We start from the raw sequence: 72,089 nt of genomic DNA on the forward strand, positions 1-72,089 counted from the left end.
GTAGCCAAGGTGAAGCCAATGGTGACTATCTCAGGCTAGGTCCTCCTTCAAGGCAGATGCCTAAGGCGGGTCCCTGGAAACAGGGAAAGGCCTCTTTGGGCTATGGCCATATGTCAATGGACAGAGATAGAATCTTATCTTATGGGGCAGAGACCAAGGAGCCATAGCCCACCTCCCATGTTGAGGGAGCAAATAGGGGAACCCCATCCTACGTGACATCCATAGTATTCCTGTTTCTGATAATGGAATTCATACCACAAAGCATGTTGTTTGAATGGAGCCTTTTTGCATACAATGAATCACAATGAATAAGAAATAAATAAGGTACCAGTGTGAATGAATTCTATTTCATGAGAAGATGAATTGTCTTCACCCTCCATATCCTTCTTCCATCCTTACTAAGCAAGCCATCTGTTTTTCCCAGCCAAATTCAACAACAGAGTCTTTGTCCCGATCCATTTGACAAGTTATAAAGCCAAGTTCTGCATTCCCAGAAGTCACTGACAGTTGGACCCAGACCACCAGAAAGTGAGCCAAATCAAAACCAGGAATGGACAGAGCAGAACCAGGAACAAGGAGAAAGTGGTGGTACCTTCTTCTCAGAAACTGTGTCACCATGGCAGCAAAGGAACCATACAGGGAGGTCAATGGGAGATAAGATTGCCAAAAGTTAAGAACCAAATAGTATAACCAGAAGAAAGAAGCAAGCTAACGGAAGGCAAAAGTGTTTGGACTATGATAATCTTCATCATCATCATCATCATCACATTCTCCTCTCTGGACCCCGTAGCCCTAGATGTGGTTTGGAATTCAGAATTTTTGGACTTTAGATCCATTGATTATATTAATGTAAATGCATCCATATTTCTGCAGCAAATCACACTAAGTGGGATTAAACAGAGCCAGTAAATAGCCTCATGTCAGTTCAGGTCAGGCTTTGCCATCAAATGAGTTTTGACTCCAATTTACAAACAAACAAAACAACTTTTGTTTTTTAGAATCCAGGGGGTTCAGAATTACAAATGAGACCATGGACTAAGACAACACTTACGAAGTGTGAAGTCCTGAAGGGTATGAGGACTTCCACATACCTGGTGGATTGAATCTTGGATGATGGGCATGATCTCCACTGTGAAATGAGGAAGCTGAGGCCCCAGGAGGTTAACGACATACTCGTAGTCATCTGAAAACTTGCTTACAATTTGAAAACACAGCTATAGATAGGTATCCAATTTCGAGATAGAAATCCCGTTTTTCTGACTATATACGTAGTCACAGTCAAAGCCATTCATGTGCAGTGAACCCAGATTTCTAAGAAAATTTTGATTTGATGTAGATCTATTTAACTATATTCTGGGGTCTGTATTCATCTTATACTGCCACTTTATTGGCACTACAATTGCTTTCAAATGTCTCTCGCTATTTTGGAATTCTTCCTTGATGACTTTGGGTTGTATTGGAGTAAAGAGGGTCACTTATTCTGATGCTGATCATTCACATCGGTGACTCCATTTTCTGCTAAAGACAATTTTTAGGGAATATATCTAAGGTTATTTAAAAACTCATTCAATTCCACAATATCACCAGCAATTATCTGATAGCATGAGGTCTGCAAGAGAGAATTTTGTTCAAAAAACTAATTTTTTAAATGGTACAAAAAGAAAAGGGTATCACGTTGTCCTCCCTACAGTCTGCAGATCATATTTGTGCATAACTATTATGGAAGTGCAACAGACAATTACGTGTCTACCCGAGCATGCGGGGACAGCTTCGCTGATAAAACATCTCTGTCCCTGCACATTGGCACCTTGCTCCTTCATCTGCTACTCACTCCCTCCTGCAGCCTCTCCTTTAGGTAGAGAGCAGCTTCAAATTAGATGCTCTGTTAGGTCAGTGGCCTTGGCTCCCACTCCCAGCACCACTCTAAAGATGCCTCTCCTTTAGTCACACTTGCATCATGATCAGCTCAACTGAAACCACATTGGGAGGGACAGTAGAGCATACCAAGGGGGAGGGGGCAGAAACCACCCACCTTCCCTACCTTCTCCCCTCTGCCTACTTTCTTGAGCTCCTGGGTCTTCTCAACAACGACCTTACTCTGTAACCAGGCAACATTCAGAGCAATTTAAAAAGCCATGATCCCCGAGGGATTTATCATCCAGAAGCTTCTCCAAGTTTCATGGTACCCAAACTCTCTCCCTCAAGTGGACAGATCCTTTTGGAAAATAAATACCTATTATTTGAGACTTGTTTTCTCCAAGTATTGACTTCCCAGAATATAAACTTAGTCACTTGCCACATCTATTTCCCTTCAGACTTAAACATTCTGAGAAGTAAGTTGATTTCTTACACTTGAACCTACAAAAATGCAGTTTGGAGAGAGTAGAGTGTAGCGAGGCTAGGAGAAGGAGAAGCAGTCCTGCTAATATGTGTGAAGAGCTTCATTTGACTACTGTTAACATTAATGAGGGTGATCTGCCAAAATCCCTGCGCGCTGAAATGAAAATACGTGCTTTGGTATAGAGATTTCCTGTTACACTGTTTATAATTCACTGTATGAGGTGATCAACGTATACTATAATAATGGCACTTATACATCACACTTGGAAAATGCTTTTTATTGACTGAATGTGAATATTATTGCCATCGTTTATTACAGACATGTTATCTTGTAGTAATTGAAATACAATATGGTGTCATTAATCATCCTGAATACAAAATGTTAACTTTAAACTGGTCACACTGTATTAAGTGCTCCTTTACCCATAAAGCCATTTGATTTGCAAGTCTGTAAAAAGCTGGATGTTTAGGATTTAGTGGGACTAGCACATGGAACACATTTCTCTGTTAGACTTCTCAACAGTCTGCGTTAACTGAAGTAAGTTTTATTGTTTTGTTCGGGTAGGTTTTCCCTTTGATGAGTACTTTATTGGATAAAATGATTGTTTGAAGTCATTTTCACACAACATAAGAACAGGACTGTTTTCCCATCTCTTTGAATTGACCCTGAGAACTAGTTACTTACCTTCTCCATATTTGCAAGATTGAACAGACTGGGACCTTAAATAAAGTAAGTGATACTGTCAGATGAAAATAATTCATGGAGATTAGAGAGATGATTGCAGATCTCTGCCCACACATCATTCTGGTGTGCACTGTTGCAAAAGCCTCATTTCTTATCAAATAGTGACTGAGATTCTATAGGTTAAATGATTTGGGGGTCTCATGTTTCTTTTCACACGACTGAGTATATCTAATTACAAAAATCACTTACATCCTGCAAACCACAGGTACAGGTTTAAAGAAGTCTTTTTTTCTTTTGGCTGAGTAATACACAAAGGGAGAATTATTTGGTTTTGGATATAACATTTACTTTATAATGAAGAAACATTTCAGTCTACCTTTAACTCATCTTTTACACCAGAAAATATTTCTTAGGCATATGACAATTTATCTACATTATTAAATAGTTCAATGTTTAAGAAGCTGCTTTCTTTATCTCAGTCATTTACAAAAATAACTCACCGGGTGGTATTTTTATATTTTAAAAATTTGTACTGTAATTCCATTTTGGTTGAAAGTCTTTTTGTGGATTACAGAAGTAATGCATGCTCATTATAGATAATCTACAAAATACAAAGAAAAAATTAACTCACCCGTAGTGCCTCAATGCAACATTTTCAAAGACCCATGTAACCATCTGAATGGTGCAAAGATGTTTAAAATACTCTCTGAAGACTGTTGCCTTTCCTTTTTATTGGAATACGGCCACAAGCAGTTTAGGACCCTCTGTGTCATAGGTTACGGAGTGATTCTATGTCATTTTAAATTCAACTTTTGTCAGTAGTACTTCTCCTCATAGAGACATTTATTTCTGACCACTTTGCAAAGAGATTAAAATGAAAATGTATGAAGAGTCGCAGAAGATAGCCTGCTTTGAAAAGCTGTTTACTTGCCTTGGGCATGATTTGGGAGGGTAAAGGTCAAGGATGAGTCACAGGAAAGCCCCATTCAGAGGTGCTCAATACTCTTTCATCTCTCTCTGTTTTTGTTGACACCAGCTGTGTCTACCTTAGTCCTCCTGTGAGTTTACATCTTTTTTCTTAATAATCTATAAGCAAACCATAGAAAAGGGGCATGTGCTATAGAAAGTGATGGTGGTGGAGCAGGTGATGGGAAGAAAAGGCAAAGGAAAAAGAAGCGTAATGGGCCATAAATTCCTTTCTATAAAATGTCAGAGAAAACAACAGCATATTTGACAAGACTTGATTTGACCCAGAGCATCAGTAGAAGCTGTGATTCTTAAAATTACCCAATACCTGAAACAAAGGAATGTTAACATGCTAATTTCTTAAAGAATCTCAAAGTGCTTCCTACAGATTTTCTTTTTTGTATCATAGGTGACAAATATGTTTCATGATTTGAAGGCTTTGGTAATCATCAACTCTAAATACAATTAGCCTAGAAGATTATATGCAATGCTGGTATTTTGCATGTATGTTTCCAATAAACAGGACTATCTAAGTAAGATGCTTTACCTTAATCCCCCTTTTCCTAAAACAGAAAAGTAAGGGTGATATGGCATTTAATGGATTTCTAAACCCTTCAGTGTGGGAAGTGTGGGAAGTAGGTGGTAGAAGGAAAATTGGTTCCTCTTAGTCAAAAGAAATATGTGAATGCATGGAAAAGATAAGAGAGGAGAGTTTAAAAGAGGAAGAAAGGAAAACAAGAACAGAGACAACAAAAGTCCTGAAACTACACTGTCATAGCCAACTATGTGACGAATCCAATTAAGAAGACATTAATTGCTTGGCTCTAAATTGATACATTTATTGATGGATAATGACCAGTTGTGGCCCCACCTGTGGAAGGCAGCTGTTAGAACCCTGAGTTGAGGTTTATAGAAAAAGCGGTGTTGATGCTGTGATCTACAAGGAGAAACAGAGGGCAACAAAAGCATCAAAGACAGAGATACCCTAGGTGACATCTAGGGAATTTTCAGCATATTATTATTTCATTTTTCTTTCAAAGAAAAAAAAGTCTTTAATATGAACCACCAAGGTGGGGTGTGACAGGGAAAGGAAAGAAGAGTCGTCTCTCTGGAGAGATGGGGCTTAGCCTGGAAGTGATGGGTAAGGCTGAGATGCTGAGTGTCCTGCAGTAACCCATGGCAACAGCCATTCCCAGAACAGCTGTCAAGCAGTGACTTAAATGGATGACCCAAGTGCTGGGTTTGTTTTTAGTTGGTTGCTTGTTTTTTAACCCTGATATGTGGCTTTAAACACTGAGAGACTCTCTTTTTTGGAAGAAATAAACTGGTAAATATTTTAGGTTGAGAATGTACGTTTTCTTAAATACCCAAGGGAAACAATTTTACTTCCAGGAGCACCAAGGAGCTGGTTAATATATTACCCTTAAAAGGCCAAATCCCAAAAATGCCTTGTGCAAATACTATCATTCTAATTAATGCTTTCTGTGGTTTTAAGAAAATAGTGCTGCAAGGGCCGTCTCTCCCCTCCTATCCTAGCCTAGGAGAGGCACGCTACCTGGACCTGAGCTCTAACTCCTCCACCAGTTATTAGTTCTCTAATTCAAGGCAGCATGGACTCTTCCCACACCTCAGTTTGTACATCTACAAAATCAGGGTAATCACAGCAATGCTACGAGAATTAAGTGAGTTAAGGCAGGTACAGCACTCACACAGTGCATGGCTCATGATTAATGTCCAGTAAAAGTGAGCTAGCTATTGTTACCATATTTTATCAAGTGCAAAATGCCATCATTGTATGACACACCATTAGTTTATGTGCCACTATGAAAAACAATTGATGCCAATAAATTGCAACACAATGCTTTCTTAGCTTTTTATTTTATCCTTTTGCAAAAGTTCTCTTAAAATTATTAGATATGTATTTTATCACATATCACTCTTGTGCATACATTAAAAGGAAAATGTACATTAAATAAATACCTTTGTATTCCTGAAGTTTTTTAGCACTGAAGCTGATTCTATTGAATTTCTTTTTGAATTATCAAAGCTCTGTACCAAGACCACCAGGGAAAATTGCTAATCACACAAAACTGGGTTTATTAAACTGCTGAACAAGAGAAAGCACCACCTTCACTGAGTCTCAGCAGCATTTTCAAAAGAGGAGTCAGGGTAGCTGTAGGATTTAGGGAAGTCTGCGAGTAGTCATGGGGTGGTTTGGAGCAGAAGACTGTAAGCGAGGGCTGGGCGGAGATAGGTCAGAATTTGTAATGAGATGAGCTGCCGGAAGTCAGTGGTCTTATCTTGGAATGAATGGGTCTGAACAAGCTGATGTTAAAACACTTTAGTTTGCTGTGCATATCATGGTTTGTATAGTTTATCTGCTTTGCTAATCATACTACAGTCATGCAAGCTGTGGTTTCTGTTTTATTTTTGACCCTTTGTCATCAATGTAGACATTTTTCCACCCAACATCATGCTCTGTACCCTTAAGACTGTCGATGATGCAGTGCTTCTTATTGCCTCCAGGATTTCCTTTGCAGTAGCTGGCACCTGCTGTGAAAGTTTCGATGCCCGGTGTATAGTATTGACAGCCACGTCGTCGAAATGGCTGCCCTGCTGACGGTGACGTTGATATGCCTCCTGATTTCAGAATTGACAAAATATGAAAAAATGTGTGTCTTAGAATCAATGAAATACAGTAATAATTTGATAACAATAAAATCTAATTCTCATCTTGGAGAGGAGAACCAACTATATATTTATGTTCCCATTAGAGAACTAGCCACTTATGAGAGATAAGTGAAAAGATCTATCATAAAATTACAGGACAAGAATGCTTATCCCTGTAGATAAGCCCTTATACCCCCTCAATGAGCCTAAAAGGGAGTTTTTATTGTTTGTTTTGTTCTGATCCTTATCATTTTGGCATTAATTTTGTTTCCTCAATTTAACAGTTCACTACTTTTTCAAATCTTTTTCTAGTGAGAAAGTATCTGATCACAGAAGAAATCATCTAAATCATGTAGAGAGGAAAGTCCAACGTGTCTTGCCTATAGAATCATTGTGCCATAGAATGAAACTAGAAGAGATATAGATACCCAAAGGTATGTTTTTGTTTGTTTGATTGTTTGTTTTTGGCCATGGGATCTTAGTTCCTGGACCAGGGATCAAACCCAGGCCCCCTGCAGTGGAAGCACGGAGTCCTAACCACTGGACCACCAGGGAATTCCCTCAAAGGTATGTTTTTAATTGGATTTTTAAAAACTGGGTGGATTTGAACTTCGTTCCACTGTAACTTTCCCAATGGCAAAAACTAAAAATGAGCACAATGACAGCTCCCAAGAAGATAAGTCCAGGAGCAAACAATCCATCAGGACCCTGACCTTTGGCCTCACTGTGACTTCCAAGAAACAGTGAGTATGTGTCTGTGTGTTCCTGTTCATATGCTGGATGGGGGTGCAGAGGGAGAGAACTGAAAATCCATTTCTAACGTCAATATTATGTTTTCCTCTGAAAGATTACCCAAAGTGTCCGGCTTACAGATATGACTGGAAGGGGTCAAGAAAGAAATCTTATATATTACCAAGGGGCCCATGAAGCTCTTTGGAGATCCCATATAGTGAATGGGGCTCCATGCCCTTCCAGATCTGATAGGAACTCAAATTAAAATAATACTGAGTCAGAAAATAAGTGTAAAGAAACTCAAAAATATTCTGATTTCTCCATGACTGTCTTGATACATTTTTTGAGATAGGAAAAGTCTGGGGTTTTTTTTCCTTTCTCAACAAAAGAAATATGAGCTGGGCTTCCCTGGTGGCGCAGTGGTTGAGAATCTGCCTGCCAATGCAGGGGACACGGGTTCGAGCCCTGGTCTGGGAAGATCCCACATGCCGCGGAGCAACAAGGCCCGTGAGCCACAACTACTGAGCCTGCGCGTCTGGAGCCTGTGCTCCGCAACTAGAGAGGCCGCGATAGTGAGAGGCCCGCGCACCGCGATGAAGAGTGGCCCCCGCTTGCCGCAACTGGAGAAAGCCCTCGCACAGAAACGAAGACCCAACACAGCCAAAAATAAATAAAATAAAATAAATTAATTTAAAAAAAAAAAAAAAAAAAAAGAAATATGAGCTACCCCTGCGTTGCTAATGTCCTGTGCGTATGCTTTGTCTGCCTGCTGGGTAATCCACACTGGGTGGAATTGCTTCTTGGTTTGCTTCTGGATCAGGAAGTGCTCTCAGCTTCAGGCTGTGCAGAATGGAGACATTCAAATAAAAGTGTGAACATTTTTTTGTGTTCATTTGTAAGCAAAATTCCTCCCCTACCCCTTTTCCTAACCCAGTGTCAAATGGGTTGTTTCTCCAAGTACGATTCAGATTTTCTTCACTGCAGATTATTCACCCTGTAGGGTTTCTTTATCTGAAATTATCCTGGGGAATCTTTGTGTTTGAAGTACAAAATGATATGAAAAGTCAAGTTAAGAAAAAAAAAGGCAAACCTAAAAGCCGAAGGCAGATGTTGGAAGCAGGAAAATCATTCCTTGAACTCCCCAGGAGTTGATCAAAGAGACAGCCATAAATTGCAACAAAGGCAGAGATCTACTCTGCTCTGAAAGCCAGCCAGAAACACTGGAAATGTTTCATTATTTATTTCATTAATTCTGTGATAGCAATCTCTACTGACAAGATTTGCAAATCTAATCATTTATTAATGAACCATGTCTGGTGGATTGTGCCCAAGATATTCCTTAGGTCCCAGCCTCTGAGTGGCTGAAGCCCTTTGCTAGCTGCCAGCTTGCTCTCTTGCCACAATATGACATTGGGATTTCCAAGGTCCTCACCAGGGACTTCCTCTCTGAGCTCACAGGCATACTCAAAGGTGGCTGCCTGCACAGCCCTGCTCTGAGGACCAGCACGATGGCCATTATCCAGTATGAGTATAGGAAACCTGGTTTCATCTATTCATAGAAAACCTTCTCCAAGAGTCACAACACAGTGTGTGTGGTTTTAAGTCATCGTGCAGACAGGAATGAATCTTCCAAGCTGTATTTGCATTGTTGCTACTCACTCTGATGCAGAGAAGGCTTAACCTGACTCTTGACTAAGACATTGATTTTTCCTGGAAATTTTACCGTGGTTTCAGATATTTCCAAAATCTCAGCCTGTTTCCTTGGCAACTGTCTAAGCTTTATTCCCTGTGAACCAATGCGGCATGATTCATCAGTAAACAGTGAAGCAGCATCCACCCAACTTACAGGCTTCCTAAAGATTCCCTGGAAAGTGATCCTTGCCCTGAACTATTTCACAGGCACTGTTGTTGATATTTCACAGAGCGCAGCTAAAAAAATAACAAAAGTCCCATAACCTTATGCATGGGGAACAACAGCATTGATGGAGATAATGAAATGCAGAAATGAAAACCCCTCAGCAAAGCCCCTTTAGATGTGCCTAAGCTATGTTCATTAATCTGTGATAATTAGACTTATTTGCAGAGGTTAACAGCAGTGGCACATGGTAATTAAGCACTCTCTCTACCAGAGGGATCGAAAATGCTTCTTGTGTGACGCGTGTCCAGTCATCAAGATATTTTATGTTTGCTTTAGGACTCAGGTTTCCTACAGGAGAAAGAAATTGTATTCTAAACAGCCATGACCAGATATTACTTCCTATAATGTGCAGCAACATCGAATTCTAGTTGTAAGCTCTGGAGTATGAGTGACCTAGGGTTAGAACCATTGCCTCTGTTACTGACTGGTTGTGTCAGCTTGGACAAGTTGGTAAATCCTTTTGCCTCAGTATCCCCATCCTAAAATGGGGATGAAAATACCTTCTTCGGAGTGTTTTTCTGATAATTTAGTAATGACAATGATTATAACTGTGAACATTCACTGAACGTTTACAATAGCATGCACTGTTTTAAACCCCTTACATAGATCCATTAAATCCCATTTTACAGATGAGGAAATTAGAGCACAAGAGATTTAGTAGCTTGCCTAAGACCAAGCTTTGGGAGCAAATAATTTAATTCACTTTGAGGCATCTAAGTCCCTTGTGAGCAAACTTCCCCAAAATGAGCATGGACTCACCATTTTGAAAAACACATTTTCCCTCTTTCCTTTAGAATAAGAATAATATTTATGTACCAAAACAGCTTTATCTTTGGCAACAGTCATCATGTGGGCTTAGGCTAGGTGTAGTGTCATAATCCTATCTATGAAGGAATCCATTAATAAAGAATTACTGGAATGCAGAAAGGAGATGTTCCAATTCTCCCCAATTTTAGTAATTGCACTAAATAAGGGAATATATGCAAAGCTCTTAGTGTGGTGCTTTGTGCATACTAAGTACTCAGTAAACAGTAGCTACTATTATGATAGAAGTGAATGTGCAGAAGAGCTGCACAAAGGGTGAACCATATTTTTCACTTCACATATGCACATGAATGTGGACTTACTCAAGATTGCCGTTATCCCTAAGTTCATACATGGTGGGATTTTGATCCATTTCAGTCAAACAGTAGCTAGATCGCTTGTAGCATTTAAAAGGATGAAGGAATAAAACTGGACCCCTATCTTACACCATATATGAAAATCAACTCAAAATGGATTAAAGATTTGAATTTAAGACCTGAAACGTAAAACCCTAGAAGAAAACAAGTGACAAGCTCCCTGATATTGGTCTTGGCAATGATCTTTTTGGGTTTGAAGCCAAATGCAAAGGCAACAAAAGCAAACAAAACAAGTGGGACTACATCAACTAAACAGCTTCTGCACAGCAAAGGAAACCATCAGTAAAATGGAAAAGCAACCTATCAATGGGAGAAGATATTTGCAAACCACATATCAAATAGATAAAATGTGAGTATCCAAAATATACGAGGAACTCATGCAACACAATAGCAAAAAACCCACAAACAACCCAATTAAAAAATAAGCAAAGGACCTAAACAGAAATTTCTCCAAAGAAGATGTATAAATGGCCAACAGGCACATGGAAAGATGTTCAACATCACTAATCATCAGTGAAATGCAAATCAAAACCAAAATGAGATATCACCTCACCCCTGTCAGGAAGTACATCATCAAAAAGACAAGAGATAACAAATGCTGGTGAGGATATGGAGAAACGGGAACTCTTGTATACTGTTGGTGGAATGTAAATTTTTAGAAGCACTATGGAAAACAGTATGGAGGCTCCTCGAGAAGTTAAAAGTAGAACTACTAGGACTTCCATGGTGGTCCAGTGGTTAAGACTCTGCGCTACCACTGCAGGGGGCACGGGTTTGATCCCTGATTAGTGAAGTTCTGCATGCCCCATGGTGCAGCCAAAAAAAAATAGAACTACTGTAAGAGCCACCAATGCCACTTCTGGGTATATATCCAAACAAAACAAAATCACTGTCTCAAAGAGATATCTGTATTCCCATGTTAATTGCAGCATTATTCACAATAGCCACGGTGTGGAAACAACGCAAGTGTCAGTCAATGTACGAATGGATAAAGAAAATGTGAGATATACACACACATATATCACACACACACACAATGGAATATTATTCAGCCTTAAAAAAGAAAATCCTGTCATTTGTGACAACATGGGTTAAACTGGAGGGCATTATGCTAAGTGAAATAAGCCAGATGGAGAAAAACAAATACTGCATATCACTTATACGTGGAATCTAAAAAGCAAAGTTGAACTCACAGAAACAGAGAGAGTAGAATGTTGGTTGCCAGGGAGGATTAGGGAGAGGCTGATAAAAGTGTATAAACTTTCAGTTACAAGATGAATAAGGTCTGAAGATTTTAAGTATAACATGGTGACTGTAGTTGATAATACTGTATTGTATATTTGAAATTTGCTAAGAGAGTGGAATTTAAAGATTCTCGCCTAAAAGAAAAAAAAAGGTAAATATGTGAGATAATGGATGTGTTAATTAACTTGATGGTGAGAATCCTTTCACAATGTATACAAATATCAAATCATCATGATGTTATGTACTTTAAATATATTACAATTTTATTTATCACTTATTCATCAATTAATCTGGAGAAAAATAAGGGAGGGGAGAGGTAGGGGAAGAGAGAGAGAGAGAGAGAGAGCTAAAAAAAGTAACCAAACTTTCCAGTCCTCAAATCCTGGAAAGCAGAGTTTAAAAGCTCTCTGGTCCTGAGAAGGAGAGAGGGGTTTTGCCTGTATTTTAAGATGTTATCAGACCAAGTCTGAAAGTAATAATGGGATTATAGCTGCTTTGCCTCAAGACAGGGCTCGTCTTTAATAGTTCACCTTTGTCACCATTGCTCTTTATTCATGTGGTGGTTGAAGCCGTGCTCGTTTCTCACACAGTCTAGAATAAGGATCTCAGCAGAGAAATGAAAGCCCAAAGACTGAGCTTGGCTGATTTTCCACACACAGCTGGTACATTCATGAGCAGTTCCTGATTCCTCTTTCTGCACAAGGGTGCAAATGGGCAGCATGGCACTTGTTTTTGCAAACCCTCTTTTTTCCTTTTTTTTTTTTTGGCTTTTGAAAGACAAGCGTTGACACTTCCCACAAAGAAAGAAAATCCCTTGCAGCACTAAGGAAAGAATTCAAGGAGCTCTAAGGAATGATCTGGGAAGCCCTACCAGTCCTCATTCACATGGGAAACCAGCCCAGACACCTTCCTGCAGCTGATAAGAACAGAAGGCCGCCTCCAATTTACTCCTGGTTTGCCCATGCCTCACCTTTGTCATCTGACCTGAATTTCCCCTGCAAAATCAACCTTATTCAGCTTGTGGCATGCTGACACTGTTAATAGAAAACAGGCCACACCGACACCAACACAGCCCTGATTGCTTCAGCTCTTTTTTTTTTGAGGGAGGGGCAATTTTCTGAACTGGCAACAAACAGCATCTTTTGGTGGGGCTTTCCATCTGTATACTGAAAGGAGACACAAGATTTAACTAAGTCATTGTTCAAGAGTAGGCCTTCCTACGCCACTGTTCTGTGACATTGACTCAATGTGGTGGAGCTTTCTAAAAAACATTTGTAAAGCTCTTCAGCTTGCCAAATTTCCAGCACAGGCAGGATTCTTTCTTTTCATTAATTGGACCAGACAGAATGTGAATTCTGGCCTTTACCTGCTCTCCAAACTGTCTTCTCATCTGATGGCCGCTTTATTTAAAATTCCTTTTCCTCCCCAGTTTATGACAGTGGATTTCATGATGCAAAATAAGAGATACCCTGAGTCTCCCTGATAAGGTTCTACCTGCGATTATTCAACTAGTTGTGTGTCTTGGGTTTGAATTAAGAGAATCTAAACTGAAAGGACAAAGATTGAAAGAGATAGAAAAAGATTCCTCTTGTTAAAGTAAATTAATTAGTTGGATTTATATGAGGAGACAGAAGGGAAGAAGCCAAGCTGTGTCCCATATTAATAACTCACTTGGGAGAAGCCAGATTGGATTGAAAGCAAAAGATGGGGGGAGGGGGAACACCGAGCCTCCTTATACAAGCAGCAGCCTCGGTTTTCCTCTCTTTGCACTCTACAGCCTTTACACACACAAACACACAATCTCATTCTTGACCTGAAAATGATGTCATCTTTCTTTGTGACTCACCAACCAGACTACATTAATCCCCTGCAGCGTGAGGGCCAGCAGGAGGCTGCTTAAGGGACTTCAGGCCTGTGAATAAATGATGACCCAGTGGTTAGGGGCGGCAGCCTAGATACATTCAGGATGCATTAAAGCAATTAGCTGGAAGAGGAGTGAGCACAATTTCCAATCCCCAAGAAGGACCAGGCCGTGTTTGGACCAGGGTGAGGAGCTTTACAGCCCAGGGCTGGTAAGAGGCACTTAGCAAAATGGCTACGCATGAAAGGAGTGTGGGGTTTTCTCCCTTGGCCTTGTTTGATACTAGAGCCATTTAGGGGGGATTTCAGGATCATGGGAGCTATGAAACTAATTACTTTTGCAAATTGGTAGAGACAATTGTAGTGACAAATTGGTAGAACCAGCCTTGTCACAGATGATTCCAAATCATGGTTTGCAAACTGGCGTGCCAGTGGTTGAATCTGTTGCATGGATGCTTTTTGCTTGGCCAGACCATTCATTTTAGGCCAGTATTAAAAAGTCAAGAGATTTCACAAAAAAAACCAGCAAGTCTAGAACTGATGCGCCAGTGTTCCTGTGTGACACTGATTTGCTGAAGCTGAGTACCAGCTTTCCTCTTATACCAGCCATGTGCTCTCCAGTTCACCACAGTCCTCACCACTCCCTATGACCTTACTCTCAATCCACTTCACTCATTTACTTGATTCATTTACATCTACCTGGGCCCTGTAGGGAGTTGAGCTGTCACCTCTACCTGAAATGGCTTCTGAGTTAGATTCAACCAGAAATAAAAGGTTAAATTCTAGAACTCCTAAGCACAGTTTGCACATGGACACTCCTCAGTCCCTGCTCCTGGAAGGGTTACCTCTAGCCTTGCATGGGAGCCTAAACCGTTCATAAGGCTGCCATGCTCCCAGATGCAGAGCTGCAGCTTTGGAATACACACACTCAGCTATGTCAGCCTGGTCAGGAATGGTGGCCGTGAAGTGGCAATTAGAACAAAAGGGCATCTGAATATGATTTTAAATTCAGTGACAATCACAGGTTTGGGCAGTTTCCATGCCCACCAAAATCTGAACAGTCAAAAATGTCACAAGCTAAATAAAATGCCAGCCAAGAACAGCCTCAGAGATCCAGAAACTGCTTGGCATGTTTTGTGACACTCACATCACAGTGCAGCGAGATGTAAGAAATAGCTCCTAACAGGTAAGAACTCCCTAGCCGAGGTCCACAGCGCTGATTTCTCTGAACAGGCACTAGCCTCTTTCCATGATGTTCCCTGCTTACTTAAGTCAGTAAAGCTTTGTCTACATTTTTCCTTGTTCAGATGAACTTCCATTTGGAAATGTCATTTAAAGACAAAAGAAAGAGCTCCAATGACTTAAGGAAACCAAATCACGCATCTTCTCTGAAATTTCTGCCTCCTTCCCACTCCCCTCCAAACCTTCAGATGCTTTTCTCACGTCTTGCTTTTAATCTCTTTTCCTCTCCCTCACAGTCACTTAGCCCCAGGGGAATGAAGTGCTAAGTGGCTCCTCCCTCCCTCCTCTCAGCTGGGCCACGTTTTGGTGCTTCTAAAAGGCATCTTGCAGACTGCTGTTGACACAAGAGTCTATGTCAGCAATCCCTTTGCTTAAAACTAGAGGACAAGCATGTTTTAAAAAGATGGCTGAAAAATGCATGTGACTATAATGCCCCAGAAGAGACTGTAACAGACTGCAGTAAAAAGTACCTGGTACAGGGTCAGAAAATGAATAATTCAAACTTTCCTCACATGCTGAATTAACCTTATTTCATGCCTCCCCGCCCCCATCCCCTGACTTTTGCTTCCTTCCAGGCTGGAGTTGGCTGGAGTCATTCAGGTGTGCAATTTAATCCCTCTAGGAAACTTCTTCTGCTCTATTTGGATCACAGGAAGTGAGAGCAGTTGGATATGCTTCTCGCCCTGCGAGAAGGGGTGTCATGTGGAAGCTTGCAGGGAGAGACGGGGCCCTTGGGGTGTCCGCCACACCCGTGGAAAATGACCACCAAATGTCCTTCCACTAATACTGATAACCAGAGGCTAAAGCAACTTGGGGTTTAGAAAATGTCCCTCTTTCTGATTTCACAACACTCATTTTTCTTTAAAGATTGTTTTCTCCCCCAACTTCCTCACTCACATTACCAACAAGAGGAGCAACGACCTCCCTCACTCCACCCAAAACAATTAAAATCCTCTTTTCTCACTCAGCTCTGGAAAGCAGGCAGAAGCAGGCACTCCTACCTGCTTTAATGTCACCTCTCCCATCCCCCAGTCCATTACAGAGTGTGGCGTTATCTTCCCATCGTTTTCCAGCCACAAAGACATACAGGGCAGCAAGGTCTATGAAAGCTCAATTTTCACCTAAATTGTACTTGCAGGCCTTTTTCCCTGATAAGCTTGGCAGGAAGAGTGGAAGCTGGTTAAGAGACACATGTTCACATATGCAGGACCAAGAGGAAGATGTGAGCACGCCTGTGCATATAGTGTGCTTTCTTGGTTACGGTTTGAAATAAATACTGTGTGTCTTAAACGTAATGCTATTGAGAGAAGTTGGCATACTCCAAGGCAAAAGGAGATCTGGGTTTTACCTTAAGAAACTTGTTCTTGTCATTATGGTAAATTCCATAAGAATTCTTTCAATATTGTCCAGTAGAACTTTCTGCGATGATGGAAATATTCTTTATCTGTGTTGTCCAGTATGACAGGCACCAGCCACGCGGGGCCATTGAATACTTGAATTGTGACTGAGGAACTGCATTTTTTTTTTTTTTTATGTGTGAATATGGTATTTTTTTTCCAAATATCATCCCAATATTCTTTTTTTTTTTGAGTGGATAGTATTTCATTTTTTTAATAAGCTTTAAAAAAATTAAGGTATAACATGCATACAGAAAAGTGTGCAGATCCTAAGTGTACAGCTCCATGAGTTTTCAAAGTAAACACACCCATACAACTAGTAACCAGGTCAAGCAACAGAATATTAACACCATGAGGAAATGCATTTTTAAATTTTATTTTAATTAAATAGCCACTTGTGGCTAGTGGCTACTGTATTGGACAGTGCAGGACTAGATGTCAAGACATAGCCTATTCTCTGTTCCATTTTTTGTCGTTGTTGTTGAACCAGCCTTAAGTATACCTAACTCCAAACACTTCCTTCAGAAATTCTTTCAGTATTGTGAGAAATGAGGAAGGCAGGAAGCAAACTCTGGATCAGGCTTTCTCCAGGGCCAGACCTGGGAAAGGTGCTTTCATACATGAACCTCATTTATGTTTGGTTGAAACTTTACAACTCTGTTCTGAAAGATAACTATCTCCATTTCACGGCTGAGGAATCTAAAGGTGATGAATTTCGGTAAATGGCCTACAATCACAAGACGAATAGCTTGCAGGACTGGAATTTGAGTCTTTGGATCCAGTCCAGTACTGGTTCCATTATAAATAAGTGGTGTTATTCTCAGTGCTATTCCCATTTCACAGAGAGGGGGGAAAAAGTCATTAATTACAGGAGAAAGTCCAAGTAATTACTCTATGACTGGTAGGCATGGAGGTTTGTGGTCTTTAGCTACAAGTTTCATTCAGATCCAAGTACACATTGAAAGTATTCAATGAAGGAGCGTACAGTGAACTTGCACTTCTTGGTGCCAATGGTGTGGTCTGAAATGACCAGTTTAAAGTCACTCTTATTGCTACTGAAAGATCTTTGAGACCTGCAAGGAAGAGGAGGTGTGTATTAGGCAAAACCAGATCAAGAAATTTGGAATATGTCCAAAATAAAAGGCCCTAAGAGTCAGGGAGAAAGCACCCTTCATCCGAAAGAAATCAGTGCCTTGACTGGGGGAAAAAGTAGGAGAATTACCAAGGTTTGGGCAAGTCCTGTTGAAAGAGGTGTTTTTTCTCTTCCCGGGCTACAGCTGGAATCCCTGGCTACAGTACTAACCAGGAGGGTGGTGAGCAAAAAGCTCTTCTCTGCTGCTAGCCATTCACCCAAGAAGTTTCCTAGAAGGTGATGTTGGTTGTGATTAGAGCCTCGTCTCTGAGAGGGGGAGTTGTCTCAATTCCCAGTCCTGCAAATGCAGCTGGTGGCTGGGAAGCTGCCGCCTGGCATTCTCTCCAGAGAGAGTCTCAGCTGCTCTTGCCGTCTAGAATCATCACTTGGTTTAGTTTCCCAGGGTAGGGGTTGAGTATGTCAGGGGAAGGGGATGGCGGCGATTCGCCTTGGAAGAAGCCAGTGCCCCCCCCGCCCCGTGCAAGCGACTTCTCACAGTGCGTGCCTGCCCCCAGCGGGGCAGTGGGCTTCAGTTACTCCCCCGGTCCCTTGCTGGCTGTTTACTTTCTACACCAATAGGCTCTGAGGTGACAAGTTCAATTCCCAGTTCTGTCAAACCTGCATTTTCTTCCCTGACCTACTTTTCCCACTCTGCAGTGTTGGAACAATGCCTTGCTCTGTTCCCTGTTTAGACCCATCTTTTGCCTGAGCTGGTGCAGAAGCCCGGGCCTTTGCCAGGCTTTTTGCCTTGAATCCCTGACAAGTGTTGATGGGAAAAAAAAAAAAAAAAAGAGAGAGGGAAAAAAAATCCTCACTACAAAACAGAGTTCAGCTCTCCCACAGATACCCCAATTCCAGCGGGAGTAAATGCTCCTGTTGCTAAGGAAAGAAAGCAAAAGGTCAGGCTTCTCCATTCACCCCTCTCCCCTTCACCTCAAGCTCCCAGGCGCAGTGAGAAGCAACTGAGGCAATGCCAAGAATACTCCTGACCCCGTGAGTATCAAAGAAGCGGCTGCTGCATTTGCTGGCTCTGACTGAGGCTCCATCCAAGACGGCTGTCAGCAGCACTTGCACAGCACGCCCTCTGTGAGCCGTTCCCGCAAGGAGCCCAGGGCAGCCTCTCACAAAGCCCTCCAGTACCGTCTATGGGGCGAGCAGCATGCAAAGTTTTCTCAGGCTTCTGGCCACGAGGGGCTATAAAGAGAGCAGTGTGACCCAGCAGCCAGGGAGGCAGCACAAGTGAAGATTCTCTGTGATATGTAAAGCAAATGTGACGATCTGCAAATAAACGCAGGATGATCTGACACAGGAAGAGGTGAGAGGTAGAGAGTAACAATAAAATCACAGCCATCCTTAGGGACTGAATGCTGTATGCAGGATTGTTACTAAGTGTCTGTTTGTCCCAAGATCCTATAAGACGGGTACTATGATCACCCCCACTTTACAGATGGTGAGGTAGAGGGTGGTACATGGCTAGTCAGCGGTCAGGCTAGGATATGCACCCACAGGGTCTGCTCCTGTTCCATCCAGCCTGGACTCTGCACCTCTGCCCAGCCAACACCATCCTCCCATCTAGCTCCTACCCGCCCCCCTCATCTTACACTCAGGACAGCTTGGTCTGCGGTGTCCTCTCTAGCACCCCAGCAGCCCTCCAGGCCCTCCTCACCCTCCGAGTCTAGGCTGCACACCTAGTCAGTCCTGTTCAGGGAAGTGTGCGTGGAAATCTACTGGTGGATTCTGGAGGAAGGATTTCCTCTCAGAGAAAAAGAGAGCGCTCCACAAGGAATATGCTTTTGGTTGCATCCCCTTTCCTGCTGGGTCTGGCTACGTGAGGACACAGAGCTTAGAGCTGTGGCATCTTTCTTGCAGCCATGAGGGAGTTCACCTCTAATATACTGAGGATAAAAACGAGGGAAGGGGCTTCCCAGGTGGCGCAGTGGTTGAGAGTCTGCCTGCCAATGCAGGGGACACGGGTTCGAGCCCTGGTCTGGGAAGATCCCACATGCCGCGGAGCAACTAGGCCCGTGAGCCACAACTACTGAGCCTGCGCGTCTGGAGCCTGTGCTCCGCAACGGGAGAGGCCGCGACAGTGAGAGGCCCGCGCACCGCGATGAAGAGTGGCCCCCGCTCGCCGCAACTGGAGAAAGCCCTCGCACAGAAACGAAGACCCAACACAGCCAAAAATAAAAAAAAAAAAAAAAAAAAAAAAAAAAAAAAAAATCAATTACCTTTAAAAAAAAAAAAACGAGGGAAGAAAAGTGCCAGGAACTTGATAATACCATTGAACTACTGTACCAACCCTGGAACTGACAGCTTTCTGATATATTGTTTGATTTTAAAAAAACTTTATAGTTTATATTATTAATCTACCACTAGTTAGGTATTCAGTTACTTGCAGCCCAAAGCACCTAACTAATAGAGGTACCTAGAAGCAGCCCTCTAGAAAGGGTGTGAATGACTTCCTGTTCTCAGTGTTGGTCACTGTGTGCCCCACCCGGACTCACACATCTGTTCCCCTCCCCAGGACACTCCAGGAAAGATGACCTGGCCATCATCCTGCCTCATTTCCTGGCTTTTGTCCTCACTACTCCTTCTGCAGGGAAAACCTCTCCCCAGATCTTCACAGGGCTGCGTTTTTCTCTTCACCCAACTCTCCATCCTATACACTGTGTGTTTCCTTCATGAAACATCTCATGCTATGTAATTGTTTGTTTAAAATCTCTCTGCACTTGACAGCTTGCCTGTCTTCCCTAGAACATCTCCTGGCTCATAGCAAGTGTTCAGACATTGGTGTGCAATCCCCAGCTAATTCCGCTGTGCTTGCTAAGGTGTCTCAGTGGGTCCTTCTCCTCTTTGTCCTCCTCCTCCTGCCCCTCCTTCCTCCTCTTCTTCTCCTCCTCCTCTTCTTTCTTTTCCTGTTTCATTTTTTATCTCCCTCTCTTCCTTCTCCTCAGTCAAATCTGACTGATGCCCTTTATGCCTCCTTTGATGGGACAGATGAACTCTCTTCCAAATTAATCTTCTCAAATTTTTAGAATCACTGCCCATGTTCAACAGCTGAAATCTCAATTTGATCATTTCCAGTGAGGCTCAGTTTTTAGGCTATCACTGCAAGTTGGGATGCTTTGATGGAATGACAATGTGAGGATGTTTTTAAGCTTCTGTGTTCATTTCACTATATCATTATGGTGGTTTTCAGTCTTTTAGACATTTTAATCTATGCTTAATTATGCTCATTCCCAGAGGCTCCTTAAAAGCAAGTGACACAATTTTTTTAATCAAATAAATAATACACATGAGGCCTGCTAAGACTCGATAGAAGCCTGTATGATCAGCTGAAGAGAATGATTGTGATCAGAGGGCCTGAGAAACAGGGGTTGTTAGAGAGTCATCACCTTCCTCTCTGGCATTTCTAGCCACTCAAGAAAAGTCTTCGGAGCCTGGCAAGACAGAGTTTTTGCCAACCCTGTACCCTAGCCTGTCCTCAGCTGGGATGGAATCTGCTAAATATGATTCTTCTTGGTGATCAGTTTTCTCTGCAAAAGGATAAGTGTGGTTCATTCCTTCCCTCCAAGGTGGCAACATGGAGTCCATACGGCTGCTTTGAGAAAAGGAGAAAGAACCTCTGTCACAGTGAGTCCCAGGGGCTATAACAAAATACCAAAACCTGGGTGGCTTAAACAACAAACATTTATTTCTCACAGTTTTGGGAGAGTACAAAGACTCTTCCAAGGAGGCTGGGGAGTCCAAGATAAAGGTGCTGGCAGATTTGGTGTCTGTTGTGAGCCCTCTTCCTGGTTTTCAGATGGCCGTCTTCTCATTATGTCCTCACATGGCCTTTCTTTGATGTGTACACATGGGGAGAAAGAGAGATCTCATTTTCAGATCCTCATTTTATAAGGGCATTAATCCCATCATGAGGGCCCTACTCTTATGACATAATCTAACCCTAATTACTTCCCAGAGGCCTCACCTCCAAAAACCATCACATTGGGGATTAGGGCTTCTACGTATGAATTTGGGAGCAGCATAAACATGCAGTCCATAGCAGGCTCTCCTGCCACTTTGTAACAATGACAAGAATCAGTATAAGGTTAGGACACTGGACATCCCTTTCTAGAGCAATCTGGAACCTTTCAGCTTGTGATGGGCATCTGCTGGTTTAGCCTGTCCAGAGCTTAGTCGCCCTTCTTCTGCTACACTTTGCATTCTTCCCTTGTCATGAACAGTTTCGAAGGACTATCAGTTAAGTCTCCTCACCCTTATCTAGCCACGAGGTTGACACGAGGTCCAAGCTGGGTCAAGCAGATTCTCTTGGGAATTTTAATCTTGAACAGAACAAGGACATAAATTGAAGACAACTCAGAACACTGGTACTTCCCTAGAGAGACTGTCCATTACTTCGTGCTACCTAAATTCTCTGGTTCTAGTATTTTCTTACTTGGTCTTCAGCTTTGGCTTTTACTAAATGACTACTACATATCCTTCAATTAATTGCTTTTTTCCCTTGTGAGTTGCCAGGTTAATATGTGTAGCTTACAATAAAGGGACCCTAAATTATAGACTTTTTAAACAATGAAGCCCAGAGCTCTACACCTGCTGCCACCGCTGAGGCCTCCGAATGTGTTTTTGTTATACATCCTCTTCTAACTCTGGTAATCGGTGTGAATAAGGCCCAAATAATTTGAAAACAAAAACCCTGGATCACTATCTCTCTGGTCTGCCATGTCATTGTCAAGTAGAGAACAAAAGCAGCAATCCCAGAGGCTAAGGAAAAAAGAGTCTTAAAAAAAACTTATCTGTCTTAAAAGCCATGATTGAAATAAAGGAAACTGTGTTCATCGCACCTGACTCACATGATTACCATGGGTCAGCCATCAATATGTAGATAGAAAGAAAATAATTGGCATAAGCTCCTTGAAATTTCTGCCTACAGCCTCCCCAAGGAGGCCTTGGGGAGATTCAGATAGCATTTGAACAGCCGGGGCTTCATAACGAGAACTGACATTCTAGTGTGTAGTACAAAAGACACCTCCCTCCTGGAACACTGAAAAGTACTTTAATCAGCCAAAAAGTTGCTACTGTAAAAAAAAGTGAGGAGGGGATAAAATAAACCCCTCATTTATTGCTTCCATTGCTATGCCTGCCTCCTTCTTACTGTCCAAGCCCCCGTGGCATCATCTTTGCCTACCTCATTAATGCCACTTGCTCATTGCTATGCCAGAAAGCCCAGCTGATTACCAGGAAACCCAGAGTTGAAGGTTGCCTGGGTTTCAAGTTGCTTATGCACACAATTCACTGTGTTAGGAGTTCCCTCCTTTCCTCAAGTCACTCAGTGAGTCTGGAAAGTGGGAAATCAGCTTTGCACTGTCTCTGGCTCCTCACTGACTGGTCAAGCCCCAGGGTGCCTGTGGAATATTTGATTAGTTGTAAACTCAAAAGAACCATCACAAAGAAAGATAAAAGGTTAAAACCACAAGCAAGGCACCCCAGAGTGAAGAGCCTGAAAGATTGGAAAAGGTAAGCTGAAAAAATACTCAGACTCCCCCAGCAGAAGCTAAAGATAAAATGAGGTATGTTTCATGCCCAAGGCAGAAAATTAAAAATTGAGCAGGTTCTATTCTGAGAGGTGTATTGTGAGGTGAGGTCTCCTTCCTACCCCACCCCCAGCCCCTGTCATCCTCTCTGGAGTCCAGTCTTACCAGCTGGCATGCTGTGTTTTCTTTATTCCCTCACTTCTAACTGAGAAAAATGCCCTATTACTAGTAAGTGGGGTCACCAATGTCATCAACAGACAATATTTTCTTTTTTTATTTTTAACATCTTTCTTGGAGTATAATTGCTTTACAATGGTGTGTTAGTTTCTGCTTTATAACAAAGTAAATCAGTTATACATATACATATGTTCCCATATATCCCCACTCTTGCGTCTCCCTCTCACCCTCCCTATCCCACCCCTCTAGGTGGTCACAAAGCACCAAGCTGGCCTCCCTGTGCTATGCAGCTGCTTCCCACTAGTCATCTATTTTACATTTCATAGTGTATATATGTCCATGCCACTCTCTCACTTCGTCCCAGCTTACCCTTCCCCCTCACCCTGTCCTCAAGTCCATTCTCTAGGTCTGCATCTTTATTCCTGTCCTGCCCCTGGGGTTCTTCAGAACTTTTTTTTTTTTTTTTTTTAGATTCCATATATATGTGTTAGCATACTGTGTTTTTCTCTTTCTGACTTACTTCACTCTGGATGACAGACTCTAGGTCCATCCACCTCACTACAAATAACTCAATTTCATTTCTTTTTGTGGCTAAGTAATATTCCATTGTATATATGTGCCTCATCTTCTTTATCCATTCATCTGTTGATGGACACTTAGGTTGCTTCCATGTCCTGGCTATTGTAAATAGAGCTGCAATGAGCATTGTGGTACATGACTCTTTTTGAATTATGGTTTTCTCAGGGTATATGCCCAGTAGTGGGATTGCTGGGTCGTACGGTAGTTCTGTTTTTAGTTTCTTAAGGAACCTCCATACTGTTCTCCATAGTGGCTGTATCAGTTTACATTCCCACCAACAGTGCAAGAGAGTTCCCTTTTCTCCACACCATCTCCAGAATTTATTGTTTGTAGATTTTTTGATGATGGCCATTCTGACTGGTGTGAGATGATACCTCATTGTAGTTTTGATTTGCATTTCTCTAATGATTAGTGATGTTGAGCATCCTTTCATGTGTTTGTTGGCAATCTGTATATCTTCTTTGGAGAAATGTCTATTTAGGTCTTCTGCCCTTTTTTGATTGGCTTGTTTGTTTGTTTGATATTGAGCTGCATGAGCTGCTTGTAAATTTTGAAGATTAATCCTTTGTCAGTTGCTTCATTTGAAAATATTTTCTCCCATTCTGAGGGTTGTCTTTGTGTATTGTTTACTGTTTCCTTTGCTATGCAAAAGCTTTTAAGTTTCATTAGGTCCCATTTGCTTATTTTTGTTTTTATTTCCATTTCTGTAGGAGGTGGGTCAAAAAGGACCTTGCTGTGATGTATGTCATTGAGTGTTCTGCCTATGTTTTCCTCTAAGAGTTTTTAGTGTCTGGCCTTACATTTAGGTCTTTAATCCAATTTGAGTTTATTTTTGTGTATGGTGTTAAGTAGTGTTCTAATTTCATTCTTTTACATGTAGCTGTCCAGTTTTCCCAGAACCACTTATTGAAGAGGCTGTCTTTTCTCCATTGTATATTCTTGCCTCCTTTATCAAAAATAAGGTGACCATATGTGTGTGGGTTTATCTCTGGGCTTTCTATCCTGTTCCATTGATCTAGAGTTCTGTTTTTGTGCAGTACCATACTGTCTTGATTACTGTAGCTTTGTAGTATAGGCTGAAGTCCGGGAGCCCGATTCCTCCAGCTCCGTTTTTCTTTCTCAAGATTGCTTTGGCTATTTGGGGTCTTTTGTATTTCCATACAAATTGTGAAATTTTTTGTTCTAGTTCTGTGAAAAATGCCATTGGTAGTTTGATAGGGATTGCATTGAATCTGTAGATTGCTTTGGGTAGTATAGTCATTTTCACAGTGTTGATTCTTCCATCCAAGAACATGGTATATCTCTCCATCTGTTTGTATCATCTTTAATTTCTTTCATCAGTGTCTTATAATTTTCTGCATACAGGTCTTTTGTCTCTTTAGGTAGGTTTATTCCTAGGTACTTTTTTGCTGTTGTTGCAATGGTAAATGAGAGTGTTTCCTTAATTTCTCTTTCAGATTTTTCATCATTAGTGTCTAAGAATGCCAGAGATTTCTGTACATTAATTTTGTATCCTGCTACTTTACCAAATTCATTGATTAGCTCTAGTAGTTTTGTGGTAGCATCTTTAGGATTCTCTATATATAGTATCATGTCATCTGCAAACAGTGACAGCTTTATTTCTTTTCCGATTTGGATTCCTTTAATTTCTTTTTCTTCTCTGATTGCTGTGGCTAAAACTTCCAAAACTATGTTGAATAATAGTGGTGAGAGTGGACAACCTTGTCTTGTTCCTGATCTTAGAGGAAATGGTTTCAGTTTTTCGCCATTCAGAACTATGTTGGCTGTGGGTTTGTCATATATGGCCTTTATTATGTTGAGGTAAGTTCCCTCTATGCTTACTGGAGGGTTTTTATCATAAATGGGTGTTGAATTTTGTCAAAAGCTTTTTCTGCATCTATTGAGATGATCATATGGTTTTTCTCCTTCAATGTGTTAATATAGTTTATCACATTGATTGGTTTGTGTATATTGAAGAATCCTTGCATTCCTGGGATAAATCCCACTTGATCATGGTGTATGATTCTCTTAATGTGCTGTTGGATGCTGTTTACTACTATTTTGTTGAGGATTTTTGCATCTATGTTCATCAGTGATATTGGCCTGTACTTTTCTTTGTGACATCTTTGTCTGGTTTTGGTATCAGGGTGATGGTAGCCTCGTAGAATGAGTTTTGGAGTGTTCCTCCCTCTGCTATATTTTGGAAGAGTTTGAGAAGGATAGGTGTTTGTTACCTCTTCTCTAAATGTTTGATAGACTTCACCTGTCAAGCCATCTGGTCCTGGGCTTTTGTTTGTTGGTAGATTTTTAATCACAGTCTCAATTTCAGTGCTTATGATTGGTCTGTTTATATTTTCTATTTCTTCTTGGTTCAGTCTCAGAAGGTTGTGCTTTTCTGAGAATTTGTCCATTTCTTCCCGGTTGTCCATTTTATTAGCATATAGTTGCTTGTAGTAATCTCTCATGATCCTTTATTTCTGCAGTGTAAATTGTTACTTCTCCTTTTTCACTACTAATTCTGTTGAATTGAGTCTTCTCCCTTTTTTTCTTGATGAGTCTGGCTAATGGTTTATTAATTTTGTTTATCTTCTCAAAGAACCAGCTTTTAGTTTTTTTGATCTTTGCTATTGTTTCCTTCATTTCTTTTTTATTTATTTCTGATCTGATCTTTATGATTTCTTTCCTTCTGCTAATTTTAGGGGGTTTTTATTCTTCTTTCTCTAATTGCTTTAGGTGTAAGGTTAGGCTGTTTATTTGAGATGTTTCTTGTTCCTTGAGGTAGGATTGTATTGCTATAAACTTCCCTCTTAGAACTGCTTTTGCTGCATCCCAAAGGTTTTGAGTTTTCATGTTTCCATTGTCATTTGTTTCTAGGTAATTTTTTATTTCCTCTTTGATTTCTTCAGTGATCTCTTGTTTATTTAGTAGTGAATTTTTTAGCCTCCATGTGTTTGTACTTTTTACAGATTTTTTCCTGTATTTGATATCTAGTCTCAGGGCATTGTGGTCAGAAAAGATACTTGATACGATTTGAATTTTCTTAAATTTACCAAGGCTTGATTTGTGACCCAAGATATGCTCTATCCTGGAGAATGTTCCATGAGCACTTGAGAAGGAAGTGTATTCTGTTGTTTTTGCATGGAATGTCCTATAAATGTCAATTAAGTCCATCTTGTTTAATGTATCATTTAAAGCTTGTGTTTCCTTATTTATTTCCATTATGGATGATCTGTCCATTGGTGAAAGTGGGGTGTTAAAGTCCCCTACTATTATTGTGTTACTTTCGACTTCCCCTTTTATGGCTGTTAGCATTTGCCTTATGTATTGAGGTGCTCCTATGTTCAGTGCATAAATATTTACAATTGTTATATCTTTTTCTTGGATTGATAGCTTGATCATTATGTAGTGCCCTTCTTTTGTCTCTTGCAATAGTCTTTATTTTAAAGTCTATTTTGTCTGATATGAGAATTGTTACTCCAGCTTTCTTTTGATTTCCATTTGCATGGAATATCTTTTTCCGTCCCCTCACTTTCAGTCTGTACGTGTCCCTAGGTCTGAAGTGGGTCTCTTGTAGACAGCATATGTACGGGTCTTGTTTTTGTATCCATTCAGCCAGTCTATATCTTTTGGTTGGAGCATTTAATCCATTTACATTTAAGGTAATTATCGATATGTATGTTCCTATTACCATTTTCTTAATTGTTTGGGGTTTGTTATTGTAGGTCTTTTCCTTCTCTTTTGTTTCCTGCCTAGAGAAGTTCCTTTAGCATTTGTTGTAAAGCTGGTTTGGTGGTTCTGAGTTCTCTTAGCTTTTGCTGTCTGTAAACGTTTTAATTTCTCTGTCTAATCTGAATGAGATCTTTGCTGGGTAGAGTAATCTTGGTTGTAGGTTTTTCCCTTTCATCACTTTAAATATGTCCTGCCACTCCCTTCTGGCTTGCAGAGTTTCTCTGAAAGATCAGCTGTTAACTTTATAGGTATTCCCTTGTATGTTATTTGTTGTTTTTCCCTTGCTGCTTTTAATATTTTTTCTTTGTATTTAATTTTTGATAGTTTGATTAATATGTGTCTTGGTGTGTTTCTCCTTGGATTTATCCTATATAGGACTCTCTGCACTTCCTGGAGTTGATTGACTATTTCCTTTCCCACATTAGGGAAGTTTTCAATTATAATCTCTTCAAATATTTTCTCAGTCCCTTTCTCTTTTCTCTTCTTCTTCTGGGACCCCTATAATTCAAAAGTTGGTGCGTTTAATATTGTCCCAGAGGTCTCTGAGACTGTCCTCAATTCTTTTCATTCTTTTTTCTTTATTCTGCTCTGTGGTAGTTATTTCCACTATTTTATCTTCCAGGTCACTTATCCGTTCTTCTGTCTCATTTATTCTGCTATTGATTCCTTCTAGAGAATTTTTAATTTCATTTATTGTGCTGTTCATCATTGTTTGTTTGTTCTTTAGTTCTTCTAGGTCCTTGTTAAACGTTTCTTTTATTTTCTCCATTCTATTTCCAAGATTTTGGATCATCTTTACTATCATTACTGTGAATTCTTTTTCAGGTAGACTGCTTATTTCATCTTCATTTGTTTGGTCTGGTGGGTTTTTACCTTGCTCCTTCATCTCTCTGTGTTTCTCTGTCTTTTCATTTTGCTTAACTTACTGTGTTTGGGGTCTCCTTTTCGCAGGCTGCAGGTTCATAGTTCCCATTGTTTTTGGTGTCTGCCCCCAGTGGCTAAGGTTGGTTCAGTGGGTTGTGTAGGCTTCCTGGTGGAGGAGACTGGTGCCTGTGTTCTGGTGGTTGAAGCTGGATCTTGTCTTTCTGGTGGGGACGACCATGTCCGGTGGTGTGTTTTGGGGTGTCTGTGACCTTATTATGATTTTAGGCAGCCTCTCTGCTAATGGGTGGGTTTGTGTTCCTGCCTTGCTAGTTGTTTGGCATAGGGTGTCCAGCACTGTAGCTTGCTGGTCATTGAGTGGAACTGGGTCTTAGCATTGAGATGGAGATCTGTGGGAGAGCTTTCGCTTTTTGATATTATGTGGAACCGAGAGGTCTCTGGTGGACCAGTGTCCTGAACTCGGCTCTCCCACCTGAGAGGCAGAGGCCTGACACCGAGACGGAGCACCAAGATCCTGTTAGACACACAGCTCAGAAGAAAAGGGAGAAAAAAAGGAAATAAATAAATTAATTAATTAAATAAAATTATTAAAATAAAAAATTTAAAACATTATTAAAAATTAAAAAAAGTAAAAAGTAAAAAAAAACCGGACAGACAGAACTCTAGGACAAATGGTAAAAGCAAAGCTATACAGACAAAATCACGCAAAGAAGCATACATATACACATTCACAAAAAGAGAAAAAGGAAAAATATATACATACCTATATATTAAAAAAAAAAAAGGGAAGAGAGCAACCAAATCAATAAACAAATCTACCAATGATAATAAACTCTAAATACTAAACTAAGATAAACATAAAACAGAAACAAATTATTTGCAGAAAGCAAACCCCAAGTCTACAGTTGCTCCCAAAGTCTACTGCCTCAATTTTGGGATGATTTGTTGTCTCTTCAGGTATTCCACAGATGCAGGTACATCAGGTTGATTGTGGAGATTTAATCCGCTGCTCCTGAGGCTGCTGGGAGAAATTTCCCCTTTTCTTCTTTGTTCACACAGCTCTCGGGGTTCAGCTTTGGATTTGGACCCGCCTCTGCGTGTAGGTCGCCTGAGGGCGTCTGTTCTTTGCTCAGACAGGAGGGGGTTAAAGGAGCAGCTGATTCGGGGGCTCTGGCTCACTCAGGCCGGGGGGAGGGGGGGTACGGATGCGGGGCGAGCCTGCGGCGGCAGAGGCCAGTGTGACGTTGCACCAGACTGAGGCGCGCCGTGTGTTCTCCCGGGGAAGTTGTCCCTGGATCACAGGACGCTGGCAGTGGCGGGCTGCACAGGCTCCCGGGAGGGGAGGTGTGGAGAGTGACCTGTGCTTGCAGGCAGGCTTCTTGGTGGTGGCAGCAGCAGCCTTAGCGTCCCATGCCCGTCTCTGGGGTCCGTGCTGATAACCGCGGCTCACGCCCGTCTCTGGAGCTCCTTTAAGCGGCGCTCTGAATCCCCTCTCCTCGCACACCAGGAAACAGAGAGGCAAGAAAAAGTCTCTTGCCTCTTCGGCAGCTGCAGACTTTTTCCCAGACTCCATCCCGGCTAGCTGTGGCGCACTAGCCCCTTCAGGCTGTGTTCACGCTGCCAACCCCAGTCCTCTCCCTGCGATCCGACCGAAGCCCGAGCCTCAGCTCCCAGCCCCCGCCCGCCCCGGCGGCTGAGCAGACAAGCCTCTCGGGCTGGTGAGTGCTGCTCGGCACTGCTCCTCTGTGTGGGAATCTCTCCGCTTTGCCCTCTGCACCCCTGTGGCTGCGCTCTCCTCCGTGGCTCTGAAGCTTCCCCCCTCTGCCACCCGCAGTCTCCACCCACGAAGGAGCTTCCTAGTGTGTGGAGACCTTTCCTCCTTCACAGCTCCCTCCCACTGGTGCAGGTCCCGTCCCTATTCTTTGTCTCTGTTGTTTCTTTTTTCTTTTTCCCTACCCAGGTACTTGGGAGTTTCTTGCCTTTTGGGAGGGCTGAGGTCTTCTGCCAGCGTTCAGTAGGTGTTCTGTAGGAGCTGTTCCACATGTAGATGTATTTTTGATGTATTTGTGGGGAGGAAGGTGATCTCCACATCTTACTCCTCCGCCATCTTGAAGGTCTCTCCCAGATTTCCAGACAATATTTTCAAGGCAATAATCATAGAAAATCTTAGTGAGGTATCAGATCCTGAGGGCTTTGTGCGTGCACCTGTAGGTATATATGCAGACCTCTCTGCATAAGTGGCCAAATGCATCCTTTAACACATCTTCTGAATCTAAAGGCTGGAATATGACCAAGGTCATGTCACATTCCTGAGGTCACTCTACATCACTTTACTGGTCCATGTGGAGTACAAAGACCTGGCCCCCTGGCTTTGATTTGACACGTCTCTGGAAAATCTATTCCAGCTCCAGAGTGCCCTATAAAAAACGGTAGAAAAATACTGTAATTGCATTGCAGTTCAACATTTCCCTCTGCTCAATCCTGTTTTATTCACTCCCTCAACAATGTTATCCTGAGAGTACTCCCCCAATCAACTTATTGCATTAAAATATTTTTAGAAAGGTAATAGACTGAAGGGGCCTTGAAATCCAAACTCCTACCCAGTCACTTTAGAAATCCCCCCAGTGATATCCTTAAGAGAGAATCAAGTGGCCTTTTGTTGAAACTTCTCAACGTTTGGGGTTCCACATAAGCTCACACAGGAGTTAAGAGGAGGTGGTGCCACATCAGGGAGGCCAATCTCTGACACCAGGGTAGCCATGGAACTCGGTAAGGTGATGAACCGTGGGTCAGAAAAAGAGTACAGCTTCTTGGAAGGGACAAAAGGATGGTATGGAAACGTATTAAAATGTGATAGTCCAGTAAATATTAGTGTCCAAGAGCTAGCAGAAAAAAACCACCGAATGGTATGGCATCATTTTCCTTGCAGAGTCAAGCTAATAAAGGAATATAGTGGGCCATCCTGCCAAGAGTGGTATAGAAACAACACAGAGAATTTATGATAAAAGGCCAAGAAAATGGGCAAGTGAAAAGCAGCTAAGAATACAAGGACACTACAGAGAGAACCGTTAAACAAGCATCATGTTCCTGGTTTATCTCCTTCGCACACCGAGCTCCCAGAGGCTTCCAACAGAGCTCAGTATGGAGAAGATTGACACAGAGAAAGCTTGGACTGTCACATATCTAGCATGGCAGGGAAAAGTAGAAGGAGAGCCTCTGAAACATGCAGTCAGCCGATTTCTAGTAGTCAATCAGGATGGTAATTTTTGCAGTTATTGTTGGCAGGCATGGTCATCAAACTTCATGATGATGGTCTAAATTACTCTGGGCAAAGCCAAGATGAAGGGTAAGGGAGCTGGTGATGAGTTGGTGTAGGTCTTCTTCTGGTGGGAGAGCCTCCATACAGGAATTTCAGGTGACATCAGAGAATGTAGGGATTGTTCAAGTAAACTCCAAAAAGGGGACAGGCAATTTGTATAAGTGTCCGGGACAAGACAATAGGGAGTGATGGGAACCATGGACCTCTCTAGGCTTTACCTAGCAGGAGCATTTTCAAACACTTTGCTGTCTAAAATATTGTGTTTATGGCTGAATTTGACTCCCAGGCTGCGAATTTGCAGCCCCCGTTGTGAAAGATGAAGACCTTCCCAGATTATCTCAAGCAATCACCTGCTGCTGCCATTGCTCCCACTCACAGCTGAACTGGTGGTCTCACAGTCAGGTTTACGTTGTATTCCATGTCAGAGAACAACCTCCCACATACCCCTTTCTGTGTCATTGCTGCCACCATTCCTAGCTAATTAAAATAAGTCAATGCAACTGCCAAGATGGAGGGGAAGAAATTGACCAAGTGGAGAAAGAATAATGTTGAATAACATTAAGCAGAAAAAGTGAAGGGCACAGTGGAGACCTCCAAGACTGTTCAGAGAGATGTAATATCCCAGCTCTTTATATAGAATCAGACCTCAGCATCTAAAATCACTCTCTCCTTCTTGAAGAAAAGGAAGGCATGAACATCTATTGAATACCTGGACTGTGCCAAGCAAATTCCAGCTACCTTTCCTAGAAGGAACCAGAAGAAAGTAGGGTGGGGATGGGACCATAATTTTTCCTGTGGGCCATGCAGACTCTGATTCTCAGGCCACGTAATCTTAGCTGCCCAGCTGATTTTTGTTATCTTACAAGTCATCATGCTCTTGAAAGCAGGAATGCAGGAACCGAAGGAAGAATCCATACATTAAATGTTTGTAACTAATAATAATACAGAATAAAATGAAGAAAACATAAGGTGAAACTGAAAACCTGGATGAGAAATTTACTTCTATTCAAAGATCCTAAGCAAGGCCTTGTTTGACTGATGCCGTACACTGCTCAGTTCTCTGAGGCTGTGATCAAAGGGCCATCTGGGCACCAAGTGGAGATGGAAGTGGGAGGAGAGGCAACAAATTCAAAATCAAAGTCAATGGAGCCATTTCCAATGGGACCACCCAGACCTCACACTGGAAAAGAATGGAGGATTATTTTTAAAGCAGAAAGATCTTCCAGATTGTTTCCCATTCACTTTACAGACAAAGTCACTGAGGCCTGCAGTGGTTACATGATGAGACCGAGTTTACATGCCGATTATCTGCTGAGGACACTGAGCTATATCACAGCTTCTATTTCAAACTTCATCTCCAATTCATTACATAATTTTGCCTCATTTCTGAGATTATTTATGCCTCAGCTTCTCCCTCGTTTTAAAAGACCCCTTCAACTCCTAAAACTCTACATTGATTTATTTCACAAAGATGTACTGAGCACCTAATGTGCGCCCAGCCCTATTCTAGGTGCTGGAGATAAAGTGGAGAAGGGTCAGTGGAGAACAAGGCAGATAAACCAGGAATTTATGTTCCAAAAGGAAGATGTTTGGTAACATTAGTTGGCCAAGAATATCAAATTTATTAATATCCTTTCATTGAAGTTAATTTTTCCATGGAACTTAAATTATCTTATTTCTTTACATAGGAGTTCTTATATAAAAATAATTGAGGCTTTCTTAGAAACCAAATCCAGACTTATGAGTTCTAATATGTATCAGTATTATTGTTATCACAGTATTAAAAATAATAATGCTAAAACAGGTCACTGTCACTGCTTGCACCCACCCCATGACCCCTGGACACCAGCCTACATTAGAATCTAGCAATGCCTGGAACCCATCACTGAGGGGAAGGAGATTAGAGACAGACTGGTTAAAAGGGGAAAAGAAAGTAAAAGAAGAGAAAAAATAGAGTGAAACAGCCAGGAGGGAGTAAAAAAATACTAATAAAAAGAGAAAGAGAGAGAAGATGGAGCCAGAGAATGAAATAGAGAGAACACAGGTGTGTCTGGGTAATGGGACTAGGTTGAGGTCACAGAGGCACCTAGAGCACTAAGTTGAAGGAGGTCACTCTCAGAGTCTTGCAAGTGCCTAGACCTCTTGCTTTCCCTCCCCAATCCCAGCACTGGCTCCCAGAGCCCTTTAGTAACCATATCAGTGCCACTGGTACCTAACACTGGCCTGTACACGTGCAATACCATCTTTAGTTTACCCCTCCTGGATGTAGGGGCAGAAGAACCGCTGGGACTCGAGTTCTTTCTACCTCTTGTCCCACCTCCTTCCTGAAGCTGCTCTCTTGTTCCAGGACTCGGCCTAACTCTCTCTCTTCTCTGTTCAGGTTTGTTGAGCACTTGCTAATTGTGTCGTGTAACTTCTGCATCTCCAACTGGCGTGTGAGCAATTTGAGGACAGGCACCGTGTTTAATAGTCCACAAGGCCAAGGAAAGTGATGGACACACGGTAGGTTCCAATTAAGTGACTAAATGAATAATCGATTGGTTGGTTAGTTATGATTTTGCTGCTCAGTTGTAGAGCTAGAAAGAGAGATAATGACCTTCAGCTCATAATTCATAGGCTGCCCAAATCACACCTCATCCCCTAAAGTACAAAGAGTTGCCACTATCACGTTTCCCCTAAGCAACCACATTGTCACACACAACAGGTGTTGTGAGAAGAGAGCTGAGGGTGATATTAAGGAGGTGTCAGAGGCCCCAGTGGGCGATAACAGAAAAAGACAAGTGGAATATAAAGCAACTCTCTTTGTGGAAAGGAGAATGAAACTTGAGAAAACTAAAAAACTATTATCTTTACTTCAATAAAAGAACGCCCAGATTGCCATGTATCTCCACTTATTGAGGGGAGTGGGAATCTACTGTGCATGTAGCTGAAATTCAAAAGAAGTCAATTTCCATAGAAAATTCCCAATTTCTAATCCAGTTAGAATATTGTTGAGATGTTAATCCCAACACTACAAAGGCATTCTAGTCGTTGGGTATCTTTATGTTTATAAGTAATCCTCTAAGCACAAGGAAGGGGTTTAACCACTGCATAACAGCTATCTGGGGTGTGAGATGCCTGCCCTGGTCCTGTAAGCCAGCCCAGCCCACTGGCAGAACAAACACAATCTGGTCTGTGCAGGTGAATTATAAACAATTACAGGTGTTTAGGACAATCGCCCTCAAACACCATTTGCTTGATCTCAGCATGCTTGGATCTTCATCCTACCTAGGCACCACTTCCAGAACACTGGATCTACACCCCTTTTTAGGGCAACCTCTTTAGACTCCTGTTTCAACAAGGTCTCACTGATCCCGGATCCTCAGCTTGTCCCCGCTCTGGCTTTCCAGGTGTTGCATTGTCTCCCCTGGGCAACACAGCCCTTGTCCCGTGGGACATGCCATGGGGCTGGTATCCTGAATGAGCCAACCCTAGTGGCCCTGTGAGTTCAGGGACTCAGACACTGGGAGCCATGTACAAGCCACCTAGCAGAAATGGCATCGCTTATCAAAGTCGCATTTGGGCCGTAATGAGGTCTGAATTAGGCTGGCTGATAAAGCTAGGCAAAACTCCTCCCTCTGCTGTTATCTACTTCAACTCATTTACTTGGGGCTTGTGGGGACCCCGAGAGAATGCACAGTTCCTGGGCACCATTGGGGTTCAAACATATGAACACATCTAATGGAAAGGGAAGGGAGAAGGGGAGGCAACCTGAGTCAGTTTGCATGGAGGGAAGGCAGGCCACCTGAGAAAGTCCTCACCATGAGGGAAAGAGCCTGGAGTGTGAACCGGACCCAGCATCAGGCCCTGAAATCCAAGGGAAGTCATGGTTCTGGCTGAAGCTGGTGGCAGATATCTGAATGCTCCCCATCTCAGCTCTGGAATGTATTTCATTGAAAGGGGGAGGGGATGGAGGAAAACTTTGCAAACTTTTATGGAGTGGGTGGTGAGGTGAGTACCAAAGGGAATGGGACTTTATTCTTACTCACCAGCTAGTAAAGCGTGGGAATCTGTCGGTTACAACAGCACCAAATATCCTAGTTTCTTTCTAAGGCTGTCAGGAGATATCTGATCTGCCAGAACCAGTCCTGCTACCCTTTCTCTGACCTAGCGATCAGAGGCCAGTAATGTGGTGCCATCAAGCATTGGAGCCTCCATGGTTACAGAGAAGTGGGCTCTCCCTGTGCAGAGGAATAGGAAGCAGTTCATAACCACGATGTCCACTCAGGCCCTTCACCCCATCATGAAAGCCACGTCTGCTATCCAAAGCCTTCCCTTGCTCTAGCAAAGACGACAGGAAGCCTTTACTCTATTTGTATATCCAGTGTGAGCCTTGGCATCTGCATTCAAATGCTGTCTTTATTGTACTCTGCCCTCCTCCAGCCAGAGAGGATGACAAGCACAGCCTACCATGGGGATCTTTTCATGTTTCTAATGATCCCAGACATGCCTCTCGTTTTCCTCCCTGGCCCTCCAAGCTTACGATCTGTTTCCTTCTGTGGTGAAGTTGGGCAAATCCTGTGGCCTGGCGTGGAGAGCCATGAGTCATGAGTCTCTGCTGCTTCCCCAGCAAGTCCCAAACAGCCCAGTGGGATACAACTCTGACCCCCCAGTGTTCTTCATCCATGACTGGTGCCTTCAGGAATGTGTCTGTGGGAAGCAAGAGAAGTTTCAAATACAGTGGAACAGAGTCATTGATGTTTTTTTCTTTCTGTGCCGGACTGCAAGAGAGTCCCAAAGGCTGGTTGACTCCCCAGTTAAGTAGGCACAGAGAGAGACCTGAGTCCAACTGCTGAGCCATTTTAATCTGTTTTAGATCTGGTTTGCTCAGGATATGGAAAGGAACAAGGCTCCCAGTGGAGATATCATGTAGCCAAGGTCTAGAAGTATTTATTTATTTATTTATTTATTTATTTATGGCTGTGTTGGGTCTTCGTTTCTGTGCGAGGGCTTTCCCTAGTTGTGGCAAGTCGGGGTCACTCTTCATCACGGTGCGTGGGCCTCTCACTATCGCGGCCTTCTCTTGTTGCGGAGCACAGGCTCCAGACGCGCAGGCTCAGTAGTTGTGGCTCACGGGCCTAGTTGCTCCGTGGCATGTGGGATCGTCCCAGACCAGGGCTCGAACCCGTGCCCCCTGCATTGGCAGGCAGACTCCCAACCACTGCGCCACCAGGGAAGCCCTAGAAGTATTTTTTTAATACATGAAATTTAGAAAGAATTTGAGTATTTTATGCTGGAGAGATAGATGGTTGAGTGAAATGGTTGGGGAAAAGAAACATTCAGTTCAAGTGATAGCAAAGGACATTTAACTGATCTAAATATTTGTCAAGCTGACTCACTACATCCACTCTCACCTGCTTGAAATCAATATGTTCAAGTCAAACACAGTCGTCTGCATCTGACTGTGGAGAAAGAACTTAAACCTGAACTGGCAGCTGGGAAGGGAGAGAAGAATCGGACAGAGGCAGGACAGGGAAGCTTGTTCCACTCAGTGAGACACCTAAAACAAGCTGTTCATCCCCCGAGAGTTAGCTTTTAAATTCTGTGATCCAATGGCAAGCTTCGGTTCATCTAGACATCATGAAAAATGGTTAAATACTGATGACAGTGTATGCATTTTTGGGAAAAATGTAAGAACGTGTCTGTTAGAACAAATGCTTTCTCTTTTTGCTTCACCTTGAATTTCTCAGGATGCAGACGTACTACTCTGCACGGAAGGCATGGACAAGGCCGAGCATGCTGCTTTCCTCACTTTTTAAGGCGTTCCCTTAAGATACCTGTGTCAAGCCCTTTTCATTCTGAGTCATTTGAGCTCTGTTCCAAAAACAAAAAAGAGCCCTTTCATTTTACATTGTTTTTCACCAGATGCCTGCAAGTTGGGAGATGTCTGGCACTAAAAGTACCCCTGATGCTTGCCACCTTCTGAGGTGGGTTCACAGAGGCGTTACCACCTCATTAGGCCCCGCCCTGAGCGCAGCATGGAAGTAGGTGCCGTCCCAGTGAGAGTGAAGGGTTGTAGACCCACTGGCCACAGATGAGTCTGCACAGCTGTGCGGACAGCAGTGTACCCAGGGGCCGATTCCTGCCACCCCCCAGTCACTGCCACTGTGCGGCCGAGGACACGTTGGATCCTGTGACCAACTCTATGCTTGCAGACAGATGGAAAGGGCTCATACAGGCTCCTTATGCTCTCCTCTGGAAAGGGGCGTAGAGTCATGAGCAGTGACCACTTCTGTTGTCATCCTTAATGCGGCAGAGGGATTACAAACATTCCCCCAGTCCTTTCCCTCTCCCTGTGGCCCCACCTCTGCAATGTGGATTTGCATTTCCTCCTGTTGATAACTGAAGTTAATTTCCCCACCCTTTAAATCTGGGCTGGCTCTATGACTCACTTTGACCAACAGAATGTGGGGTAACTGATGATGTGCCACTTCTAAGCCTCAGCGTGGAGAGGCATTGAGCACTTGCGCTCTCTCCTGAACTCTGTGATTACATGAACAAGCTGGGACTGCTGAATGGAAGAGATGCACAGCCCAGTCCCATGGTCACCCTTGCTGACAGACAAACAACTGTCAGACTTGTGAGAAGGTGAGGCCTTCCTAGACCAAGCAGCCCTCAGCCAACCTGCTGGCTGACTGCAGATACATGAGTGAGCCAAACCAAGATCAACCAAACTTGGCCCTAGTCAGCAGAACTGCCCAGCTGACCTGTAGACTTGTGAGCAATAATAAATGCTTGTTGCTTTAAGTCACTAAGTTTTTGGGGTGACTTGTTATACAGCAATAGTCAACTGATGTACTTATTCATCTAAGGGAGAGGACATGTGCATGACAGGGTGGTTCAACTCTACCCTTCATGAATTCACATACTCATTCATTCTACAGATATTGGTTAAACTCCTACAGAAATCAGGTACCATTCTAAGTTCTGGAGACACAATATCCCTGCTCTCTTAGAGTCTGCATTCCAATGGGTGAAGACCAACTACAAATAAATAAATAAATGAGCAAATAAATAAAAGTACCAGCTAGTAGTAAGCAATATACAGACTATTTGAAAGGGTATATGATAAAGAGTAACTATGTGGTTACCTTAGGTTTATGGCCAGGGAAGTCTCATTGCAGAAACATTCAGATTGAGATCTGAACGTCAGTACAGAGTGAGCCATGTGAAGATGGGGGAAACAGCACTCTAAGCAGAGGGAAGAGCAAGTGCAAAAGCCCTGAGGCTGGAATACGGGGTGTCTCGGGAACAGCGAGAAGACTGTGTATCTAGAGCACAATGGGAAAGGGAAGGGGGGTGGGTGGGGGCAGAGAACAGAGCATGTAGGGCTTTTAAGCCAGGAAAAAGAATTTGGATTTTATGCTAAATGCACGAAGCAAGCCATCATCGTTTTTTAAATCAAGAGAGAGCAACACAATTTGATTAATGTTTAAATGAATCCCTCTGGCTGATGGGCATAGAGTGGTTATTAAGGAGCAGAAGTGGAAGAAGGGAATCAGTTAAGAAGTTCCTGCAATAATTTAGCCTGAGCCAGGGTTATAGTAATGGAGATTAAGAGAAGTATGTTTTAGGGGAAGAAGTGACAGGACTTGGGATGAATTGGATGTGGGAGATAAAGGAGAGAGAGGAATCAAGGGTAACGTCTAGATCTTTGTTCGGTAATTAAATGAGCTGAAATGCAAGAGGCTAGGGGAGGGCAGGCTTGAGGGTCAGGCAACTCGAGTCTGAGACGTCTACTAGGACAGGAGAGAGACCAAGCATGTGAGGGCCACGTGGGCCTGGAGTCCTGGGGAGGGGTCAGCACTGAAGAAGTAGGTTGAGGGTCACTAGCATGACGATGATATAAGCCTTGGGTTGCATGAGTTCACCTGAGGACAGTGATTAGAAGAGACAGGAGCCCAGGACAGAGACCTGGGACAGGCTGACATTTATGGGTTGAGCAACTGAGAAGAAGCCAACAAAGGAAGATGAGAAGGAACAACCGGTAAAGGCAGGGGCAAATGAGGAGGTACATACAGTATCACCAAAACCAAGAGGGTAGTATGGGCAAGAAGAGATTGTGGTCAATAATGTTGAATGCTCCTGACTGATACAGAGAGCAGAAACCTTCCTGCAATCCTGAATGTGGCAAACATTCAAATACCTTTTTCCCCTTTCAGGACAATAACACATCCCAGAACATAAAAGGGATTGTAAAATTATTTTCTGGGCTCTCTGTCTCTGTAGGCTTCTGCTATTGGATAACTGAGATTACTTAAAACCAATTACCCCCACTTTTCCTAATCCCTGTTCTCCTACATTCAGTTATTCCCCAAACTCCACCACTCTCCATAGGCCTGGAAATATAATGGTCCAGCAGGTTAGTTGATATAGATTCTCTGGAAACTGTAAGCTTCATGCAAACAAAGATGGCATCTGTCTTGTTCACACTGTATCCCAGCCCCTAGTACTGTACCCATCCACAAATAAATTCAAACGTTGAGTACATGAAGGAATGTCAAATCCCATTTGGTCTCCTACCATCACTGCTGCTGCACTTGGCTTCTTCTGGTAACCGTGCTGTCCCTACCATATCCCCCTGTGGACAGATATAAGGCTTTTTTTCAACATTCCCCAAAGAGGTTTCTAAAGTCTGAGATCCTACCTTGCTTTTCAGTCATTATAGGGTAGGATGTTGCAGCTGAGGCCAGGTCCCCAGTACCATTGCTGACTTCTCTGATGTGGACTTCTCATTGGCTGGTGGGACTTTCCTGGTGGCCTGCCCATCCCCATAGCTGGGACAAGTCATACCCTTAACTATCAATATGTTTAAGGGTCTCATCTCCCCAGGACCTTGCCTTTAAGATTTTATAAGTGTTTTTTTGCTGTGTAATTTTTCAGCTGCTTTGTAGTCAGTTCACACACATGCAAGGTCTGTATGGCTGGATGCTAAGATGAGTCTGTGTCAGCTTGACCCAAAATGTTGTCTAAAAGTCAAGGTTAAAATACCTGGCACTGATATCTGGGAACATCCACATGACTTCTTGACCCCTGGAAGTGTATTACTTTTTGCCTCCAACTCTGACCTGGATGCTTATGTGTGAATTAGTATCAAAGTTTACACTTTCAGTAGTTCGTTTGGAGCCTCTCCCAAAGGAGGGCATTCAGTAAACATTCCAACCGAACCTAGAAAAACTTACCTGCTAATTCCAGTGCAATTCTGGTTTCTGGGACAGTCAGGTGTTAGGAGGCAGAGCACTGAAAAGTTAACCTCATGTGACCTGAGCAAAAGGTCATCCTTTTCACCTTTAAAATAATTTCACCTTTAATCATGAGGGGGTTTTTCAGCATTTAAAGGCTTTAGTAATTATTTTGGGCTTAACCCTATAATTATTCTACTACCACCTTCTACTGTAAGGAGCTCATATTTGTTTCCCGTGAAAGGAAATTACCAGAGAAGCAAAATCAGATTTTAGCTAAATTCAAGACACGTATTAAATCTGATGCTTCACAGCTGAATACAAGCCCCTCCACCTCCAACAGGCTTCTCCTGTTGGGCAGACACTTAATAAATGCTTTTGATGAAGGTCCTTCTGTCTTAAAAGGAAATTAGATTGTTCTGACACTATCTCCCCATCACTAAACTGTCGGTTATTATCCAGCAGCCTGTGATCCTCTGGGTGTTTGCAAATTGATTGTTTAATGGTTTGCATTCCTCTATGTCCACATTTCCAGGGTCAGCAGCCACATCCACGACTCCCAGTGTAGGTGATGTGTTTGTCCTTTGCTGGTCTTTGGGCATTTCACTGAATACACACACACACACACACACACACACACACACACAAAGTTTTGTTTCAGAACAATTTCCCAAGCTCTTCATTTATTCCCTTCTTTGTAGTTATTGAGTACTGAACATGTATGGACTAGCATTGGGCTAATTAATGGCTAGGGATACACTGGGATGCAAGACGGTATAAGTTCATGTCCTCATGGAGCTTAAAATCGAGTGATTGTAATTTCATATCATAGTTAAGACTGTGGATAAAATAAACAGGTACTACGATAGAGAATAAATGGGAAGGCTACTGAATAAGAAACATTTAAGCTGAGATTTAAATAAAAGGGGAAGGGGTAGCCTTAAAAAGTAGGTGGAAGGAAGTGACGAACGCAAAGGTCCCAGGGTGAGAGTTTCATTTGGTCCAGGACCTAATGGAGGGCAAAGGGGAGTGAACTTGGGGAAGAGGGTGACAGGAGGGAGAGGGGCCGTGACAGTATCAGGAGCCTTACAGGTAGGGCGAACATACATCCCAGTTTGCCAAGAACAGTCCTGGTTTAGACCTTTGCCCCTGTGTAATTATTGATAAGGCCTCCTTTGCCTCTCCAAAGTGTCCTGGCTTGCACAATAAATTCTATGGTCACCCTACCTAAAGGCATGTCAAAGAGTTGGGATTTTATAATATGTAAGATATGAAATCATTGAAGGGTATTAAGCAGAAGTATAATACGACTGGATTTATGTTTCCAGATTGTTCCACCTTTAGTCTGAAGGGGGCCAGGTGTGGAAGTGAACTGTACTAAGGCTATTATAGGGGCCCAGGAAAAGCAGATGGTCAACAGAGCATCACATTTAGAAAATATTTTATGTTAAGCAACATTCTACCATTTTCTCTCTTTTCAAGCCCCTGCTGTTGCTTCCAGTAGATGAGACGCTGTGGTGCCCTTTGGAGGCTCCCCACCCCTTTAGAACGGAGCCACTCACTCCCCCAGCTGCCAAAAGTGGTAGCTGTAGGTGGTTCACAGCTGAATGCCTCCCCAGGGATTGCTGAAGGGAGCTGCCTTGCTCAAAGATGCACCCCTTCCCTGGGGCAGAACACATCTCTCTAACTGGTCAATATAGGGGTACAAAGGCCCCACCCCCTTGCCTCAATTTAGGATATCTCTGAAAGGCCATCCCAGCTCTAGGCCTCTGTTGCAGCTGCATCACAACTCAATTTCTTCTCCACTCCATCCTGCTTCCTTCACACCTCCACTGGGATTGTTCCCCAGACCACTCCCCCCGAAATCACCTGTATACAAATATGCACTACAGAGTCTATTGCCTGGGTAACCTGACATACAATTCCAATGTTAGCACAACTTTCCATTAAAATGCGTCTTTGGCATTATCTATCCTGGCATCTCCACATCTAATCAAGAGATAGAGCTTCCCCTCTGCTTTTCTGTTGGGTATAAAAAGGATCTTTTCCTATTGTCTTTTATGTCCTTTGTAAATTGAATCACCTCGTTTGTTTTGACCTGGATAATTTTATCCATAAATGGTTGTATTGGTTCATGACACTGGTTCTCTGTAAGCTGGCACCCTTCCTGCTTTTCATTGCATTCCAAGTGGTTATTTCAGATCTTGTAAAATAATAGCTCGTCTTTAAACACCTTGATTTTTGATTACCTACATTTAGTTTCTTATTTTGGTACATGAATTATTTCCTTAGAGAATGTAAAGATGTCATAAATTCCTCCTTTATTTCTTTTATTCATGAGATTATTCCTAGCACTTCTATATAGTAATTTGAAATTTATTGAAATAAGTTACAATGGGACCCCATTCTTTATAGCTTGTTATCACCAAGAATGCAATATATCATGGATTAAATCATGCTCTCCCAACACATAACTACAATAGCAAAAGATGGATGCTGGGTCATTAAGATATAACAGGAGAGAGAGTTGGTAATCTTTGCAAAGTAACACATCAAGTCTTCACTCCCTTACAGGCGTAAGAGGGATAAATGTGCGTGGAGGTGACAGGATGGGGACCCAGAAGCAGGAGGAGAACGTTCACACACTTGTGGCCCTGGGGCTGACCTATGCATCCTGGGGAAGTCTGCTGACTGATTTCCAGCCACCTAGCCACATCAAGTCTCCCTGTCCTCACCTCTGCGCATAGTAAAGGGCACATGGGAGAGGGAAAGAGTGTCTACATAGACTTGCATACTTTAATTCTCTCATTCAGTCATTCAACAAATATTTTTGAACACTTACTATGGTGCTATGCCTGGGTAGGACTGTACTAGGCAAAGAGCATCTTGGAAAACCATTTGTGTCGCCTCCACCCACCCACTCCTTCACCACCACCAATCATGGCTTACGTTATTCCTCTTGGTATTGAATCTCAAAACGGGATAATAAAAATATTCCACTGCTTTTTTCCCTTTTAAAAACTTTCCTTTCATTAAAATTTAAAACTTCTATTTTAAGTCATCTGCCCTGAGCATACCTTCTATTGTGGAAATCTTTACTCCTTCAATTAATTTTTCTGGCTATAGAAAGATTAGGTCAAAAAGAGTATCTTCCTTAGTTGACCCAGAACTAAACATTGTTCTTAATACTTTTCAATAGCTTGCTTGCACCCTTATTTCTAAAATATTGGCTATATTACGTACATATCATCTCCAGTTTGTGTCATAGTAGAAAGTATGTGGAAACCAGTTAGAACTTCAGCTCTGTAATTTATGAGCTGTTGGATTGGTCTCCTTGTTTAGTCTCTCAGAGCCTCAGTCTCCCCACCTGTCAAATGGGGACAATACCTAACTTAAAGGATTTTATGAGGATCAAAATGAATCCTGGTGGTAAAGGCTTGAACCTCGCCCGCCTGACACATTCTAACTGCGGGTTCCTCTCACTTTTCATGCTCAGAAACTCTTTGTTCGTTCACTTGACAAATACACACTGATGCTTAAATTGTGCAAGGCACTGCTTCAGACCCTAAGGATACAAACTGAATAAGCAGGACAATGTACCTGGTGGTATGCAGCTTCTGTTCTAGGTAGGTATGCAGCTTCTATTCTACGTAGACAGACAGTGAATAGATAAAAAGAGAGCAGGCAGTGATAAGTGCTAGGATTAAAATCAATCAGAAAGATATAATAGGATATAACTGGATATGGATAGGATTGATAGAAAATAATTATAATACATAATAATACATAAACAATAATAATTTACTTTGAGTAGTCAGAGGGCATCTCTGGGGAAGTAAAATCTGAGCTGAGACCTAAATGACAAGAAGGAGTTAAGCCAACTGAACATCTGAAAGAAGAGCTTTCTAGAAAGAGGGAATAGCTAGGAGAGCCCTAAAGCAGGAATGGAGTTAGAGGGCTTTATACAAGGAGCGGGAGAGTGGTGGGCAGATGCCCATACATTGTAGGCCATTTGGTCAGAGTAAAGAGCTTTTTTTTTTTTTTCAGTGCCACGTGGAGCTGTGGAGAATTTAAAGCAAAGCGGGGAGCAAGATCTGACTTAGCTGACTCTGAACACCATCAGGAAGGATAGTTGTGGGGGAAAAAGAGTAGAGGGAGAGAGATCATTTAGAAGGCTATTATAGTAATCCAGGTGAGAGATGCTGATGGCCTGGACCACCATGGGGGCCACAGGGTTGGTGAGAAGTAAACAGATGCTGGAGAGATCTTAGAGGAAGAGTCAACTTGGCAAGATAGGTGAAGGAGGTACAAACTACTAGGTATAAAATAAATAAGTGAGGGCTTCCCTGGTGGCGCAGTGGTTGAGAATCTGCCTACTAATGCGGGGGACGCGGGTTCGAGCCCTGGTCTGGGAAGATCCCACATGCCACAGAGCAACTAGGCCCGTGAGCCACAACTACTGAGCCTGCGCGTCTGGAGCCTGTGCTCCGCAACAAAAGAAGCCACGATAGTGAGAGGCCCGCGCACTGCGATGAAGAGGGGCCCCCACTTGCCGCAACTAGAGAAAGCCCTCACACAGAAACGAAGACCCAACACAGCCATAAATAAATAAATAAATAAATAAAATTAAAAAAAATAATAATAAATAAATAAGTGACAAGGATATAATGTACAACACAGGGAATACAGCCAATATTTTATAACAACTTTATATGAAGTATAATCTATATAACTCACTATAAAAAAAAATCACTTGGTTGTACACCTGAAACTAATATTGTAAGTCAACTATACTTCAATAAAAAAAAAAAAGAGTCAACAGCACTTGCAGCTGTATTGAAAAAAGGTGGGAAGTGAGGAAAAGCAAGTGATTCCAGGGAGGACTACAAGGATTTGACTTGAACCACAGAGGTGTCATTTCCTGAGAAAAACAAAGGAAGGAGCACACTTGTGGGAGAAAATCAGGATTTCAGTTCTAAAGAGTAAAAGTTTGAGATGCCCATTAAACATCCAAGTGAATATGACAAGAAGACAACATATAATTAAATATATGAGCATGGATTTCAGGGGAGGGATCAGGGCTGAAGATATAGAGAGATAAATTTGAGAGACATCAGCCTAATAATGGTATTTAAAACCACAGAACGGGATGAGATTCCCAGAAGAGAGGGTGTAGATGGGGAAGAAAAGGGGTGAAAGTGCAAACAAGCAGAGGATTTTAAGGAGGAAAGGCCAGTATAGAAAAAACAAGAGAGTATAAAATTACAAAAGCCAAGAGAGTATTAAGCAATGAGGGTATGATTCACAATTTTTATAGCCACTGGGCTTGCTTTACAAATACTCCATTAACAGCAAACTGACATTAAGCCCAATCACCAACCTGTCAACCCCAAGAGCCATTTCAGTGTTCACTTATCAAATATCTCAGTGTTATGGGTTGAACTGTGTCAACACAATAAGTTATGTTGCAGCCTTAACCCCCAGCATCTCAGAATGTGACCTAATTTGGATATAGGATCTTTACTGAGATAATAGAGTGAAAATGAGGCTGTTAAGGTGGATCCTAATATGACCAGTGTCCTTACAAAAAGAGAGTACAGAGACACACACACACACACACACACACACACAGGGAGAATGCCATGTGAAAATGAAGACAGAGATTGGGGTGATGGAGCAGAATCCAAGGAACACCAAAGATGGCCAGCAAAGCACCAGAAGCTAGGAGAGAGGCATGGACAGATTCTCCTTCACAGCCTTCAGAAGGAACCAACATCTTGACTTCAGACTTTTAGTCTCCAAAACTCTGGGACAATAAATTTCTGTTAAGCCACCCAGTTTGTGGTACTTTTGTTAGATGGCCCTAGCAAACTAATACCGTCATTATGCCAGAAGGGCAACCATAGGTCTGCAATACTCTCGGAGCTGAGGTCTCCTTTCCCCATATGCAAAGAACAAAATAGACTTTGGGACAGTGTTAGCCACTGTGGGACACATCCATGGCCTTTGTTCTCAGTGTTTGAAACTGAAACTTTGCTGCCAGCACTTGTAAAAACCCTTGGAACAAAATCACCTATGGTGAGCGCTGTCAGATAGTGGGTTGATGGTACAGGAATCCCACTTTTGCCAAGAAGTAAAGGCGAGAAGGCTGCAATATTCGGGGAATAAATGAAATAATATGATGGAATGAAACAAAAAACGAGCATGTTTATTCAATATAAAGTAGTAAGGAGAGCTTTCCATAAAGGAAAGCATGGCCCATGTGGCATTCAGACCCCGAAGCAGCCCTAAGGAAGGGAAGGTGCAGGCTGCTCTCCTCCCCATTTGCCCAAATTAGAGATGGCTTGTTTTGACAATGTACACTCTTTGAAAAGCTCCTCTTTCACTCTGCCTATTTCTGTTCCCACAAGGCACACACTTGGTTTCTATTTTTATTCTAAATTTATAAAGTTCAAAAGAAAACGTGACTCTTTTTTACATTCAAAATTTGGAAAGTACCCTTAAGGTGTTACAGTGAAGCTGTTTTTGATCATAAGGAGCAGATATTCACAAATGCGTTCAACTCAGATGGAGTCTGGGGGGATGGTGACGGCTGTCAGGACCCACGTGAGGCGGTACGAGAGACCTTCAGCAGAAACCAAGAACTTTGATAGTAAAAATAGATCACACTTACATAGTGTTCCAGACACCCTGATAAGTACTTTACATGTGTTAACTCATTTGTTTCTCCCAATATCCCTATCAGGTAGATACTGCACTTATACCCACTTTACAGATGAAGAAACTAAGGTACAAAGAGATTAAGTACCTTGCCCAAAGTTACAAAGCTAGTAAATGATGAGCCAGGATTTGGACCAAGATGAGCTGGCTCCTTTGAGGACTAGTCTATGCTACCCCATGGGAACCTGAGTGGAACTGAAGTAGATTAGGGGTTCTCCCTCTCGTCATCCTTCTCTCCACCTTTTCTTGTATTCTCTTTCTCCCGGTCCTGCTCTTCCTCACCCTTCTCTTTCCGCTCTTCTCCCTCCACCTCTCTCTGTTTCAGCATTTCTGTTCCCCCTCTGTGTATCTACTCCATTGTCTTTTGGCCCCTGACTGTCGTACTTTTTCTGTATGCTCTGTGTCTCCTTTCTCTACCCAATAGATTCTACTTACTCCTAGTTTCTGCTTCCTTACACCTTCAGCCTGGACATGGCCCATTGTGGCTATATCAACCTCCCATTGCTCACTCTATCACTGAGATCTCTGAGTTCAGAATCTCAGTGGACAAAATCCAATTGGGTCACTCCGTTAGGCGCCCCCCAATCTCATCGGCTGTGACTATGTGTTGAGTCATAAGGAACTAAACATGGTGGCCATGTAGGGCCAGGCCCAGGGCAGCCACTGAGAATGATGCCTGGTAAGAAGACTGTCACCTTTGTTTTTGTCAGAAAAACCGTCTGCTGATGAATTCTGTCACAGATAAGCCTGCCAGTCCAACCTCTACCCCGCCCTGGCCCGTGCCTGAGCATTGATGCCCCTGGTGTAATAATGCTCATGCACGCTGTGTGTCTCTGTGTGATGGCGATAGCTGATTGCCAGGGAATAAATGAGAATCTTGTCTGGCTCCTCCAAGAGAAGACAAATGGGCTGGAGTTGCAAGGCATATGTGATCAAAGGGGAACCCAGGCATCTGGAGGCAAGAGACAGTGAACCATATCATTTCATGTGGAAACTCAGCAGAGACCAGCCTCTTCAATAAACCAGAGTTCTCCGTCTGTGTTGGGGGTAAAAGCTGGAAACTAGAAAAGAGAAGCTGCCTGGGTAAAGAGACAAAAGGAACTCAGCCTAAGCCAGAGGTAAGCCCCTATTTGAACTAGGAAGAGAATCCTGATTTCTCTGGGAGAAAAGAGAAGAGATGCTGAGCTACAAGGAGGCTGGGCTCACGGAACCAGACTAAGACATCTTATAGTCATTAGAGCACGTGGAATCTCTCTATCAGGCTTGTGCAGTCACTGAACAATGAACTAGGCGCTGCAATATTTATCTGCACTTGCTCACCTGAATATATAAAGGTGTTTAAAAAGCAAGTCTGCTAGCAATTTCTTTTTCTGACTTTATTCCAAAAAAGTACTTTAAATGATACGTTACTATGTTTCCACATATCTTTTAACAGATTTGAGCAGATTTGTTATAGTGCTGGACAGGTGTTAGTATCCTAGTGTTCCCAGCCTTTCAAGATCGCTCAGCCTTCCTTCTAGAAATTTTGCTCTCTTCTTTGATACAGTAGATTGACTGAAAACAGGTTTTCCATATACTTAGAGAACAAAAATATTTTTTGCATTAAAAATAGAATCACAACAGACACATAGACCGATATTTAAACAAAGGATACACCAAATCTCATATGGTGACACTAATCCATTTTTCAATATTTTCAGAAATACCTAACAAACTATCCTACCACTAAATCGGAATTTGTGGAACTAGCATAATACGTTGATGACTAACCTTGTCAACTTATTTTTTAAATAACCCTCATCGTGTATGTCATGTTAGTAAAGGGTTCCCCTCTCCCATGCGTGAAGTTCCAGAATGAAAGTGGGTTGTTGCCATGGCAACAGAATACAAGGCAGAGAACTTCAGAGAAGGGGGAGGTCTCTATACCCAAGGCCACAGCTACAAGAAAGCCCTGGGCCCCAGAGTGGTGGCAGCAAAGAGAAGCAACCTGCTATGACTTCACACAGCCAGATGGCCCGCTGTTGACACAGAGTTCCCCCAACTGCTAATTATTTGCATAACTCTGGATCTTTCATTCAGGAAAATAAAGACTTTACTTAAGTATGCACTGATATACTTATCAAACAGTTCTTCTCTTTGAACAGCCTAGTATTAGAAACTTTCTCCAAACACCTAGCACAGTGCCTTACACATAGGAGCTACTTAAGAAGTGTGTGCTTAGCTATGTACTGGATTCCTTCCTGAAGCAGGTATTGCTTAAGACACAGATATGAAAAAGACAAGTTCCTTCTCCCAGAGTGCTCCCTGTTCAGAGCGCAGACAAGCATATATCAAGAGCCATATAACATTACATGCCAGCTTAATGCTATAGCCTTGCCCACATTATCAGAGGGGAAGAATCCAGAAGACAGGCACACCCTAGAGGAGAAAGAGGGGAAGGGGGGAAAGGGGGACAGGGTGTGTGCCACATGATCTGAGTTCTGAAGGGTGAATAAGGAGTTATGGGTGCTCCCTTGTCTGTTTGTCTGTTTTTGTCTGCTTGCTTTGAGATAGTCCTTGCAGAGAGGGCAGCAAGGGTAAAAGTTCAAAGGTAAATAGCAGCACTGTCCATGGCGGGAAAGGATATGCAGTTTGCTTTTGCTGAACAAGAATCTGTAAGGCAGGGAATGACGGGAGCTGACGCTGGAGATACAGGCGGCTACGGTGTGAACAGAGCATGGAAGTCCCTCCCCTGGAGGACCTGGACTGTATCTACTGGAGGCTCCAAGAAGCCAAAGCCTTCTTTCCGGAAGTACTCTCAGCAGCAGTATAGAGAATTGCTTAACAGATAACACTAGAGTCAAGAGGACCGCTTCCAAGGCTGCTACAGACATCCAGGCAAGAAACAATACGATCCTGAATCAAAACGGGGTGTTAGGGATGGAAAGGGTGAGGACAGATTCTACAGACATTTAGTAACCAAAATCACATAGCTCCTCAGCATGATTCACCTCCCCAGATCCCTGAGACTCAAATCTTCATTCTCCTCTCTATACCAATTTTAACACTAAGAAAAACCCGGGCAAGGAAGGATAAGATTGTCAGCAACTGAAGCTCCTTCAATAGTACATAGCTTATACAATCACTGAACCACTTAAAATGATCGTAGTCGCTTTAACACCTATTGGCTGAGTTGATAAACAGGCAAAAATATTTCTTTCTTGGATTTATTCCAGTACACTGTTTCCCATCATTATTGGTCATGGGGTTCAGAAAAAGAAAGGAGATTTTTAGAAAGATTCTGAACAATATATCATTGCCAACTCAGAGTGGCAGGCAAAACAAAACTGATAATGCTTCGTATTGAGATAGGATCATTCCTCTGAGGCTCTCCTGGTTTCACAGTGAATATTAATTTTTAGAGCATTCCTATAAAGTAGACAAGTGGCAAAAGGGGTTGGCTTCATTTCAGTGGGGGGAAAAAAAAGACACTAGCGCCTGGAGAGATGAACTGACTTATCAGAGGTAAGGCTGGTTGGAGACAAGCCTGAGGGCAGACTTTGGGCTTCTTGGTTTCTTCTCCTGCTTTAATCATCTAGAGCCATCCTTAATTAGGTTATAGAATTTAACACAGTCTGTCCAGATCTCATCTGAAAAGAGGAAGCAAAGACCTGGGTAATTTTCCAGATAATTTCTTTAAAAGAAAAAAGCAAACCCTCTTTCCTCCAAATTATTTATAATTGATGCAATACAGGAAGTCTCGCTGCTTTTTAATGAGTTCCCAAACGCAAATTCTGCCATTTAATTTTTTTGAAAACTGCATTTGCCTAAAATATCTCAGTAATTCTAGTGGAAAGGGAGGTTTTGCCTCAGTTATGAAAATGACCTCGATTTACTTCTTGGTGTAGCTAAGGGAGAGGTGGGCCCTGCATGGTATGTGGGCCATAGGGTCCAAGACCTTCCGCTGTGGCCAGGGGCACATGGATCCCCTTTGGTGCTGAAATGGGGATACAGGGAAAACCCCACACTCCCATTCAACACTACGATCCTTTCTGTTTTCCATGAAAAATATGTGGGTGTTCCTCATTTACTCAGACTGCAATAGACATCACCTGCTTTGTTTCATTTATATACAGGTGAAAATATAGGACTTAGACTAAGAATTGGAAGAAATGATTTAGTTCTTACTAAAGGGTCAGCCTTGGACTCAGTTTATTTTTTAATGTATCTATCTGATGGGTAAATTGAGCTAGCAGTGACAAAGCATGGAAATGACTGCATTCCCTGCCTTTTTTTTTTTTTTTTTTTTTTTTGCCAAAGCACATGTCCCATTTCTTTGTCTGACTCTAGTCCCTGTTATCTGCCACGCTGCTTTTGTCTTTCCCTCATTCAGCCACTCTTCCCTTACTCCTGTCTTCCAGCATCTCTCGGGAAGAGTCACACGCCCCTGGATGCTTTAGTTCAGTGAAAACCTTTGATTACGGTGTGGTTCATGGGCAACAGTTCAGGTGAAAAGAAGGAGCCCTATCCTGCAGCTATTCTGGGGGCAGGCCACGAATCTACAGTGGGATCCCAACAGTTTGCCTTTTTACTGGGGCTCGTAGACAAAAGCTTCAGACCTTGAGGATGAAGAGAGGCAGCTCCTTTGGGCTGGTTTGTGGGCTGTCCTGCTGCTCCCCGCAGTCAGAGAGCCAAGAACAAAAGATGCTCACCAGGCCACCTTGGTACCCAGCTGGAGCCGCTGGGTGTCTGACACACGCTTCTCCCCTGAGCATACACTCACCGCCACCCTGCCCAGCTCCCTGCGCGCACACCCAGCGTGGAGTTCCCTCTTCTGCGTTACACATCGTCCAAAAGGAGGGCCCCTTTCTGAGACTGTATCACTTCATTTTACACCCTAAACAATTAGACATGATTTCCCAAAATGTAAGAGCAGTCAGCAGACTCTATCCAGATAATCGGCTCTGAGAGGAGAGAAAAGGAGGGAGGGGGCAGAGGAGTGGGGGAAGAAGGCAGAGGCTCCAGAGTCTTTGTTTCTCTCCCATCTGGCTGGAAGCCAGAGGCAAAGATCGAAGAGACCTATCCTTTGTCCACTGATGTGACAGTCATCCTGAGTTCCCACTCCGCAAAATCAAAGTGGAATGCAGTCACACATTCATGTCCATAGCTCACAAGGTTACTGAGAAATCTAAGTCTGCCTGTGCCTGGTGGAAGCAGCATTTCTATGCAGCATTTCTGTTTTCAAGGTCACAATAAAATTAGGAATTCCACTTTCTCACTGTTAGCCTGTCATTGTTAGCACTCTGCTAGTCCTCCAAGGGACCAAAAGCATGTGCTCTGTGGCTTTAAGGGAAGAGAGAATCCTTCTCAGGCTCTCTCTATCAAGTCTGGTTAGGTTTTAGCATGTAAAGTTCCAGGCCATAAATAATTCAAAAGGCATGAAGAAGATTTTCTTCATTCTCCATCTATGCCTGTGCACAACGCCCTCCCCCTTTCCTTTCTGGCTTATAACAAATGCTAATTTAATCAACTGGCAGTAAATTGTACTGGTTGCTGACTCATGCCAGACACATCCCCTCTGGACTTCACGGAGGTTTGCCATCTCATTTGGAAATGAACAATAAAGAGGTGCAGTCCTGAGCTGCCCACCTTTCTTCTTTTGTCCTCCTTTGTTTCCTCCTATCCCTCCCCCTTCCCCCGAAGAGGAGTCTTCACAATGTATCCGCGATGTACATGCAGGGAATTCACATCTCGGCCACGCTGCACGCTGCCTGCAAGGGTCTGCGCTCCCTGCAAGTTGCACAGCCACCTGACCATCCCTGATGACGGGGATGGGGATGTCCCCAGTGCTCCTGAAGGCTGTTCTCTAGATAACGCATGTGGCAGGGGAAGGGAAGGGGGGGGACTGAGAAGAAGGGTGGGAAGGGGAGTGAGGCAGAGCCAGCCCTCGTTATCCAAGCTGTGAAAGCATGTGTGTCAGAGAGGCTCCTTGATAAAACCAGCACGGGGATGGAAGCTGATTAAAGAGATGGAGAAACAGCTCCCATCAGTGGGCCCTTTTTACCTCTCCAAGCCAGCAGAGTGGGGAATCCTTCCCCTGCGGACAGCTGTAATGGAGGGTGGAGGGGAGGAATTTCCCTGGAGACAAGCCAGGAGCAGCAGGTAGAGGGGCTGGGGCTGGAGAGGATGGGACAGAAAGAGATGCTTCTAAAAAAAAGGACCAAGAGATGGGAAAATATTTATGGGAAGCCTAGGGTCTATTTCCTTTTCCTTTTGCTCTTTTATTTTAGCTATAAATATTTATAAAAGCTTATAAAGAAGCATTCTCCATCTCCACCCCAGAGGGATTCCTTTAAAACCCTCCCCATCATGATTATCCAAGTATGTGCTGGGCACCAATATATAAGGAAGAAATGGAAGCTCACTTACCCTCTTGTCTTCAAATGCCTTATAAAGCATTTACAGTGTTCCAAGCACCAGCATGCACTATTTTGTTTGCTTTCTCCTCCTGACCACCCTGGAAAGTACACAGCTGGTAGCATTAGGTCCCTTCTACAGACAGGCAAGTCTCCATGCAAGGGCTGATGGGTGGAACAGTCCTAGCTAGCACTATTTCCACTAGACACCCTGCTACCTGGGGGTTTGCACACAGTAGGTCTTACTGCTTAGATGTTAGGCTTATTGTTTATTAAGCAAATGGGATAACAGCACAGCATAAGAACTTCTGGAAGGGTCTGCTCCCCTGGTCATCAAACCCCACCCCCAGTGTTGACCATTTGTGCTTTTGGTCTTGAACTGTAGAGAGCTGTTTTTTGTTTAATTGTACCCATCCACCTCATTGGATCATAAAGTCCTCCTGGCCAGGTGTGTGGAGTTTCTGTGTCCCTCACAAAGTGAAGAAGCAGGCCTGAGTCACAGAGAGCAAATGCAAATTTTCTGGTTGGTGGCAAGCACACCTGAAGGCTTTTCAAGTGCGGAACCCCGCCAGGGCCACCCTGATTTTCAAATCGCCCCACTGAGGTTGATTTCTCCTGTGGTCCTTCCTCCAGTTTGGCAGCTCCACTCCTTTGGGCTCTGTTTTGGATGTGCGTGCATGTGTGTGCACGTACACACATATATGTCTTAGACTGAATGCCTTGTTTCATGCCCCTCTTTGAGGTTTTTTTTCTAAAAGGCTTCCTGCTGCCAAATAGGACATACACAATGGCAAAAGCACTTTTGCCTTAGAATGAACAATCAACTTCCTGTAGGAAACTCAGAAAGGGGAGCAAACAGGGGGCCCTCTTCTCCCCCAGCACCGTCTGTCCCCTCACAATATTCCGCCCTTCTCTCTTCTAATTCACGGCTCTACGAATTTGGGGTCACTGGGGAGCCAGGAAAGGATCGGCCTGCATTGGGGGAGGCTTCTGCACCCAGCACATGGCATCCTGAAGCACACACTTCACTGGCTAAGAATGGAAGGCGTGGTTCATTTTGTCCTTATTTGACCAGAAAGCTCGGCATGGAATGCTCCTCAGTGCCTCCCTGTGACTCCCTGGGGGGGTCGTAAATAAGCGCAAGGCCTGGTATGGCTTCTTGGCTAAACGTTTGCACGGTAACTCAAATGAGGCAGCAGACATGAGTCAGAAGGGAGAAATAAGCTCAAGAAGGGGTGCGTGGGGAGCTTCAGCTTCTCAAGCCGACAAGATGGTACTTTACCCATTTACCCAGAGACGCTCGCCAAGTCTCCAGGGACAGACTGCAAGTCCTCCCTCCCCGCCCCCCTCGACATTGCACCACCTGCTAGAGCCATTTGCAAAGCAGCTGGTAAGAGCAGCTAAGTGAGCGAGCCGCACGTCCATACTGCATGCGCCAGGCCAGCCAGGCCCTTGCATGTTGCTGAGAGGGGCAATAAAAAGATATTAAATATTTTATCTATTTTGAACACTCACAATTCAAGCCAGAGCTATATACAAAGTGAGGACATAAAGTTCGGGGATAACACTGGTTCTGCGAGATTAGGTTCAGTGAAAATATGAAAAGATAATAGTTATTTAATTCCAGTGGTCATGGTTATGTGTGCAGTAATCGGTGGATCCCCAGATTCATCCTTGCCTCCCAGAGACAGGGCACAGGTTATTAAACCTCCCTGGTATGCTTCATTTTCTCTACTGGGGATGATGAAAGGGAGGGCTTCTTCCAGCTGCTACGTGCCACCCTCTAAGGGTCTGAAATAAAAGTGTATACTGAATGGATGAACGGATTCCTTCTTTTATTCATTCATAATAAAACTCAGGGCTGCCCCGAAGTTGTGCTTTTCCATTTTAAGTCTGTTTCTCTCTCTCTCTCTCTGCCTGCTCCTTCTTAACAGTTGTATCAGCCTGCTTGGGTGGCCATAACAAAGTGCCAAAGACTGGGAAGCCTAAACAACAGAAACTTATTTTCTCACAGTTCTGGAGGCCGAAAGTCCTAGATGAAGGTGTTCACGTGGTCTTTCCTCAGTGTGTGTCTGTGTCCTAATCTCCTCTTTCTATACGGACACCAGTCACAGTGGATTAGGGCTCACCCATATGACCCTTATTTACTCTTATCATTGTACATTATTTCCTCTTTTAAAGGCCCTATTTCCAGACGCTGTAACATGCCGAGGTCCTGAGGGTTAGAGCTTCAACATATGAATTTGGGGAGGACACCATTCAGCCCATAAAAACAATTATGATTTTTTTGTGTCGCAGGACCAAATATGCGAGTCTCTGCGTGCATAAACGTTTCGGTAAACACATGTCCTGCCGCTGACACAGGAAGACTCAGGCTCTGCCCCTGCTCTGTCTACTTCCCCTCAGGCACCACCACTCCTCCCAGCCCACCCACCCACCAAGGTGAAGACAAAATAATTCCACAGCCTCTCTGTAATAACAGAAAGGAAGGGGTTCTTTACGTATTAATCTTCTAGTCAATTGTTCCACCGCAGAACGAGGAAGGACAGCAAGAATAATTATGGTGGGATGTGGGGGAAGGGGGCCTATCAACGCTTTGCCTTTTATTTCTCCACTCCTGCCAAGGGACTCCCTCATTTTGGTCCCTTTGAGTGAAGGCAGCTTCTGCCTGGCTGCCTCCTTATCAACAATAAAAACAATCAATCTATTTCGGTCACAGAATGAGGTTCCATTTGTTTTGAACATAAACTGGGATTCAGCATTTGACCAACCTAAGTTACAGGAAAACTCCAAGTGGCAGGTTTATACCTAACTCTCTCCATTTTGTGTTTTTCCTCCACCAAGGTACCTCCAATTCCCATCAAGTGGCCGTGTCACGTTACCCGAGCCAAAAGCCACTGAAGGAGTCTCTTTTCCTACTGTCCAAGGCCGAAGTCTGTACCATTTGAAATCTGTCCCTGCTAGGGAAGCCCCAGCCATGCACCCCGCCCATTTCAAGACAAGGATGCTGAGACCTTTCAAACAGTGAATTTTGGCCTCATAACTACGGAATAGTTAAATGGATGAGAGTCAACAAAGAACACTCCTGTGAAATTTTTTAATGCTTCAAAAACTCCCATTTAAAGTTGTTTTGGCCCTAAACCCATGTTTTGTGTGTGTGTTTTGTTTTTTGAAATCCTCCTCTGAGCCTGCATGCTGGAGACATGACAAATTTGGTATTTCAATCCATATGCCCATTTGAATTCTAGGAATGCACACTCGTTAGGTTTTAAGATCATCTTCTAGTAAATTAAGTCAGAGGTAGATATTGATGCTGGTATGTACTCAAACAGACAAGGAAAATTAATTGTAAGAAAGGGGTAGGAAAATGTCTCCCATTTATCTTCTTCCTATCTCATAATTTGAACCTATATTTCTAGAGATTTAAAAATATGATAAGAAGAAAGTCTTAAGTGACCAAGATTCCAAGCCCAAGAGTCTAACCCCAGTGAATTAATACTATTTGTTTATCCACTGTGTACAGGGCACAGAGCTGTATACTGAGTGACAGTTAGATATGTACATCACTGTCTTCCACGATCATGGAATCAGAGTAAGAAGACAACGACATATAAAACCAAAATTAACAATGGAAAGCAGGAAAAGATGGTCAGTTCCAACTGAGGGTGATAGATACTCAGTGCTATTGGGGTTTGGAAGCAAGAATGATCACCCCATGAAGGGGTCTCAGAGGAGGTGATATTTGAACCCAGATTAGCAGGCTGGACCTGCTCCTGCTTTTAGTGAGTATGGGCTCACTGAAGGCTTTCGAGCAGGAGAATGAAATATGACAAAATTGGTATTGGAGGAGAGTATCCTGGCACAGGGCATATGATGCACTGGAACAGGTAAGAAGCAAGGCTGGACGACCAGCTTGCAAACTCTAGCTGTGGCCCAGGCACCAGGAGACTCACACCTGAGCTGAGAGGGTTGGCGGTGGGGAGAAGAGGAAGAGATGGATGCCTGTGAAGAAGAAGAAGTAGAGCCTCGAGTCCTACTGACTGTGAGAGACAGGGTACAGGGTCCTGACCACTGACCAGCTCACCAAGGAAGACAACTGTCCAGAGGGAAGGTCTAGATCCTGGCTGGGCGGCTCTCCCAGCCTCCCTCCCTTTTCCCATCCGCTAGAAACAGCAAAACCACCCAGCTCAGCAGGCTCTCCAGTGGGAGTCTTAGGTCATCCCAAGAATGTAGCCTTGCCCTCTGAACAGACAGGAAGAATGTTCAGGGCACAGGGATTAATTACATAAGGTCTGTTGTCAAACAAAAAGTCCCAGAGCTCCCTCTGGCTTCAACCCCATACCCAGTCCTCCGTCCTGATTGTCCTGAAATGAACACAGTCTGGCTATGACCTTAGACCATTCAGACTTCAGATCACATACCTCTGTCCTTTTTTTGATTTTGTAGTGATATTTTGTTGGCTCTGTAAGCATCTAGTGTCTTCTTTCCCTGTCTCCAACAGCCCTTATTTCTATGTGAGTCTCACACATGATCCCGGGGGTCACAGGGCCTGGATTCAGCTCATCAGGGCCCTCCATCCCCCGTCCTTGTCGGCATACTTAAGCTCCTGGTTCGAATGTCCCCTTAAGTCAGACACCTCTAAACTACAGTTTCCTTTCTATGAAATAACTTTATTGTTTGAGCTCTGTATTCTGCTCCTTGCTCTTAAAACGTCCCTGACACAGGCTCCTTGTTGAATGGTGTCATTGCAGAAAGGGCTCTGGGAAGGAAGGGCTCCGCCCCTCTTGAATGAACTGGCCATGTGGCCTTTTTCAATGCCCTTCATCTCTCTGGGTTTCAGTTTCTTCATCAGCAGCATGAGGGGTTGTACGAGCCACTCTCTAACAATTCTTCTGGCTTTGACATTCAGATTCTACAGCCCCCAGCATGTTGCTGAAGTCCTAGCAAACTCGGCTATTCACCTCCTGATCTGTCCTCCCAGACAGTCTTGCCACTGCCTCTGTCTGACCTCACATTGTGGCCTGTGAGCACCAGGCAGACTGCCTCTTCCAGAGGGGCTAAGGGGTCAAAGGTGGTTCCAGGGTTTTGAAAACCTGTAGATATGAATCAACAGTAGCGTGAACCGAAATCGAGAGTCTGTGTTTTCTTTTTCTGTGGGGACAGGGAGGATACTGGGAAGAGTGAGGGGGACATGGGGTGGGAGTAGAAAGCCAGGTCACTTTTCGGCATATGGAACCGGGGTGAGTGGGAGACTGCCAAAAAGGAGCATTCAACTAACTATAGGAGAGTCCACACCAGAGGCAAGGTTCCTAAACTTGAGCATAAAAATAGCCAGGTGATAGTGGCAAGACGGGAATAAAGACACAGACCTACTAGCGAATGAACTTGAGGATATGGGGAGGGGGAAGGGTAAGCTGGGACGAAGTGAGAGAGTGGCATGGACATATATACACTGCCAAATGTAAAGTAGATAGCTAGTGGGAAGCAGCCGCATAGCACAGGGAGATCAGCTCGGTGCTTTGTGACCATCTAGAGGGGTGGGATAGGGAGGGCGGGAGGGAGGAAAATGCAAGAGGGGGGAATATGGGGCTATATGTATATGTATAACCGATTCACTTTGTTATAAAGCAGAAACTAACACACCATTGTAAAGCAATTATACTCCAATAAAGATGTTTAAAAATTAAAAAAACAAAAAAATAGCCAGGTGATTCTGAGTTGGCTGAGGGTTAAAACAAGGCCAGACCTGGAAAGAGAGACCCTACCAGGAGATATTCTAGTGGAGGTAGTGACATAGAGAGGAGAGCTGAACCTGGGACCAAATAACTGGGGAGAGTGGAGAGAAAAAAGATAAGAGTTTGCAGGACTTAAACCTGACAGGCAACCATATTTTTTGAGGAAAAGAAAGAGGAAAAGGAAAGGTCAGTAGAAGGTAAAGGAGGAAGCAAAAAAGGGAACAAAGTTCCCCTGAGTTGCTGCTACACGCTGGGTTCTTCACATATTCCAATGCGTGGAAAACCTTGAGAGTGAGTATTATAAAAGCAAGGAGGAAAAGCACAGTCTAGGAGAGGCATCCTGGGCTTATGTAATGGGGCAGTGGGGAGGGGGCAAAAGAGGGGTTGTCAAGCCAAGTCCTGGTCAGGTCAGCAGCACCCAGACCTCGGCACACCCCGAGAATGACAGGTCCCAATCTCTTGCATTAGAGATGGTAGCAGACACTTTGCATGCCCTGCATCACACCCCCTCGCCTAAATTCATGCCTACCTCAAGCTCTCTCCTTCAGCCAGCTCTCTCTGCTTTTCAGACTTAGAGCCTTTTCTGAAGCCGTAGGAGTTTCACACAAGGAAAACTCAGACAGACAGAGAGGAGTTAATGCTCCCTTCCCCCAACCTGCAACTACTGAGAGACAAGAGTCCGTGGATCAGTGCCCCAGCCCCTTTCTGTAAACAGACAGTGGATACCTCAATGATGTACTATGGTGATACCCTGCCTCAGTCTCCCCACGACCTCCCTCCCGTTTTCTGGGATCGGATCCCAAATAATTATCTACACTCAGTCTTTGACTGAGACTCTGCTTTCAGGAGAACCCAGACCAAGATGGATGAGTCAGCCTTATGGTGGCAGACTAAGAAATGCGGGCAGAAACACGAGTGCATGTTTCCTTTAAAGCCCCCAAACGCTAAACAAATAGAACAGATTTCTGCTCGTCTCTATAACGACCGAAGGCTGAGCTGCGTCCCGTGGGGCAGGCAGAGATGCTACTTTGGGTATGATCCACGGGCCCTCATTCATAAATCCTCTCTTGAGAGGGTGAACAGGCAGTGCTAGCTCTCAGGACTCTTTGTTGAAAACACAAATAGGCATGGGTCCCATCCACAAGGTAGAGAATGGCACTTCCCCCTCAGAGGGTTACCTCCCCCAGGACGGGGGCCACAGCCCGGAAGCCTGCAGCAGTAGGAAGCCCAAGAAAGTGTTTTGTTTCACTGTCTGACTCATCCCCACAGTGTTTTAAAAACCAAGGTAACTTAGCAGATATGAAGCTTAACTGCAGTAGAAGGAACTCAGCACTAAGTTTACGCTAAGCACCTTCAGTCCTCTGTGCTCCTGGCTGGTCCCACAGGCGTCTGAGTCAGCAGCGCCAACGCTAGCATGTTTGGGCGAAGGGGCTTTTGCCTCAGTCCGCTCCTGCGTGGGGCCCTGCGGCTGTGTCCTGTCCACTGCCTGGCTCCTAAGTCTCTATCTCTGCCCCACCTTGGACTTCTCTGATGCTCTTGCTGTCGTTCACCTCCCCCTGGACCTGCAAAAACCATCTGTCTTAACTAGTGATGCTTCCACCCTTGGGGTAAGGGTGGTCCCGGGAAGGCTAGGTAGCACTCCCCGTTCTGCCATCCCAGCTTGGACTCTAATCCACTGCGTAATTCCCGGCCACATTAGCTGCAGCAGGTCACTGACCCTACGGAAGCACTGAGAAGATCACAAGGCATTTCAAAAGCCAGACTAGAAAAACGAAAGCTGAGGCCTGATATCTCTGTTCCCTGAGCACATCAGCACTTGCTGGTCCTCTCTCCTTGCCAAGGCCCATCATGTTGCTCAGGCTCTATTCCTCCTCTGCGCCTTTCCTGCCCTGCCATCTCTCTCTCTCTCCTCACAGCGCTAGTTTCCAGACTCCAGTGTTGGGCTGCTACCGAGATGTCCTTCTCTTTCCTTTTGAAAACCGACCAACCATCTTTTGGTAGAGGACACTCTTACCCTGGGTTGCATGTTTTATTTTTTTTTAAGTTTTTCATTTAAGAAATTGCCTTAATACTTTAATAAATTAAATTGCCTTAATAAAGCAATTTTAACTCTTCATTGAGCCAACGTACTCCTTTTAGCATGTTTTTTTTTTAAATTATTTATTTATTTATTTATTTTTGGCTGTGTTGGGTCTTCGTTTCTGTGCGAGGGCTTTCTCTAGTTGCGGCAAGCGGGGGCCACTCTTCATCGCGGTGCGCGGGCCTCTCACTATCGTGGCCTCTTTTGTTGCGGAGCACAGGCTCCAGATGCGCAGGCTCAGTAGTTGTGGCTCACGGGCCTAGTTGCTCCGCGGCATGTGGGATCTTCCCAGACCAGGGCTCGAACCTGTGTCCCCTGTATTAGCAGGCAGATTCTCAACCTCTGTGCCACCAGGGAAGTCCCAACGTACTCCTTTTAAAGGAGACTCAGACCTTACATACCCACTGGACTATCTGAAGATTTTTTTAAAGAAAATAGAGTGGGGTGGTATTACTTCAGCATGAATCGACACTCAGACATTCACCCCAACCTGGATTTGATGCATTGTCACTATTCCATTTAACCCTCACAATGCCAAACACATCCTATACCATTTATAAAGGTTGTCAAGGTTTAATATTAAAAGGAAATAAAGTAAAACCTATGGCCCAAAAAGAGCACTTGGCATTCTCCACCCAGTGCTCATTCAAAGCTAGGGATTGGATAGCTGCCTTAGAGGCAGAATGGTCTGAAGACCAGACATCTACACACGGATTTCCCTTCTGTTTTTTCCTTTAATCAACTGCAATAATTTTCAAATTTCAGTGTGGATAGAAATTAGAACACAAGGTTGTATGTTCTATGGGTGATATAAGGGCTTTTCAAGGATAATACTAAGTTTATATGATGTTCACGTTAGGTGTTGATTATAGAACCTAAAAATATCACTCCTAAGATGTGACTCTTCTGTTTGGAAATCTTCCTTCAAGAAGAATTCTGCCCTCAGGGACTTCCCTGGTGGCACCGTGTTTAAGAATCCGCCTGCCAATGCAGGGGACACGTGTTCGAGCCCTGGTCTGGGAAGATCCCACATGCCGTGGAGCAACTGGGCCCGTGAGCCACAACTACTGAGCCTGCGCATCTGGAGCCTGTGCTCTGCAACAAGAGAAGCCACGACAGTGAGAGGCCCGCGCACCGCGATGAAGAGTGGCCCCCACTCGCCGCAACTAGAGAAAGCCCTCGCACAGAAACGAAGACCCAACACAGCTAAAAATAAATTAATTAATTAAAAAAAAAAAAAAAAAAAAAAGCTAGGGATTGGATAGCTGCCTTAGCGGCAGAATGGTCTGAAGACCAGACATCTACACACGGATTTCCCTTCTGTTTTCTCCTTTAATCAACTGCAATAATTTTCAAATTTCAGTGTGGATAGAAATTAGAACACAAGGTTGTATGTTCCATGGGTGATATAAGGGCTTTTCAAGGATAATACTAAGTTTATATGATGTTCACGTTAGGTGTTGATTATAGAACCTAAAAATATCTCTCCTAAGATGTGACTCTTCTGTTTGGAAATCTTCCTTCAACAAGAATTCTGCCCTCAGGGACTTCCCTGGTGGCACCGTGGTTAAGAATCCGCCTGCCAATGCAGGGGACACAGGTTCGAGCCCTGGTTCAGGAAGATCCCACATTCCGTGGAGCAACTAAGCCCATGCACCACAACTACTGAGCCTGCACTCTAGAGCCCGTGAGCCACAACTACTGAGCCCACGTGCCACAACTCCTGAAGCCTGTGTGCCTAGAGCCCGTGCTCCACAACAAGAGAAGCCACTGCAGTGAGAAGCCCATGCACCAAAATGAAGAGTAGCCCTCGCTCACCGCAACTAGTGAAAAAGCCCACATGCAGCAATGAAGACCCAACACAGAAAGAAAGAAAGAAAGAAAGAAAGAAAGAAAGAAAGAAAGAAAGAAAGAAAGAAAGAAAGGAAGAAAGAGAGAATTCTGCCTTCCAACTAGAATTTCTAAATGGCTGCAAATTTTTAAATGGTGGGGTTTTGTTGTTGTTGTTGTTTGGTTTTTTGTTTTGTTTGTCCTTTTTTTTTTCCTTTTTGGTCTCGCTACCCTTGGAAAGAGAACTTACCCTTCGGGTCTGGAGTGTCCTGTTGAAAGCCACCCCTGACCCTCACATCACCACTTAGCAGTTTCTGTCTCTGGTGTAGTTAGAGAGATGGGGAGTGGGGGACTGGCTTTCTTACTAACCAGCCGGATGACTCGAGGCTGCAAAACCCAACACCATCCATTTCATCTTGACATTTGAAAGCAGAGATCTCCTTGAGCCCATCACATGTGTCCTGAATTTCCCAGCTTTATTTCAAGACCTATTTCATCTGTCGCTGTTTATACCTCTGCTCAGGTTCCTGGTAAATGGTCTGTTTCTGTCAATGACTTTTTCATCTATGTCAGGGAAAGGCCCATTAGACAAATCCAATGGGACAAGTTCAGAGGGTTTGTCAGTTCCCGTCACTTTCAGGTCTGGCTGTGCAGTGGAGCACAGACGCAAAACAGACTTGTCAAGATGGGCAGCTTCTTCTGGAAGAAGTTTATCTCAATGGAGAGAAACATGTGATGGCTGAAAATCATCGAAATACCAGCACCTCCATCTGGGAACAGCACAGGGGGCTGAAAAGAGCTGACTGTGAATAAAGTAAGTATCAATCCGCCGTGCACAGGAGGGGTGGGGGGGCAATGATACATATCCCAAACATGAGCGGGTGCTTGGCAAGAGGAAGCTATCATTTCTAACATCAGTAATTATTTTCAACTTAATAATCAATAATTATTGATACGAGAAGTGAATATATTTTATGTCTTATTTCTCTGAGGAGGTAGAATAGAACTTCCACATGTTCCCATTGCCAAGTTGACTAAGCTCCTGTACCCTCAACATCATATATTCGACCTCCCCTCTTTCTGCAGTGAGCAAAAGGTCCCAGTAGCACTCTAAGCACAAATCCTCTTGTCCACTGGAGTCTCTTGCCTTATCGCCTTGTCAAGCACTCACTCCCAGATTGTCCTTTGTCTTCTGCATTAGCAGTTCCTCTCTATTGGTCATTCCTTTCAGCTTAAACATGCTATCATAACTCCCATTAAAAAATCCAAAGTCTTTTAACCCCATATCCCCTTTGAATTGCCACCCAATTTTTTTTCTGCTTGCTTTTTAGCAAAGTTCCTTTCTCTACTTCCTCCTCCTCCCCTCGTTCTCTTAAACAACCTCAGGGAACAATTGTTGTTATCAAGGTCACCAATGATCTCCACATAACCAAATTCAAGGACTCCGTTTCACAACATTTGCCCTAATTGGTTGCTCCATGTAAAATGTGATATAATACATTTTCCTGCTTATCCATTCATCATCTGCCTCCCCACGCCACACACACACTGTACTATAAGCAATTCTCATGGGAAAATAGCAACTTTGCTCCGTTTACCGTGTATCCCCAGCTCCTGGAACACTGCCCCTGTGGCACATGTTAGGTCTTCAATAAATACTTGCTGAATAAATGCTTGAATGAACAAATCAATTGATTTGGCTCTGCTGCTTATCTGGTTATTGGTAAGTAAGGATAATAATTTCTCTGAGACATAACAGTAATTTCTTTAGCCTAATATTTTGCAATGGTCTGGGAAAGTGATGCTGTTCACTCTCAGAAACAGAGTGGTGAGGCAAGAAAAGTGAAACTGTTATGTATCGAGTGTCCGCTATATGGCAAGCACTGGACTAGCCACTTTCATATACATTTTCTCCTTTACCCCTCACAATCTTATAAGACAGATGCTATTATTGTCTTCATTTTGCAGATGAAGAGAGGTAAAACAGCTTGTCCAAGTTTACCCAAACATGAGTTCAGCAGTGATGAATATCTTAGATATATGCTTATATATTGCTTAGATAATATATGCTTATAATGCTTAGATATTAAATGCTGTGAATTCACAGAAAATCAAAGCAACTGAGCTGATAAAGATATAAGTCAAAGCTTCCAAAGTAAAATATATATTCTTTTGGGAATATTTGTGGTGTTGTTTTTATTGTCAAAGAGCATCAGAGTTTCACCTAAGTAGATAAAACAACAGAGCTCAAAGGGATTTTATTGCTTGTTCTCTTTCCCCAGCACACTCACCGGAGGCTTATAACCATTACCCACAGGATACATGCAGTTGTAGAGCAGCCGTCTAGTTAGGGTGCCAGATAAAATACAGGCTGTCCAGTTAAACTGAATTGCAGATGAAACACAAATAACGTTTCAGCCTGAGTATGTCCCAAACGTTGCATGGGACATACTTATTCTCAAAAAATATTTATTGTTTATCTGATATTCAAAGACAGCTGTGCTTCTACATTTTTATTTGCTAAATCTGCCAACCCTATATGGGGCAAATGTGTCCTTCCATGCTTGTCCCTCCACTCTGCCAGACAGTTTTATCAAGGCAACAGAAAAAAGGAAAGAAACGAGGGCGACTTTGAAAAGACTTTGAAGCAATTAGAGCCAATGACTGCTGTCTTGCTTTTTATGAGGGAAGGCCTGGGACTGCTAGGAGATAAGTTTTGTAGTAGGTTAGGTTTACCTCCAGACCCCTTTGAGCACCACCCTCTGCTTCTCAGGCCTTCTCTCTGCTGCTCAGAAACTGAGCAACTGTGGACAGATCCCTTATGTTCTCTAGCCTCAGTTTACCCATCCACAAAATGACGGTAGTCTTAGGTGTTAGAGAGAAAAGAAAATAGGTGATGTGATGGGACTGATTTCTGTAGATATGATAGTTGGGCAAGACCTCAGTGAAGCTTTTTAACAGAAACTCGAATGATTAGAAAAAAGCAGCCATGTTCTCCAAAGAAGACATACAATACAGATGGCCAAAAGAACATGAAAAGATGCTCAACATCACTAATTATCAGAGAAATGCAAAGCAAAACTACAATGAGCTATCACCTCACACCAGTCAGAATGGCCATCAACAAAAAGTTTATAAACAATAAATGCTGGAGAGGGTGTGCAGAAAAGGGAACCCTCTTGCACTGTTGGTGGGAATGCAAACTGATACAGCCACTATGGAGAACAGTATGGAGGTTCCTTAAAAAACTAAAAATAGAACTACCCTAGGGCCCAGCAATCCCACTACTGGGCATATACCCTGAGAAAACCATAATGCAAGAAGAGTCATGTACCACAATGTTCATTGCAGCACTATTTACAATAGCCAGGACATGGAAGCAACCTAAGTGTCCATCGACAGATGAAAGGATAAAGACGATATGGCACATATATACAATGGAATATTACTCAGTCATAAAAAAGAATGAAATAATGCCATTTGCAGCAACATGGATGGACCTAGAGATTGTCATACTAAGTGAAGTAAATCAGACAGAGAAAGACAAATATCATATGATATCACTCATATGTGGAATCTAATATTAAAAATGATACAAATGAAGTTATTTACAAAACAGCAACAGACTTACAGACACCGAAAACAAACTTGTAGTTATGAAAGGGGAAACGTAGTGGGGAGGGATAAATCAGGAGCTTGGGATGAACATACACACACTATTATAAACAAGAATGATAACTAATGGAGACATACTGTATAGCACAGGGAACTCTACTCAGTATTCCGTGATAACCTACATGAGAAAAGAATCTAAAAAAGAATGAATACATGTATATGCATAACTGAATCACTTTGCTGTACACCTGAAACTAACACAACATTGTACATCAACTATACTCCAATAAAATTAAAATATTATAAAAAGATAAACAAAGAAAAATTTCACTGATAAACCTTCTAACATTATTGCTTTATTCACAAAAATAAAAGATACTAGTACCAAGGGGGGGGGGGGAAAAGAAGAAAGCAGCCATGAGAAAAGTGTGTGTGTGTGTTTATATCTGTGCAACTACAGATAAGATAGAGGAGATGAGGGCTAGATGGGACAACGAGTACAGAGTGTTTAATGGGGACAGAAGATCCCATACTGACCTGTTTTTTTAACAAAAATAAAAGGAACCAGATTCAGAGTAAAGTAAAAACTTGACAAGGGGAGCAAAGCAAGACTAATCTATAAATCACATTCCCTGAAGTTGATTTAAGTGGTGAACTGAAAAGCATGCTAAGTGAGGAAGAAAATATAAAAACTGGGCATAAACACAGCTTGAAGTTATGATCAAATTAAAGTTACAACACATTTAACCCCATTGATACTTGACATTGTGTATCTGAAGAAGGGCCGTGCTACGGACTGAATTGTGTCCCCCACTTCAAGTTCCTATGTTGAAGTCCTAACTCACAATGCAATGATATATTTAGAAAAAGAACCTTTAGGGTGGTAATTAAGGTGAAATGAGGTCATAAGAGTGGGGTCCTAATCCAATAGGACTGGTAGCCTTACAGGAAGAGGAAGGGAGAAAGATCTTTCTTCCCAACTGCATGTGCTGAGGAAAGGCCATGTGAGGACACAGCAAGAAGGTGGCCATCTGCAAGCCAGGGAGAGAGGCCTCACCAGAACCCAACCAGGCTGGCACTCTGACCCCAGACTTCTAGCCTCCAGAACTGTGAGAAAATGCATTTCCGTGTTCAACCCACCCAGCCAATGATATATTGTTATGGCAATCTAAGCAGACTAAGACAGAGAGTGAGAAATTAAAATATGTTTAGAGGAACACTCACACACCCATTTTAAGAGCCTTATTGTGTGAAAAGGCTACAGTTATTTAATATCAAGTAGAATATGGAGCGAGAAAGAGAAATGAAGTCAGTGAGATAGACAAAAACAACCTAGCAATTAATGGAATGAATAACCAGGAACGAAGCCTCTTTTCCAGTGTTGGGACCAGCCTTGGGTTTACCAGGTCCCCAAATGAAAGGAAATGATCGTGGGAGATCAGCCATCTCATGTGGAGGGCACAACTGAATGAGCAAAGGCAAATGTGCAGCACGGGGAGAGTACCCAGTGCCAGTTAGAAACATCTGAACTCTAACTTTGAAAAATTCCAAGACCTTTAGTATATTAATTCATCCATTCTCGTTATTCTTTCTCTTAGGTTTTAAAGAGAAAGAACAAGGCACAACCCCTTGTCCAGGGTTCATTCATTCAAGACTTCATGTTAGGGAATGGGAGTATTCAAGATTTAATGATGTGGAGATTCCTGCTCACAAAAATGCTCAGTTCTGTAGGAGAGATGTTCAGAAAATCTGAGCAATGCAAAGCTGGTTGTGCAAAAACATTGGATAAACAACTGTCATAAGACTGGGTGGATGGATGGATGGATGGATGGATGGATGGATCGGTGAATGGGTGAGACAGTGATTGTTACAGACGTCCACAGAAGGGCTAGAGTCCTGATGCCAGACTCTGGCTGTGTTCAATCTATTTGAGCACAGGCATTGATCATTCTCTGACAAACTGATAACATCCTGTATAGGACTCCTCTACTATGAGCATCTAAGAAACATGAACATCTTATTTGCTTTTGTTTTCCCAAAAACCTAGCCTTGTCACCATGAACTGGGACTCTGACAATTCCATTGACTCTTGAGCTGTCTTGTTCTCCCTGTCATTATTGGGGGTCTGTTTAATGAACGCATTCATTTATTCATTCAATAAATAGTTATTAAGTGCTTGCTACATGCTATGTATTGTTCTAAGTTCTGTGGCTACATTAGAAAGCAAATGTGCTTATGTTCTGCTGAGAAAAAAAACAGAAAAGAAACCAAAAAATAAAACATAGTACATCAGAGAGTGATAAGTGCTACGGAGAAAAGTAAAGCAGGGAAGAGGGACAGAGCAAGCCAGAGGGGGGCGGTGAGATGTTTAAAAATGTGCTCAGGGAAGACTCACCAGGAAGATGACCTGTGAGCAAAGACCTGGAGGAGCTGGAGGAGGGGCCCACACAGCTCTCTGGGGTAAATGTGCTCCAGCCAGAGGGAAGAACGAAGCTCGGATGTCAGAGTGTGCCTGGAATGAAAAGGAAAACAGTAGATGGACCATTGCATCAGGACAGAGGAAGGGGAAGACAGAGGATATAATGTCAGAAACAAGAGGGGAAGGGAGAGTCCCATGGAGGGCCCTGTCGGCCCTGGTAAGGATTTTGGCTTTTTTTTAAAACTTTTTAATTAAAATGGTACAAACAAACTTATTTACAAAACAGAAATAGTCACAGATGTAGAAAACAAATTTATGGTTACCAAGGGGGAAAGTGGAGGAGGCGAGGGATAAATTGGGAGATTGGAACTGACATATACACACTACTATATATAAAATAGATAACTAATAAGTATCTACTGTATAGCACAGGGAACTCTGTTCAATACTCTGTAATGACCTATATGGGAATAGAATCTAAAAAAGACTGGAGATATATATATATGTATAACTGATTCACTTTGCTGTACAGCAGAAACTAACACAGCATTGTACATCAACTATACTCCAATAAAAACTAATTTAAAAAATTTTTTATTATTGAGGTATAATTGACACGTAACACTGTATTAGTTTCAGGTGTATAACGTAATGATTCAATATTTGTATACACTGTGAAATGATCACCACAATAAGTCTAGTTACCATCCATCACCACAGTAAGTTACAATTTTTTTTTTCTTGTGATGAGTACTTTTAAGATCTACTCTCTTAGCAACTTTTGAATATGCAATATAATATTAACTATAGTCACCATGCTATGTACTACATCCCCATGACTTATTTATAACTGGAAGTTTGTACCTCTTGATCCTCTTCACTCATTTCACCCACTCCCCCAACACCCCTCCCCTTTGGCAACCACCAACCTGTTCTCTATGTCAATGAGTTTTGTTTTGTTTTGTTTGTCCATTTGTTTTATTTTTTAGATTTCACATAGAGGTGAAATCATACAGTATTTGTCTTTCTCTGTATGACTTATTGCACTTAGTATGTTACCCTCAAGTTCCATCCATGTCGTTGCAAATGGCAAGGTTTCATTCTTTTTTATGGTTATATTCCATTGTATGTATATCTATACCTATCTATCATCTATCTATCTATCTACCTATATCACATCGTCCTTATCCATTCATCTGTTGATGGACATTTAGGTTGCATCCATATCTTGGTTACTGTAAATAATGCTGCAATGAACATAGGGGTGCATATAACTTTTCAAATTAGTGTTTTTATTTTCTTTGGATAAATACCCAGAAGTGGAACTGCTGATCATATGGTAGTCTTATTTTTATTTCTTTGAGAAGCCCTTCATAGAGTTTTCCATAGTGGCTGCACCAATTTACATTCTTATCAACAGTGCCCTGCGTTTCCTTTTTTCCACATCCTTGCCAATACTTGTTATTTCTTGTCTTTTTGATAATGTCCATCCTAACAGGTGTGAGGTGATATCTCATTATGGTTTTGATTTGCATTTCTCTGATGATTAGTAAGAGAAGGTGGTGACTCCGCCAGGTGTTAGCGGCAGAGGTGGCGAGAACCTTAGATTTTAAATATCTTTGGGGAGTAGAGCCGATAGGATTTGCTGGTAGTTCGGATGCGGGGTTTTAATGAGGAGACTTCCATTATGTTCCCAAGCACCCCTGGTATAAATAGTGGCTTGCTACATGGCATCTTCTGCTGAGGGCCCTCCATTAACTGATTGGTTGGCCCAGTTTGAACTGGGATCCTTCCAGTACCACAAGTCCCTTTCCCACCCCCACAATCATAATTGTGATTAGGATTGATGGTCTCCCCATCCCTACAGCCTCCACTGACCTGTCACCCTTTTTGCCGAGCCCAGCCCAGGGTCCATCCTATAACTCTCCATTTCCTACCTCTCCTTGCCTGCATTTAGGTTCCCATAAGAATGGAAAATATGGGTCTGAAGGAAGAAAAGGCTCTATCTAGATGAAAATGGGTCCAAGTGGGGAGAGCAATTCCAAGCCAGGATAACCGTTAAGGGAAAGCATTGGACCATGTACTGTAGCCCTGAGACGATCAGAACAGCAAGACCAGACATTGAAAATCAGCACCTTTCTAGTTTTCTACCCACCATCTGTTTCCAGATTTCAAGGCATTTGGGGTCAAGATGAGATGTATGCAGTTGCCATCTGAGAGCAAGAATAGATAAAATATCTAAAGAGAGTGGCTCTTGCAAACTGTTAGTCTTACTTATGATTGTTTAAGCACCAAAGAAAAGAAAAAGGGACAAAAGAGAGAAAGGAAGAAAGAACAAAACAACAAAAAAAGAAAGATTGGTTCTTTCCCATTAGCTATTTTATAGAAACCAGCAATGGGTTATAACCACATGCTACACTATTTACCTAACTTTCAAAAAGAATCCAAGCCATCAACCCCCTGTATACTATCTTACGATTTAA

This window comes from Balaenoptera musculus, chromosome 7 (assembly GCF_009873245.2).
Source record: "Balaenoptera musculus isolate JJ_BM4_2016_0621 chromosome 7, mBalMus1.pri.v3, whole genome shotgun sequence".
Classification (NCBI taxonomy): domain Eukaryota; kingdom Metazoa; phylum Chordata; class Mammalia; order Artiodactyla; family Balaenopteridae; genus Balaenoptera; species Balaenoptera musculus.